This window comes from Diadema setosum, chromosome 4 (genome assembly GCF_964275005.1).
Source record: "Diadema setosum chromosome 4, eeDiaSeto1, whole genome shotgun sequence".
In the NCBI taxonomy this organism is placed as follows: domain Eukaryota; kingdom Metazoa; phylum Echinodermata; class Echinoidea; order Diadematoida; family Diadematidae; genus Diadema; species Diadema setosum.
In genome coordinates, this window is record NC_092688.1 from 4,825,930 (window position 1) to 4,898,018 (window position 72,089).

Consider the following 72,089-nt stretch of genomic DNA (forward strand, 5'->3'; position numbering starts at 1 on the left):
CTGTCCAATTATTTCACCCAAAGTGTGCACCAAATGGAAGGTTGCTGAATTTCAATTCTAAAAAAGCAAAGTCTCTCACGTGTGGGAGGGGGATACCTCTTCCCACACCTTCCCCCGTTCGGTCTATTTTCCATGGACTTAATACACCTATGAAGATTGACAGATTTACAAATGTTTCCTCGAAAGTGTGGGAGAGGCATATTACCACCCTGCCATTGCCTCGTCCCTTCTATAGACTTAGTACACTACATGGGGAATGACAATTTCCGGATTTTCCACAAAAAGTGTGCTTCAGATCGCTTTATTTCAATTCTAAAAACTCAAAAGCTCCGTCGAGCGGGAGAGGGTATCCCCCTCCCACATCCTCCCCCTAAGCTCTACCTCACTATACTTTGTACATACACAGAGATGATGCACACTCGGAAAAAGAGCCATTGACATTTCACCGAAAAAAAAAATATTTGTTTAAGTTATTATTTTTGGAAGGGGGCTGCAAAAAATTCAAGTACAGTTGTATTGCACCACACGCAAAAACCTGCATCAAACTGCACCATTTACAACATCAAAATGCAAAAAGTTCTCACCGTGGGAGGGGGACAACCCCATCCAACACCCTTAACCCTCACTCGCTCCGCTTGCTCGGGCTCGGTCGCGTTCATGACATCATCAGTGTAAGAATTAATACAAGAAGTTTATCTAAATGATATCATTCATAGGCACATGGTTCAATAACAATTTACATCAAAATGTACTGCTACCTTAAATAAGTGGGACTGTTTCAAGTCGACAAAACACGCAAAAACCTGCATCAAATTGCACCATTTACAACATCAAAATGCAAAAAGTTCTCACCGTGGGAGGGGGACAACCCCCTCCAACACCCTATAACCCTCGCTCGCTCCGCTTGCTCGGGCTCGGTCGCGTTCATGACATCAGTGTAAAAATTAATACAAGAAGTTTATTTAAATGATACCATTCTATAGCCAAATTGTTCATGAACAATTTACATCAAACCCCCTCCCACACACCCCTCCCACACCCTCCCCCTCGCTCACTCGCTATTGTTTCGTCGCGTTCATAATATTTAGTGTAAATATAAAAACAGGAAGTTTATTTTGATGATAATATTTTATATGTAAATTGTTCAACAATAATCTACATCAAAATATACTGCTACCTTAAACAAGTGGGACTGTTTCGACAAGTTGATAAAACAAGCAAAAACATGCATCGCATTGCACCATTTACAACATCAAAATACAAAAAATTATCACGGGGGAGGGGGGACAACCCCCTCCCACCCCCCCCCCCCCTCTTGCTCGCTCCGTTTGATCGGGCTCGGTCACTTCGCTCCCTCGCATACTAACACCCCCCCCCCCCAAAAAAAAAAAAAAAAAAAAAAAAAAAAAAAAAAAAAAAAAAAGGATAAAATCCTAGCTACGGCGGTGCCCTTTCCCCGCCTGGTTTCCCTAAAAAACCCTCAAAGGTCTGGGGATTGAGAGCTTCCTGAATTCCAAATGTCTGTCCACAAAATCTCGTTACATTATCAAAACGCACCCCCTTGAAAAAAGCTGGTGACGCCCCTGTTTTCGCACTTGAAGCAAGGTTATACATGCACTTCACTTCGATCACTTCTGTTTCTTTTTTACTACAATGTACATTGTACATATTTACTATAAAGTCCTCAATTATTGTACAGTCTTTTCATTTCACAATGTTCTGTTTACCTTATTTTCTGTTATCAAAGGAAGTGAAACATATTATGTTTTGTCGAAAAATGAAATCAACTTTGAATTGGAATTGGAATTGGAATTATGAACCATGTGTATATTTCTGAAAGTGATCAAAGTTGATTATTAGTTGTACCATACAGAAACAATGAAATGAAAAAATGAAATGAAAATGAAAAGTTAAATGAAATCGCTGGCCATTCAATGATGACCATTCAATGATGAAAACAAAATTTTAAAAATACCGACCTTTATCATCATTATTGTCTTGGCCAATTTATGTACAGACTCAGTAATAATATTTGTTGCCGTCTGTTTTCACCCGCATGATTGCGAGAAACCGCTCCTTCCATAAATATGCGACTCGTCACTCTGATGAATTCCATCTACCTTTAACTAGGACTATTTTTATACAATCTATATCTACATTTGCTGGACCTAGATATTGGAATAACCTCTGTAACATTTTAAAGGCGTCCCCAAGTTTAAGTTCTTTTAAGAATAATCTGTAAAAAAAAAGAAAAAGAAAATGACCAGTGTCAAGAATTTATCTCAATCTCATCATGAAACTTGATATTTTGTATATTAACTTTATGAAATCGTAAAATTGTGTTGATCCCGTAATGGTTGCAAAGAATATTGGAAAATCCAACTTTATATTCTGTTAAAATCGCGGCTAAGCAGCTCCATCCATCCACTACCTCTCGTCTGGTTATAGTCTTTATTGTATTTTATGAAGACGTAACTTCGGGCAAACTTGAAGAGAATGATGTCTCGTAAAATGATCAGCTGCTCTGCCTTCATTCTTCAGACGGAAGTAGTCGCACCGTCCAAGGAATCAAGAGGAGAAATTTAGATAATAAGGCGTGATCCGAGAGCTGTAGGATTACATTCTATTCATATATTTATACTTTGACTCCCTATATGTAACAGTAAAGCTTTGTGAAAGTCTCTCGTTCATGGTTCAGGCAGGGATTCAATAACATTCTTCAGAGGCCTACAGCTTTAGTTAGCATCGATGATCGCTTTGTATAGTGTTGTGTAATGATACAGAAAGTTATCACTACCCCCTCCCATTCCACTATGACTGGATATATTCATAACTTTTGAACGGATTGTCCAATTTTCCTCAAACTTTCAATGATGTGTTCTGCTAATATTGCTACATTCTCTCAATCCTTATGTTAATAAAGGTGAACTTGTCCTTTAACCCTATAAAGCCCATACCATATTTTCGTTTGCCACTCCTACATCCTTCACCCGATTTCAACCAAATTTGGTGACTTTTCCTAAAATCTTATTGCGAACATTTTGATGTATAATTTAGCTATGTCCAATATTGTTGGTTGCCATGGCAACCATAAACTGACAACCATGTTCGTCAGATTTTGCATGATTTTCCGTTCCAAGTTCAGTTAACAATATAATAATGGATGAAATGGGGGTTTTCTTGGCTGTAATTTGCTGAAGGACCAAATTGTGAAGTAATTATGGTTGTGAATTACCCTGTAATGGTCTTCTTATTATTTCCTTTATTTTTTATATGACATAGGCATCAAACAATAGATATAATAGAAATAATCGAAAATACAGCATTTTCCAAAGACTACCCTTTTATTTTGTGTTATTTTCACACAAGCTTTGCCGGTAATATCATTTGTATATCATATTATCAATCTGCAAAATCAAAATTTCAATATTTTGGAAATATGAAATGTGATGCCAATATTATGTACCCATTCCAAGCAATACATGATAGGTTTCATATATTTCTTCATATTGTAATGAATAGCGCCCCCACATGTTGACCTTGAGAAATTTCAACCATAACAAATAGTGAAAGTTGACTTGCTTTTCCTTTGTGGTAAATATGAAAATGATTGATATAAAATAAAAACATATATACTGGGGATAAAGAAATACAAAGAAAAAACATGATTTTAGCGTATTTCCTATGTATTTCTTTATATTTTGGTAAATAGCGCCCTCAGTGGATGACCTTGGGAAATTTCAAATGTTGGGTCATGTAGAGTATGAGTTGCTCTACCCACGTGCCAAATATGACGGTCATACATCATATAATAAAGAAGTTATATAGGGGGGCACAATGTGCCCCCCCCCCCCCTTGGGCCTGGAAGGGGTCAAAATAGCTTGGGCTTATATAGGGTTAAATCAAACCCACACGTCCTGCCCTTCCCCCATTGATTACTTAGAATCGTTGTTGAATCTAAAACTAAGAATCTACCTCCTTTATAAAACTAGGCCCGCCTTCATTTCTTTAACAACCAAAGTTTTGCACAATTAAAACCTCTCTTTAACACGAAGACTCCACCCCATTCACCCATTCATAGTATAACCAATGGGTATCATTGAATGTACAGGAGGAGAATTGTATCATGCAGAGAAGAGGACTTGGAATCTGAACCTCGAGGAGAGGGGATCGCTCCCGAACACCTCTCGAACAAATTAAGTGCTCTTCGAAATTAAACTCAACTGTGTCACAAGTCATTGATTAAGTGTATACCTCTCAAAATATAAACCGATCCCAACACAACAATAGTGCAATGAGGACTGCCTTCCTAGTTCCTATACGGTGTGTACTAGCAATATCGCACACAGAAGTACCGTCGTTGAGGGCGTGTAGTATAAGGAGAAAGCTATTTAAAGTATGAAGACAGATCCCCCCCCCCCCTTTTTTTTTCTTGCATAAATACTAGACTTACTGAACTTTTGAATTGTGCTGGGATTATTGGTGAAGAACAAGCTGGATTCAGAGGAAGCTATAGCACATACACTGGATCATATTTTCACATTCCTTGGTCTTATTGATTTGTATTATTTGCATCGTGGTAAGAGAATTTATTGTGCGTTTAAAGACTATCCGAAAGCTTTTGATTTAATTGATAGGTCATCCCTGTGGTATACACTCGTTTCTAATGGTATTAATGGTAACATCATAAGGGTTGTTTATAATATGTATTTAAATGCAAAATCTTGTATAAAGTTGGGATATACTTTGTCCAATTCTTAAGCTTGTAATAAATACGAGTTAGGCAGGGAGAAATTTTGTCTCCTTTACTGTTTGTATAATGTATTTGAATGATTTTGCATATCATGTTACTAGGCATTGATAAGGGTCTTGATATGTGTGCTTTTGAGATTAAGAAAAATGTCTGTAATGATGACATTAAACTGTTTCTACGTCTCTATGTGTTACTGAGTACTTTATGCTGACGATATTATACGATGGCTATGGCTGATTTTGCTGACGAACTGCAGACTGCTTTATCAACTGTACACCAGTACTGTGAGCTTTGGAAATTTGTCTGTTAACAGAAGTAAAACAAAGATTGTTGTATTTTCTCGTGGAAAAGTGCGCAGTTACCCCAAGTTTACTTTTGGCGATATTCACCTTAATGTTTTTGATTGTCATGTACCTCGGAACTACTTTCAATTGTAATGGTTCCATTAATAATGCTGTCAATAAACAGGTTAATCAAGCGAGATGAGCTATGTTTGCTTTACTTTATAGCAAAGCAAACAAATTGTGCTTACCTGTGGATATTCAGTGTGAGCTTTTTGATCAGCTTGTTGTTCCGATTTGTATTGTATGGTAGTGAAGTGTGGGGATTTCAGAAGCTAGATTGTATTGATGATATTTCATAGGAAATTTCTTAAAAGTTTGCTTAAATCAAATCGTGGCATTGCCAAATATGCATGGTGTACGGCGAAATTGGTATAGATCTGCCCTCAAAAGTAGGGTGGCTCATGCGTGCGTATGGTTAATTTTTGGGCAATGGTTAGCCAAGGTAAAATATCTAAACTCTCTTACACCGTCTACAATATGTTACGAAAACTTCATGAAAATTGTAATTTTCATTCAAGATGGATCTTAAATACTAAAAGTATCTTAGACAATTATGGAATGCATTGGGTTAAGTCATCAGTGGACCGTAGAGTAATGATATAGATTATCAAAACTGGAATGAGGAAGTTAACAGAAATCGTTTATGTTTCAATTACAGAATTTTTAAACAGGAAGCTGGTATAGAAAAATATCTGTTAAATTTGGAGGTAGGAGATGGGATATCTTTATGTAAATTTTGATGTGGTAACCATAATCTGCCAGTCGCTAAATGTCGTTATTCATCTGATCTATCTCTTGAAATATGTTCGTTGTGTAGCCTTGAAGTACAGGATGATGAATTTCATTGTTTTGTTGTGTCCGTTTTTCATTGATGAGCGCAGACCTAAATCAGTTTTTTAATGTTAAATCTATTAAGCAACTAAAGAATCTTTCAAAATTTTGTAAAATCATCATCTCACTTGAAGTTCAAGTAATTTTATTTCCCGTTTCAATGCATACATGTTTCTTTTTGTAAACTATAGTATACATTCACCGTAGTTATATAGACCTTTTTAGAATATGTCATGTTATTATACAAATGATGCACAGGATAGAGTGTGCTGCGCCTCGTGCATGTCGCACCATTGTCAATACTCTCGAGCGCGCCGCACCTTCACTAACGCCACGAAATAATCCTGTGCATCATTTGTTTTATAAAATGGGTCGAAAACTAACAGCATTTTTCACGTACCTTTGTGGGTCAATACCAGTCAGCTACATGTAGCACTCGCTCAAGAGTCAAGATGTCCGAAGATGTTCGTCCCAAACATTTACGCACGTCGCACTCGGAAATCCCGCACATATAAGTACTGTACGTATAAGAGTATACGTACGCCACACATGTTATGCACACACAAGAAAGGCCGGCCGGCAGCCCGAACTAGAAGTTGTTTACAGGATTGACAGCGCGTATAGTACGTAGCGCGCGACGCACTTGTAACAACTGATTGAGTGCGCACTGCTAGTGTAAACATTGTGACGTCAGGCCGTGCATGTTAGTGAGAAATTAATACACTCACACGTGACTCATTTCAGCGCTTCCAATTGGCCCTACATTCTTGAACCCATTTTATAAACGCAGTTACGCTATGCGCGATCATTAGGTCCCTGCGCGAGACCTAGTACCCTTACTATACCTAGCTCGTGTGTAGGAATCAACAACAGCGCAGCGGTGTCGTTCGCTACGCGCTGCACGCACTGCTGCTGCACTGCTACAGGCCGGCCTAACGTTAGATTTATCGTTTAGGAAACCTGCACACTTTTCCAAAAGGGAACCGCCGTTACTCTAGTAAAATGCTCGAGAGGGATATAAAACAAATATCGACTGCTTTCTTTCGGGCCATGGTAAAAGTATTTGACCTCGGTGATTTCTCAACAGTGCCATGTCCCTCGACTTCGTCTCGGGACATAGCACTGACCTGTTGAGAAATCACCTCGGTGCAAATAGTTTTACCATCTCCCTCATTGAATTGAATTTATTCATTTCATTTCCATTTACATTTACATTTTACATTTACATTGCATTTACATTGCATTTACATTGCATTTGCATTTTTCATTTACATTGCATTGCATTGATGATTACATGTTGACACATAATATTACAGTAATATAACAACATGAATTAACAGAATATAGCGTTACTATACAAAACGGAAATGGGGTGACCCAACTAAAAGCATAGCTTGTAAAATTTGTAGGTCACCATTCAACGAGTAATATTCAGAATTATGTACAGAGTGATTGAGAATATAACATATATACAGACTCCTGAAACATACTTACATAACTTATACATATACACATCTTAAAGATAGTAAACATGAAAGAGAAAGAGAGGGAGAGAACGAGAGAAATAGAGGAAATAAAGTGAGAACCAAAGGGGGAGAGAGGAGGAAGAAAAAAGAAAAAAAAAGAGAAGATAAACAATGGAATTAGAATGAATAGGAATACCACATGAATGATATACCATATAAAAATGATATAAGATTACCTTATCGGGTAAAAGTGTCCAGATATTTGGTATAGGATTATAAAAAAAAAAAACTGGTTACATCGTAACATATTTACTCAAAAGGCTTAGTTTTAATTTGTATTTGAATGTTTTGAGGCTTATGGTTTGTTGAAGAGAATAGTCTAAAGAATTCCAATATTTTGGTCCAGCGAAAGCAAGTGTATTGTGTTTAAAATTGGTTCTAATGGATGGCAGGTGGTAAGAAGAAGACTGCCGAGTGTATTAATTGTGCACTTGTTGATTTATAACAAAAAGTGACGAAATGACTTGTGGAAATTCAGAATCCTTCGAGCTGTACATAATGGATCCTAGATTCATAAAATATATATCCTGTACTTTTAGTAATTTATTTTCATAGAAGAGTTCATTAGTGTGAGACCCTCAGCAGCAGTCGATATTTGTATATTAATCAATTCTTGCCTTTACTTGTCTGCTGTTCAAGCAGCTGAGCTATTATACGTATTTTTCTATAAAACCTATAGTTTGGACTGCACATTCTTGACAACAGCAGCAGGGCTGTATCTTTGCCCCAATGTAGATGAGACATGCAGATGACGTGTGTCTTACTAGTCCCAGGTAAGGTCACTGGGACCAAAAGAGAGCCAGGTAGAATCGCCAAGCGCACTACACCTCGCTCACCGCGCGCTCTCGCAGACGTGCGCTTATTGGTTGAAAACGTAAACGTAAACGTACGTGCATGATATGAGCGCGATATGCGCTGCATGCGCATATAATGTACGGGGTGTCATATGGCATACTAGTACAGGTACTAGTAGTTGATCCGTCGAATTCTAGTTTATGACACATAAACGCATCACAGAAGTGTTTCCCTGCTGTTGTACGACAAGTATCTGCAGTTATGGCATCCTTAGTGACGGAAGTGCTGATGAACACAGGTAACGTATCCGTAAACGCACTGTCTATTGTTTTTACGGCATCCCTGTTTTAACCTTAATAACCGTCGCGTCGATAATAAACATAGGCCTACAACTCGTAGGAATATACCGGTCCCACCTATTGCATTTCATGTTGTGACTCTGACTTGACTTTGGTGTGTGTGTGTAGAAACTACATTACCGGTAGGGCCTACAGCATCGAGCATGTAACTGGTAAAATTTACTGGTAGGGTTCTAGTAGTAAACTTAACGTAGAAACAGATCTAGGCGCAAGTTTGACCGACAAGTATGTCTAATTCCGCGAAAAACTTCTCATTTATAATAATGACATTTGCTGGGTCAGTTTTTCGCTTCTTTACTACTAGTTTTCAGGCATAGATTAGACACCATTTTTGTCATGATACATAGACACAAACATACATTGTGATTGTACGCTATTGCGACGGTTTCTATCGTTTTGATTGAACGCAACTTCGACCCAGTTCCCCCCACATAAAAATGGTTATTATTATTTTTTCCAGCTTGGTTTTCAAACCAATCTGGAAAAAAAAATATATAGGCCTATACAGGATTAATCAGTCAACATTTTGACTCACCTCTTCCACTGTTTCCTCCTGTTTTCTGGTTGTTTCCTCCACTTCTTTGACTTTGCAGCGTTCCCCAATTCATCACCGATCACCGCCTTCGTTTGAAAAATGACCGCACGAACGTCTATGGCAAGCCAAATGCTCCATACAATCACTATTTAAGGCCAAGTAAAAAAAGAAACCAGTTTCTCGTCCTCGCGCGCATCGATTTTGGCCGCCGCATCGATTTTTTTACTATTTACTATTTTCAAAATGGCGCTGAAAATACCAAGAAATTCATAATTCTCGTCCCAGCCCGCTCCCCGCCCGCTTCGATTTTCAGTTGCCGCATCGACTTTTTTGATATTTACTATTTTTTCGGCCGCCGAAAAAAAAAAATCGACAATTCACCTACCAATCGTGATGTGTCATTTCTAATTACGCCTTGCGTCCTCTACTTAGCTGGAGTACTGCTGTAGCTTCTGTAGTGCATGTAATAACGCATGCATTTCACACTGCGAGCTCGGCAAGAAGGAATGACCCACAAAGCAGTCGAACTGTAGTAGTTGGATGATGTCTAGCCCGACCAGACACTGTTACGCTATGCGAAAACAGCGTCTGACGAGCGCGGCATGCAGCCTCAAAGTGAGGAACCTCAACACAACTACAAAACTTAGGAAAATATATACTTTTCTCCTTTAAACAGAATACTTTACTCACGTTAAATGCATGTTTCTATTACAGAAGAATAGTTCGCCACACTGGGTCCATGGAGACCACTTGCGATAAGTCCGTGGAACAAATAAAATGACACTTTCTGGCGCAATTCCATGGTACGTCGACGTACCATGTACAGCGACTGTGCTGTGTTCAAGTGTATAGTTAGGCCTGGCGTGAAAGATTGTGTACCGTGTGGACATGCTGGATATGATGATCAATTTCGGTAAATTTCATTGCGTACATTTGAATACTGATAGCATCAGATGTAGAGTAAATATTGAAGAGTATACTCGATGAGTTTGAGGTGACAAAAATGATGTTAAGTATCAAAATTCAAAGCTATCGTGATACGATTACGTCGCTCTCCTAGTGGTTGGTGGTCGCGCGCGTACAGCCCTGTCGCGACGTACCATGTACAGCGACTGGGCTGTGTATAGTTAGATGATGTCGGGCGCCGGCCTGGGCTTTGTTGATATCTACAGTGCACTCGGTACGTCGTGAACGCGATAGCGGCAACATTTTTTGCGAACAGTCGCTGATATTCCACGCATATTTCGCGCATTGTTCGTATTTTCCCCCGTTTCTCATATTTTAAGCGGATGAATTGTACTGTACAAATGCTTGTGAGGATTGTATCGAGTTTGTATGTATACATTTTCATGTCATTGTGACTATGTGCATGTGTGTGCAGTGTCGGAAGGTACGGTGCCAGTGCAGTGGCCGTGCCGGCGCGGCCGCGTATGTGTGTCTGTAGCTGTCAGGGTCCCCATCCCTCTGTTCTGTCAGCTTTCTGCACGCACGCATGAACACATTCGAATGTGTAGAGGCCCAAACACTCTGCACTAACGTTGCATCTGACGGCGATGTATTGTTCTATTTTGAAGAGAAAATGAATGCGCTTTTCCAGCAAATGTAGAATTATTAAATGGGTGTATCTACAAAATAAATAACTTTTCCATGGATTCTGGTTGGTCTCGTATTTCTGCGGGATATTTTTCTTTACGATGTAAATTCATCACGGACACGGCCGTGAGTCGTATCACCTGTAGTGTGATACAATCATTCATCATCCAAATGATTAGTGATTATCAAATGTCTTTTTAGAACATGAAGAAACATCTTTAAATGTTTAATGCTATAATGCCATATCAGTATCATTTTGACATCCATCTGCAATTGTACCAGCCAGTTTCCAGTTGAATGTGCTACAATTGTGCTGTGAAGAGATGCAGATACATACTAGCCCGACCAGACGTTGTTAATACGCTACGCGAATAACTATGTACAGCGGCGACTGGGCTGTGTATAGTTAGATACATACCAACTGTGTGGACACAAAAAGTCACAAACACAATGATAAATAAAGCAGTGTTTTGAATATCATGGAATTTATTTCAGTCGTACTCGTACATTTGTTGATAGAATGATACCTGTTTCAATTAATAGCACACATCAAAATTGCAAGTACACTGGTATCAGAAATGCCATTACAACACTAAATACCAGTATCAAGATGGTCATTTTCCCTTGACATCTGTAGTGGAAAGAAAAAGCAAATGTATTTCTGCATGCATGAAGTTTCATTTCAAGTATGGTATTTGTTTGAAAATGCACAGAGTGCAGGCAAGACATACACTTGGGACCTGGTCTCTCATAACACAGCTACCAGAGTGATATTTCATTTCATAAATTGGATATAGAAAATAGTAAAGCCCTCTCTCGTTACCTTTCTCAGAATTACCGGACGAGAAACACGTATTACTTTCATTTTGACAATCCTCGAAAAAATAGTAAGATATCAAATAGTAAGGACCTCCCTCATCGCCTTGCTCAAAAAACCCGGACGAGAAACTACTTTCTTTTTTTACTTGGCCTAAAAATTAAGTATTATCGAGTATATCGGTACACTTGGGTTTATTGACTACAGTACTAACGTTAGTAAGTTATTCGAGCGCTAAATTTAACTTCGTAATATTGTGAATGAGCAATTAATCCTGTATTATATTTTTTTCCAGATTGGTTTGAAAACCAAAGCTGGAAAAAATAATAGCCATTTTTATGCGGGGGGAACTGGGTCAAAGTTGCGTTCAATCAAAACGATTGAAACCGTCGCAATAGTGTATGTATCAATGGTGTCTGTCTAAAGAAGCAAAAAACTGACCCAGCAAATATGTCATTATTATAAATGAGAAGTTTTTCGCGGAATTAGACATACTTGTCGGTTAAGGCGCAAGTGTACTTTCACACCTGTTTGTCAAATGATCTCCAAATAGATCTCTATACACAAATTCACCCTTAAACTTGTTATTCAGTAACCTAAACATGGTCATACTCAACAGATCTGGGTCTCCAAAAGTCAAATAGAACTCTCAGAAGTCAAGTTTTAATGCTTTTAGTATATAAATATGCAAATGTCAGAAAATCATTGCAAAATCTTGATTGCTTGAAATACTGCTAGAGCTGTACACAAGAAGCACCGTATGAAATTGACTGAAAGATCAGTCTGTATCTGGTCGTCGGGGATATGTTCTGCGGAGACTGTCTGGCTTCACGGATCCCCTCCTAAGTCCTATACCATGTATACAGACCGAAGGCAAAGGCTATGAATAGTATGATGCTGGCTCCTGATCCTGTAGGGATGCTCTGCCAGTGGTCGCGCACAGACCAAACGTTAAGATAAACCAAATTTCAGACAGCTTTTTTACATTCAAACAAGTTTGACATGACATGACACATTATGCAGCAATATTTGGGGTAACTTTCTCACATTGTGCAATCGAAATACAGTAACGTAGGTTAAATCGCAGAAATTTGTATCCATATCGCAACATCGCTGTTCGCTAGCTGTTGTAAGTTGCTATTTTGAATCTGTTAGCCAATCACATGCGAGGTACATGTTTTAATAAAAATCCACATAGAAATCTACCTTGCATGTGATTGGCTAACGGAATCATATGTTGAAGAGCTTGTTACGACCCTACTGACGGGCTGTGCATATTTTTTTCTCAAAAACTCTACCAAAATGTTGGATATATCATCAATTTGATAAGTGCAATGCATTCTTGAAATGTTGATTTTGCTATACAGGTTTAAATTTGCCGATCTAGAGCTGTGAATTAGACGCAATCGAGAAGGATGAGGTACCTCACCAAATTCTCTATATAGAGACAGACGAGACAGTGGTTAGAGCTTCCCCACAGCGATGCATAGTACAAGCTTCCGTCTGTCTCCGGAGGAGAGCGATAACATCAGAAACATAAAAGACTCCTCCGGACAGATGGATTTTTCTGTCAAAATACGTACGTTCAGCGCATGCACCTAGGGTCGATCATTAAATTGGTCTGAATGTAGCCACACACCGGCTTTTTCTATGGTGTCGTTGAAAAGCAAAAATTTGTTTTTTCTCTTTTTCTCGGCCAAGTCTTGCGTTAGCGGTTGGTTGCAGCTTCAAAATGGTTGAGCATGTGTGCGAGTGTGTGCTGCCACTTATATCTTTCTCTTTCTTTTCTATGTATTCTTCTTTCATTTTCAGGTAGAATCTATACCTAAATTTCCCTTTCCCTTTCCTTCTTTGTGGTTTTCCTCTTGTTTAACTTTCTCAATTTTCTGTTTAACTGTACTTTCTTGCTAATTGTTCTTTGTTTCCTTCATGGGTTGTTTTTTCCTCCAACTACAAGGATCTTTCCTTTCTATCCTCACCAATATCTTTTTATGTGTCTTTCTAACAAATCCTTTTCTTTATTTCCTTTTCAACCGTTATAATTCGTTCTTTCCTTCCTATTCATCTCTGCGTTCATCCAGTTTTAATTCATCTCTCATTCTTACCTCGTGCTTTTCTGTTTTCAATCTATATTTTCTCTTTGCTTTCCTCTTTTCTTTTCAAACATATCGATTTCTCCCTTGCTTGTCTTTATAATGCAAGTTTCTCTTCTTTCTTTCCTTCAATTATCTTTTATAGTGTACTCACTATTTTGTCAACCTTTTGTTTCATTTTTTCTTTTTTTTTTCTTTCATTTCCTTTCCCCCTGTATCCTAGCCATATAGGCTTTACTTAGTATTATATTCTTTCACCCATCCCTTGTCTTATTACCACATTTTTCACAATCTTCTTCCATGCACACTCATAAACACACACACACACACACACACACACACACACACACAACATGAACAACCCCAATCCTCAATCGCTCCAGCGACTCGGTACAAGCTGGGAGAAAGGTGAAAAGTATTATCTTTTCAAAGTAATCAAAACTTGCTCAGATCGCTGTGAGATAGCTACATTCAGATCATTCAAATTCATGAAATTCTTCCATCGAGATGTTTTTCACTGCAACTGATCGACAAATTGCCCTGATACATCGACATAAATAAGCTCTGAAGTGACAGTGTTTTAGTATTAGCCATGATAAAAAAAATCATGGGCATACGTACTCGAGCAGGATTCGAACCTAAGACCTCCTGATCTCCGGAAAGGCGTCATCTCCACAAGACCACTGAGCTTCCGCCCAACAGCAAGTGTTGGTTCTAATCCTTATAGTATGCAGCAGGTACTGCGTAATTATTCAAATTCATGGAATGACTCAGCACTCAAGCTACTCGAGTAGGTACATACGCCCATTATATGGGGACATGATGCTGCATGTTGACAGAAGATTTCAACTCTAATCTTTCCATTGAGGTAATTTTTCAGGTCAGCATAATACTTGCAATAAACATGAATTTCGTACCTGGTTCCGTTCCTGTATGAGCTGACGCCACGGGAACCTGGTATACCAGGTTCCCGTACGTACGCATAAGGACCTGGTAAAATAGGAATAAAAATTTGCCTCTCCTAATCATAGGACCAATGATTTTCTTTTGTATCGGCAGTAGATAGCTCAAATTCTGCATGCCCAGAAAATCACCAGAAATAATAGCTTATTTCTAATCACTCACATAAATTTGAGCCCAAAGGTTTTTAGAAGCATTGACATTGATGTCAACTTTCGTGTCGTTCCTCGAAACAATTTGCTCTTCGCAAGCAGTAGCTGTTTTTTAATATACATGTATGCTGCCTGCACATTCTGAAACTGAGGTTGGCCATTTGATTTTATTGCAACATATCTTTCAAGTAACTGGGAGCTAAAAATCAATATACAGAATGCTTCATCATAGCAAGTTAGAAAAAAAAGTTTAATATAAAAAGTGCAGTTTCTGAAGCATACAGTCGTACACGAACACACACAGACACGGATGGACACACACACACATGCGTGTGCACATTTCTCAACCGACTTCTTTCTACTTGCCGTAATCATCAATTTTTAGCTTCCGATTAGTTAAAGATATGTACATCGCATGATATTAGATGGCTAACTTCAGTTTCAGATTGTAAAGGCAGCATATGTCATGATCGCTTGCAAAATTGGTGAAGAGTGTTTTTAGCAGTGACATGAAAGTCAATGTCAATATCAATGCTTCGAAAACTGATTTGGTTTTACTTTTTGGGTGATATTGGAAATGAGCTATGAAGTAACTCCTGTGATATTGGTGCAATTTGGTGAAGTGGAATTCAAGATATCTACATGGATATGAAGGTATATTAGCGGCATCTCTGATGATATACTACCATAATTGCTAATCCAACGCGTCATGTTCCTTTCTCTTGTGTGTAGTGAAAAGTTATTATTTTCATTTAGTAATAATCTTACTTACAATGGCAGCACACAATGACCACATAATTCAGTGAAGGCTGAACTGGCCTGATGCATTGTCTACAGAAGATTTTTTTTTTTTTGTCCCCGCCGAACGAGTTCGAGCAGGGGACTATGAAACGGGCTCCGTACGTGTGTGTGTCCGTGTGTCCGTCCGTGTGTCCGTCCGTGCGTCCGTGTGTCCGTGCGTCCGTGTGTGATCAAAATGTTCAAAATGCTACTCCTTCGCCATTTCTAACCCGATTTTGATTCTGTTTGCTTTATATGATAGCACTACATAGGAGCTTTGAAACTTCTATACAGAATTTCAGTTGTGACCTTTGACCTTGACCTTTGACCTATATTGTACATTTTGCTTCAAAATGCTACTCCTTCGCCATTTGTAACCCGATTTCGATTCCGTTTGCTTTATATGATGGCACTAGGTGAGGGCTTCAAAACTTCTACACAGAATTTTGACCTTTGACTTCTTTGACCTTTGACCTTGATTTTTGACCTATATTGTACTTTTTTGCTACAAAATGCTACTCCTTCGCCATTTGTAACCCGATTTCAATTCCGTTTGCTTCATGTGATGGCACTAGGTGAGGGCTTCAAAACTTCTACACGGAATTTTGACCTTTGACTTCTTTGACCTTTGACCTTGATTTTTTACCTATATTGTACTTTTTTGCTACCAAATGCTACTCCTTCGCCATTTGTAACCCGATTTCGATTCCGTTTGCTTTAAGTGATGGCACTAGGTGAGGGCTTCAAAACTTCTACACAGAATTTTGACCTTTGACTTCTTTGACCTTTGACCTTGATTTTTGACCTGTATTGTACATTTTGCTACCAAATGCTACTCCTTCGCCATTTCTAACCCGATTTCGATTCTGTTTGCTTTATGTGATGGCACTAGGTGAGGGCTTCAAAACTTCTACACAGAATTTTGACCTTTGACTTCTTTGACCTTTGACCTTGATTTTTTTACCTATATTGTACATTGGCTACAAAATGCTACTCCTTCGTCATTTCTAACCCGATTTCGATTCCGTTTGCTTTATGTGATGGCACTAGGTGAGGGCTTCAAAACTTCTACATAGAATTTTGACCCTTGACTTCTTTCACCTTTGACCTTGATCTTTTTACCTATATTGTACATTTTGCTACTAAATGCTACTTCCGGCGGGGACATATTTTACGCACCGCGTAATTTCTACTTTTCCTTGTTTGTCCCATGTGACAGGCTTATTGGAGAAGGAAGACCTAGCCACACGTATCGATAAAGTCTCCACGCAGATCAATGAGTTGAAAACTGAGATCAATCTGGCTCAACGTCAGCGCTATGTGGACCTCACTCCCTCTATGGACAACATTGGAAAGCTCCACGCCCGTGTCAAGAGCCTGGATGCTGAAATGCAAGATCTCAGCAACAAGTTACAGGTGATCTTAAAGCAACAACAACAAAATCAAACAAATAGAGCGAGACATCACTTTGGTCCCAATCTTTAAGTTGCACAAGATTGCTAGTATACCAAAATTGTAGGGTACTTCATGAGCCTTTCGCCATGAAGCTTTATTAACATATATATAGGTATGTAATGATGAATTTTGTCTGCAGGATAGCAATGTATGTACACATAGTATGTGGACTATTTTTCTTTTATAACGAAGCTTTATAAGATGGTACGTTGAAAGTCATTCAGATCAATATTTTGTAAGGATTCTGTGCAGAGGTTCCAATACAAAGCATGAATTTACACATTATTCCAGGTTTTTTTTATTGCTTCTCTCCCCCCCCCCTCCCTTTTGAGTTTACTTATCCCAGTGATAATGTTCAAGACAAAATTTAAGAAAAAACCAGGAATAAAGCTTCTCTTAGTGAAGGGGTATCCCCTGAAGCAAGCATAACAGGTTGGGGCAGGTATTACATCCTGTACGTATAAAGCATATAATGGGCAGACATTAAGATGATTATAGCACATGTGTGTTGGGTAGTGGTTTTTAACATTGTACATCAGGACCCATGAGAAAGCTATCCTGGACCAATGACTAGGGGTATTTCATTTTGTTATAGAAGTAAGATATTATATAGACTCTGCACAATGTAAATACACATCTAGCGCTGGACCAGTATCTGGGTGAAAAAGTACTATGTAAACTGTTATTTTTTGCGAGGGTTCAATTTTCGCGAACTTTGCAAATCACTGTTGGACCGCAAATTTAACAACACATGAAAATGTCACTGTGTCATTGAGTAATAGTGCACTTCTGATATCATGGTGTCAATTCAAGAAAATAACATCTCGCGAAAATGTCCATGATCTCATTCGCATAAATATCTGTACGCAAAAAAATAACAGCTTATAAAGTATGTTTTTGTAAGTTCAAAACATTTGTCATCCTTTCATACATTATAGTATTTGACTGCATTTAATGACATTTGACTTTGCTGAAATATCATTAACCAACTTGGACCCATGAGCTATAAAAACATAAATACAGTGTATATAAACAAAGAATGTATACATACCATGATAGCTTTGTTGGACATTAAATATGCAATGTTACAGTGAAATTAATTTCAATGACAAATGGCATTGTGGTTCTAATAATAGTATGTTAACTCCTGTGACTTGCATCCTTCCCTCCTTGATCTTAGGGAGATATAAGTGTGAAGCTGAGGACATCAACGAGTGATGTCCAGGAGCTGACCAAAGAGATGGACAAGTCAAATGCTACCATAGCCGTCCTTGTCAGTCTCTGCGAGGTGAGTCCAATGGATTTCTGTGTGTTTGATAAAACTCCTGTAAGTCCACCATCCGACGTCCTGCAAGTGAACTCAGGTCATGCTTTGTTTGCTTATCTTTGCGCCTTGACATATCTGCCCCCCCCCCCCCCCCCCACGGAAGAAAGCAGTAACTGCATAGCTGCTGAGCTGAGATAAATGCGATTTTGTGTTTTTTGCAGATTCTTTAAAAACACAGGAACATTCAAAAATAATTTTGTGGTATGATTATGCACCATACCTAGTTGTCTATAAACAATACCTAGGAAAAAATTATGTTTCCGTTATTTTTTAAATGTTATTTAGGAAAATGCAGTTACTGCGGTGGCTCACCCTTTATTCTGGGTCGTTTCCCCACGGAAAAAAGCAGTAACTGCAGACGGCCAGGAGTCTGCTGTTTTCCCCATGGAAAAAAGCAGTAACTGCACATGCCACATGACCATACACGTAGGAGGAGAATTATTGTTACCACCACCAGGTTATAAAGTTCTTCTACTTTCTGGTTAGTCTAGATCTATAAGATCTAGGACCTAACGCTAGACCTAGACTAGGTCTTGCAGATTGAATGGCATTCTGTGTAAAAATAAGGTAATTGAAGTTGAACTTTGAAGTGCCCGGCCTGGCCCCTAACACATGACCCTGAAGTCCGGACTAGACAATAACCGTTAAAGTCAAGTCTCTTCGTCTTAGATCCTAGACGAACTCTGACGTTACACTTAAGCTAGACTACAGATCTATGCCCAATGTTAGTGCTAGACCTAGATCTATTACGTTAGATTAGGCCTAGGTACCCTACTGACATTTTGTCTAACACTAAACAGTTAACAATAGATTAGACTCTAGATCTACTCTGTAACGTTAGATCTGGTAGACCTAACTTTAGGGCCTACATCTAATGTTAGACTAACGTTAGTGTATTAATACTAGTGCTCATCTCCCTTCAATATATTTTCAGCTCACCTAGATTTTCTGGTTCTGGCCAAAGCCATGGCTACCATGACTTTTCCTCTGCAATTCATGATAGATTTACAGGCATGCCTGGACCGCAGAAACTGTGTGACAGCATGGTTAGCACTGGCATGATCACTCAGACTGTGACCTGCAATATGCAATACTGTGCAAGTGATGACTGTGATGTGATGCAATGTTTAGCTAGTTACTATATGCATGCTGCAGAATTTATGCGCATGCAGCTAGCTGCACGCGTATTCTGCACTCTGAGCGCGCCGAGTCTGCCAGGTTTGCTAGTCTCCAGAAAGAAGCTTTTTCTACAACTTGTCATATGATTCCATGCGGGCAGAGTCAAGTTACTGGTGAAACAATCTTTTTTATATCTACTCCCCTAAATTATGGAAGAAACTGCTGTTTACATTGTTTAAAAAAAAATAGTAGAAAAAATAAATGGTATTAGGGAAAAAATATACAGGAAGGACTATACAGAGTCTGAATGATTAGACTAAATTGTTAGTTACTGCTTTCTTCCGTGGGCTTTGTTAGTTACTGCTTTCTTCCGTGGGGAAACTTGCAAAGTTGAATCGACTGGATGCAGTTACTGCTTTTTGCAAAAGTGAAAAATTGCATTTTTGGTCACTTTAATTTTTGTTTTTGCAAAACTGACCTATTAACATTGGAGAGCATTGGGTAAACTATTCATTTTTGCAAAAAAAGTAAACATTCATAAAAATGTCAGTTACTGCTTTTTTCCGTGGGGGGGCAGAATTATGAAATACTAGTTGAAGAAATGACGCAAATCAGCTTGTTAGAGTGGCATTGTACCTTGTCAAACATGATACATTAAATCACAATGAAACATTTTTCTCTTCCTCTACAATGCATATGATTATTGAGAAAGTAAAACATGATTACAGCTTTGTCATTGTAGGTAACACAACATATTGTATTTTTTTCCATCCATGAAATTCTCTCTCAAGTTTGAAAAGCCAGAATTTGAAAATTATGCCATGAAGTTTGGAAGAAAAAAAGATTTGAGGCTGTAAAATTTGACTTGTGTACTTATGTTTTATACATTAGCTGTCATCCAGAATCGTATATGATCTGTCAGATAAATCAGATCTAGCAACTCAAAGACTTTGTAACTTAGACACATTCATTTCTGATGTACTAAATCCTAGGGAACTTGTCAGTATTTCTCTGTAATGTATCTTGTTGAAATTACATGTATACGCTTTTCCCCCCTGCAGGGCCCCTGAGAATAACAGTGTATAAACCAGTGATGGGGCTACCCAGGGTAAAGAATACTGAATGAATAAATGAAATATACTACATTATGAAGTAGTAATGTCCATCCTGAATTACTTTGTTGTTAATTTGTCAGAAGATTCTGCACTGTATTAATGAGTGTTTATGAATCATGTTTGTCTTATACTTATGGAACTTTCCATCTCTAGGTTCACAAGAATCTAAAGGAGTTTCACTCTGTGCTAAAAACTGAGGAATTCATTCAAGCTGCCAGTCTTCTTGATTCTCTGGTGAGTATAACATATGTATAACCAGATTTTGCATTGTTTTGGATAATCATATCATACAGTTTCTTCTTATTATTATTATTTTTTTTTTTTTTTTGATGAGCAGTGCTTGAAAAATGTTGCTCAAGTCATATTTTATAGTTCTGATCGCATTGCCCATAACACTTAAAGCAAAGCCCATATGCATAATGCATGTTGGAAGTCCAAAAGAAGTGAGTACACTGTAGTAAGCAGTTGGACAGTATAATTGGTATTTTGCTCATGCGCTGTTTTTCTCTATATTGTATCTAGTTGTTAGTTGTTGTGGTTGTAAAGGACAAAGGGAAGGATACTTTAGGTATATGCCTTTTAAGTGTTTGGTATTATCAATATCATTGGTTCAAATTGAAACAATATGATGCATCCACGGACAATATTCATGGGTTATGACACTTAATATGTACCTCTGAGCTTCATATCAGGATTTTTAAAGTCTCCATAGTGCATGCAAACTATCTGGAAAATATGGAGCAATACTATCGTACATCTTGTCTGTTGCATGATAAGGGTATTGTTGATTACGACCGTTCTAAAACATGCTCGTCATAGGATCAGGGCAGTCCAATTGGGCTGGTTTGTGAATTGATTGTTTAAGAAACTAGTTCATTTGTTCTGTGCTGTTGGTTCATAATGTGTGTAGAAGAAATGCAATCTACATATTATGTACATGTAGTCTCTTCTGGAAGGAAAAGTCATAGACCACAGCATTGTAGCACAAGAGTGTGTTGTTTGGATTGATTTTTAGCTCAGTGATGTGGGATTTTGTTGTTATTTTTTTTTTCAGAGTAGATAGGATGTAGAGCTTTATGTCTGATTTTTCCTGTCATATTTGACAGGAATGTGAAAGTGAGTTACAGCTAGAATGATCTTGTAAGGCCCATGAATATATATGTGCTCAACTCCAATGCTTTCATTTTGTATTTGCAGACAGCGGATTTCAAAGTAATCTTCCATTGCTATTAGGATTCTTTTCGTCTTTCTTTTACAACCAGGAAAGACATCTTAACTTTTTGTTCCGGTCTGGATTGAGTGATATGAAGATTGTGCAAGCCTTGACGGTAAGACTTTGAATGAAAGATCTGTGCCGAAATATTCTTTGACAGTGGTGCAGTAACTCGGTCCAAGCTGATCAATCTTCCATTTACAATGTACCAGAAACTAAAATGTCTTCTACCTCATAGTATATTGTGCCTTCTTTTTTGTCTTACGTCTTCCTTGCATCCCTTATTTAGATATCTTTTCCATTGCCTTAATGCATTGTGCTGTCCTCCCTAGAGTTTGGGTGTTGCCGCAGGTACCCATGTTTTGTGATGGGAGATGAGAGAGACTATGGTCCCCATCAGTTTTCTCTCTCTTTAGCCTCATTTTAGCATGACTGGTCCCCCATGTCTCTTAATTAACCCTATTCTAACTGGGCTATTTGAGACCAAGTTTTTACTGAGGGGGGGTCAATTTGACCCCCCCCCCTTCAGATCTCGGCCGCCAATCGTGCGATCGCCGCGAAATTTTGCCTGAAGATAGAGCTGGATATCAACTACAAGATTACAGTGTCATACAATACAAAAATATTGCCTTTCTATTTTTAATAAATTAATTATGCAAATTTGTGCATGAAATCATATTTTCACCTATAACTCCATTAAAAAGACTGGAGGATTGCTAAATTTTTTGTGTCAGAATTCCTCAAGACACATCAAACAATCTTTGTGTAAAAAAATAGCTCAATTGAAATTAATTTCTTTTGTTTTTTATTGTTTTGTTAATTTCTTATGTATTGTATTGTTTTTTCAACCTTTTGTTTTCCATTGTTTTTTTGCCAAAACTTGTTGCAGGCACTTTTTCAGGCTTATCTACACTAGAATTGATTAATTTCAGTGGTTAAAAGTTGAAATAATCTAATTTATATCAATTTAACCAAAAAACACAATTTGCATTGGATTTGCACACGATATCATGAATTTGAGCTGTTTTTTAGTTGACATGCATATGCAAAACATTACGTAACTTCAAAACGGTTTACCCGGACGTCGCAAATTTGGTCTCAAAATATGCGGGAGACTTCAATGAAAAAAGTCGTGAAACGACGCGGCAAAAGCTTTGCGCGTTGCGAAATCGTGGCGCGAAACGTCGAGGGGGGGGGGGGTCAATTTGACCCCCCCCCCCCCCAGTTAGAATAGGGTTAATTGTTGGCATTTGGCTCCCTGCCTGTACTAGTGATTGTTTTACTCAAAGTTTATTGTTCTTTCATACCAATCTTTGACTGTAGAGGGCTCTGGCTTGCTGGCATTGCATTAAGCTGTATGCAGCAGCTTCTTTATATCACAAAATATCACAAAGCTTATGATGGTAGTACTTGACTAGTAATGAACAGGTATGATAAAGGTAAATATGGTCTTATTTCTATTATGCAAGTCTTGATGGTAAAATTGTGATTGAAGGACCAATACTGAAGTCTTGTTTGGATTGATGTTTTCATAGTTCTTTGGATTTACACACTCTCCTGACTTTCATAGTGAAGGACTAAAACGTGATTGTTTTGTCTCTTCAATGTAAATGCTGTTCTTCCAGAGGGCCTGCTGTTATTATCACCCTAGCAATGCCAGATGCATTGTTCATACATCTACGTAGGTCAAGAGGGAGTAAGAAATCAGGTAATAATAATGATTTTTGTTTGTTTGTTTGTTTGTTTGTTTGCTTGTTTGGGCATTTTTACAGAGTGAAGAAAGGATTCTTAGAGAGACATTGTATTATCACCTTGGAGAGTCATGGTCGAAGACGATCCAGTTTAAACCATCTCAAAAGGGACAGAAGAAAGTTGCCAAGGTGGAAGGCCATTCACAGCTTGATGTCAGTAAGTATCTCCACCACTTTTTTGTAAATACAGTTAAACTCGCCTAAGTCGACATCGCATATGTCGAATAATCGCGTAAGTCATTGATTTTAAAAAGTCCCGTTTTTTCCCCATTGACTTACGTGTATTAATTCACTCACAAGTCGAATTTTGTAAGTCGAATACTCGCCTAAGTCGATGAAATTCCAAGAACGCTTTCACGGAAAAACCATTGAATTCACTGTGCCTAAGTCGAATAAGATTTTATTGTGTAATAAATCACTGTCATTATTCATTATTTAATACTCATTATTATTTTGTTTGTCAGATGAGTTTGAGGTGACAAAAAAAAAATGATCTAAAGTATCAGAATTCAAAGCGATCGCATGCGATCGTTGAACTCTCTTTGTGTTTGGAGGTCCGCTGGTACAGCCCTGTCAGCTGTCGCGCTACGTACGTACAGCGACTGGGCTGTGTATTGCACCACTCGCAGTAAGGCGTTCGTACAGTACACATGCGTTCATTTACATGTACAGTATTGAGCTTGCAGTGTAGTTTGGCATTTGCAGTGCCGTGCAGTGGAGTGGTATGGATGAAGCTGCTGAGTTTTCAAAGCGGAAAGTAGGGGGAAAGTTACGGGCACGGGTAAATCAGAATTGCACCTCTACACGCATTTCAAGCCACGGTATGGTAAACTGGAATCAATTACTGCTCAAATATTGTTCATATTCACTTCCCCAAGGTTTAACAAGGGTGTAAAGTAATCGGACCTGTGCCAATACGAATGCACTGTCCATGCAAAGTTAGCCGCGGCCCTGCCGGGCGACCCGTGCTGTGGCACACCGCTCCAGCTCTCGGCTCCAGAGTAGACAACATACATGTACGTTATACATATGTTCGTGTGGTGTAATTGTAAGTCGATTTTTTTTTCGACTTACGCACAAGTCGAAAATCGCCTAAGTCGATGTGTTTTGCTCAGTCCCGAGAAGATTGACTTATGCGAGTTTAACTGTATTTCTCTTTCCCATTTATCTATTCATTCATCTTTCCAGCTTCTTATCCATCTGTATCTCTATTCATCTGTCAGTCAATATTATCTATCCTATTCTCTTATCTCCCTGATGCAATTACTGCAAATTGTTACAGTTTTGTCTGTGAAATGGTACCCTAGCAATTCAAATGATGTTGCATCTATGTAGATCTGCCTACTAGTGTTTGTTTGGCATGGTAGTCATATAAGCCCAAATTGAAGATATGCAGTCATAACCACACCCTCTCTATCACCCTCTGTGTTTTGTCCAGATCTCAACGACAAGTTTGCCAGCACGCTGCAAGCTATGCAGACCACACGTTGCCTCGCACGCAAACTTGAAGGATTCAGTAAGTCTGTGGCTTCCCAAAGCTTTGTTTGCAGAGAAAAACTGTCTTCACAGTCATCAAGGTTATGCATGTTGACAACTGTTAAAATGGAAAATGATACATAAACCATTCTTGTGCAGTAACAAAATGAAAAAGGAAAAGCCATACTCAGTTTTATCAAGTCTTGCATACTTTGCAAAATAAAACTAACCTAAAGTAATGCAGTTGCATTTGACAATTGCCTTTTTTAATTATTATGCAATTAATTTCAATCATTTGAAAGTCCTATACACTTTCTAAATTTCTAAATTGAAACACATGTACACTGTATGTAATTTATGCCATAACATACCGGTTGACAAATGGACAGTATTCTGCAGAATGATATTGATTACATAGACGTTGGGCAAAATAAGCAGGTTATATAAGAAAGCCCCTCCTGGAGAGTGTCTGTGAAAAACAAACAACTAATCGAACAGCAAGATCTAGCTGATCTGGTCCAAAAAGAAACAATGAGAATCAAGAAACAAACACTACGACAGAGGTATTCCAAAGCAAGAAATTGATATTCCAGTGAACGGATTGTTATTTTGTTTTGTTTTTTTTTTCTTTTTTTGAATACTGCTTTAATGGAAGCTAGGGTCTCGAAAGATTTCAGTTGACTGGTTGAAAAATACTACACTCTTCCAATGCTTCAGAGTAAATAACACCACTGTGATGAGTTCATCACTTTTAACTGCAGTCTAGGGACACCAGACTGTTTTGCATAGATGAATATTGTGCCATTTTTTTATGTTGTTGTCCCTTTATCAATTTCAAATGTAATCTCTGTATTTTCTGTGTGCAGGTAAGCAGTTCCTTGAGTATGTGATGCTCCCCATTGTAAAGAGACCAGATACTGAAGTCATCATCGACACCAGCAAACAGGTAAACAGTTTACACTTACATGTACACATACCTGACTGTGAAAATAAAACATATTTCATGCATCAAAACAAAAGGAATCTTTAGTCTTCATCCTCATACAAAAACTCAGAATCCCATTGTGGTAACATACACGTATGCCCCTGTATATATATATATTTTTTTTTAAATGCCCGTGGTCAAAAGATGCAAAGATAGTTTGGCAGCTGATGTCTAGAAAGGAAGACGGTGCTAGCATACTAAATGATTTATTTTCCCCTGAAAGGACTACCTCACAGATAATGGGACATTCTGGAAATGGACACATGCACACTCGTTAGGTGAAAACTTGTTTGCAAACTGTGGGAAATTCAAATTATCACACATGTGCTCATTTTGTGTGGTGGACTTAAGGTTGTGAGTGTGACTTACAGTTGTGAGTGGGAGATGAATATCTGTAGTTCTCAAGTGTTTGTGCTCACTTGATTTGTTTGTGTAACATATGTCCTCAATCAATTCCCGCAGAAACCTTACTTTCGTCATTGCTGGGTTGCATGATTTTATGTCCTTCCGGCCATTCTGAAATGAAACCGAGACTTGCAATTATTTGCGAGTGGAGTCCTCCAAGTTATGGTGGCATGTCTGAGTAGTTCTATGTTGATATATCTACTCAGTGAACACAATAGACACATTGTTCACATGACATTTGTTGAAAGTGATAAATGTTGCTTAACATTTCAACTCTGTGTAAGTGCGAAGAGTGAAAAAAGCTGCTCAGCCTCAGCAACAAGATCAGACTGTATTTTCCGTACTCCTTTTAACCATTATCATCAACTTTATATACATGTGTGTTTGTGCTTTGTGAAAAAGTGACACAAACATGTACATGATTATGACTGAAGTAGTAGACTTCAGATTTTCTCTATCTCATTTATTTTTGCTCCTTTTTTTTTCCCCTCAGAAAACAGAAGTCAGGATAGTGACCATGAAAGGCAAATCCTCCCACCCTGCGCCAGAATCCGTCTACGAGGGCGTGCTCAAGGTTTTGAAGGCCCTCTCCACACCTTTCTTTAGTCACATGGTCAGGCAGGGGGACAGAGAGGAAGAGATGCAAAGTGTCAGCCTCATGAGCATGCTGGGTAAAAGAAAAATGTGTTCCTTTCTCCTTTTTTTTGTGGGGGGGGGGGGGGAAGTGAGGAAGGACTTCCAAAAACATTTTTCCATTTTGATACCTCATGAATATTATCTTTCTCTCAAATGCCTGCTTTATCCCTCCCCCCTCACCCCCCCCCCCAAAAAAAAAAAGAAATAATAAAAAAAGAAAAGAAAGTAAGGTAGAACGATTATGTTTATGCAATTTTCACTTTCCTGTGAGTATTTGTTGGGAGTCATTATTCACTGTGCCCTTTCCAAAGTATTACAGGAAAGGGAGATGCTTGTTTCTTTCTTTCTTTCTTTCTGTCTTCATTGGTACCATGTCTCCTTTGTAGTTTTGATATTCTACGCAGTTTCTCTTCTTGCTCAATTGAACATCATGGAGATCTAAAACAGAGAAAGATGGAGGGAAGTTTTATAGTGGAACCATTTTGGCTCACTGTAAAAGTGGAAATTTTCGCATGACTGATTTTTCATGCTTGGCCAGCTAAGATGAATTTTGTGGGTTTTTAATCCACCAAATCAGGACATTAATTACTTAGAACATTTGGCATGCAAAAACATTCATGCACTGTAATTTTCACTCTCGCTTCTGGTTGCGTTATATGTGCAAAATTTTCCACACCACAAAAGTTTCCCCTTGTAAAGTAGTATAGTATGATAAGACCATGAACTCTGAATTGTAAGGCTTCTGCTTTCCATATGCCGGCAGCAATGATGATGCCCCTGGGAAGGGCTCTTTATTTCCTAGTCGTTTGTCCTATGGTAGCTTGCTCATAAGTATGTAGGAGCTTCCTTGATGGCCATGTAAAGTTGGTCCAGACACACAAATATGCATGTTTCAAGTGTCAAGACAGCAAGTTAGCTACAGCTAGAATAGCTCAGATTCACAATTCACCTACTATTCACCTGTTGTTTTGGGCAATCTAGCCATCAGTGTATAGCAAGATGTAAATAACACTTTTTCTTCCTCTACCCTCCCAAAGGTTCTCTCATCTGGCCAACGATGTCAGAAGCTATCATCAAAGATTGCTTAACTCCGTCCATCCCAGCCACAAATAAACAGGTATTCATCCTGAATCACATTCTATTCTCCCACTATAATTTTCAAATTTCTTCTGCATTTACAAGGAGACATACACTCCACGTCAAAATCACAATGGTTATTATTTATCGCAAATATTTTTTATTATGCAGGGCTAGGGAATGTGTGGTTAACACAAGGGGGTGGATTTAGTGCTGCATGGATTTCACACAGCTCAAAAGTTAGACTTTTTGATATGTTTATTCAGGAGTGGAGAGCAGCAACATGGTCAAATAGAATCTGTACAAATTATAGAATGTTTAAGGATAATTTGATGTTAGAGAAGTATTTACAGGTCTTGTGTAAGAAAGATTATATTACATTTTCAAAAGTAAATTCAGATGTCGATCTAATGGATTACCCGTTAATAAGGGCAGGTTTGATGCAAGCCTGACAGATGAATTGCATTGTACTATATGGTCATCGGAAGATATAGGGGATGAATTTCATTATATTCTTGTTTGTCCCTTTTTCAACAAAGAGCGACTATTGTATTTACCAAGTAGCTTGACGGCCAGTAGACCAAGGGCATTACATATGGCCAAATTATTCAATTAACTAATGCTTGCCATTTGAAAAAAACTAGCCAAATTTGTCAGAATTATTATGTTTCAGTTCTCTTCAATACCAAAGAAGGAAGACAGTAATTTTGTAGAAAGTAAAGTAGATGTGAATGTTTGTACACATTGTGGGAGAGTAGTTAAACATCCTTTACACCTTGTTTTGTAAACATATTTATTTATATCTGTTATTTTCACAGGTACATGTACATCATCACTTATATTTTTGTATTCATATATTGTAAATATGTTTGTACTCTCATACCCCTAGAGGGGGTCGATGGAGTCAATAAAATCTTACAAATCTTACAAATCTTACAAATCCACTCATATCATACAACCATAATGTCTCGTCTTTTGTACTCGCCATTTGCTGTCTGCTGAGAAAGACCTAAGAATTGAATCTCTACAAAGAAAATTTCTTTGTCTTTCAGGGATAACATACAGTCACAGTCTGTTTTCAGTATATTACCATCTTCTCAAGTCTTTCCTGCCCAGCACATTATTGAATGCATTCCTCTTGTTTTCTGCCATTACAGCTGGATGAATACAAAGACATCTTTGAAGCAACTCAAAAGTTTGAGCAGTCTTTGCAAGAACTAGGTAAGTTGAAGTGTTTTGACAAAATAATACAGAGAGTTGAGTGGGGGGAGGGTTGGAAGGACATGTGAAGAAGGAAAAACAAAAATACTGAGTTTCATAGGATTGGAAGTATTATCAGAAAATTATGTCAAATATATCATATGTTGCATGAACTTCTCTCTCTCTCTCTCTCTCTCTCTCTCTCTCACAAAAAAAAAAAAATTCAGGCAATGAGTAGTGATGACATCTGAGGTTATATAACAGATTGTGTTTTCTTGTAATGCCTTTGCTTCATTTCTCTATTTTTATTAAGTTTAGTCACTGGGTGAGAATTTTCAGATTGAAGTAGACATCAATGGTCAATCAGTACTAGGGTGCATTACATTTACACGTACCAGCCTTACCTAAATGGTCCCGTATCCACTTTGTTTTTAATACATGCATGTAAAATAGGTAGTGTCCAATCTTGTTTGATGATTTAGATAACCGGACTGTTTGTTTGTTTGTTTGTTTGTTTGTTTTTTTCATGAGACAAACTATTACAGATGAAGGCTTCCTTAGAGCATAGTAATTACCTCCGCCAAGGGAGGAGGTTATGTTTTCGTTACCGTTGGTTGTTGGTTTGTTTGTTCGTTAGTTAGTTTGTCCGTGTGCAAAATAACTCAAAAAGTAGTTAATGGATTGGGATGAAACTTGCAGGAAAGGTGGAGAATGACACAAGTAACAAACGATTAACTTTTGGTAGTGATCCGAGAATTTTGGAGGAATTTATGAAGGATTTTTTATATTTTGGCAGGTAGGGTCAATGAACTTGGGAGTTCAGGCTGCGCGTATTTGAGGTTTGCGTGCGCGCACTAAAGTGCGTGCTCTACTTTCTGCTAGGGCGAGGCACGCCGTGCAGCTGAAGGTTTATGATGTAACAAAGGCTTCTACGTGTATATTGGGGAATCGGGCGACTTTCAGCACACAATGGGTGATTTCAAGTTCGGTGCTAGTGGTTGTGCTAGTGGTATCTCAGCACTAGCACCGGCGATAAAACCGAACTTGAAATCACGTCGGTGTTGGGAGTTGACCTCAAAATTATGACGTATTTCAGGTAGTTGGTGCTGGGCTTGGTGTTTCAATATCGTCTGCTGAACTGAGCTCCGCCGTTTGTGTTAGCGATTTACGTGCTTTTTCGCCATTGACTAACACTAGCCCCTAGGGATTATCATATTCTTCATTTCAAGTTCAGTGCTGGTGTTAGCGTTGCCGTGGGAGACTCATATTTACTTCCATAATAGATGCACGTTTTACGTGCAAAGTCTAGTATGCTAATGCAGTGATCGCCCACGTAAAGAACACGAACACTCCAGACATATCTATATAAATCTGAGCCTGGGAGCAAAATTTAGACAGTTGTATTTTGGGGAATGGATGAAATTTGTGGCATTTTAATCCGTCTTCCTCACTTCGTGTCTAAAACTAAGCAGTTTTGGCTACATCTTTTGATATTTGACTGTAATCACGCGCCATCACTTTTTTCGTCGCGCAATTCCCGCTTAGCTCGCGGTGCTGGTAATCGATAATTTTGATCAGTATCGCCTCGTTAATCTGACCGTCGGTGTTGGAGCTCGATTTAATGCTGTTATTTGGGAGCTAGCACTAGCACTAGCACCGAACTTGAAATCACCCATTGCTATAAGTACGTATGGGTGGAAATCACTGATATCTCTATGGAAGAACAAGATCAGTGGTGGAAATGAGCTGCATGCTTGGCGGAGGTCTGCACTCTCAGAGTGCTTTTCTAGTTCTTTTTTTTTTGAGGGGGGGGGTTTGGTTTTGTTTTTTTCATGAGACAGACTGTTACAGATGTAGGCTTCCTGAGAGCATAGTAATTTGATCACTTCTCAGTTTTGGAATCCCATTTTGAGGAGATATTTTTAATATGGTTGTTTTATATCAGTGATATCAAGGCCTTTACGCGTATATGGCAAATGGGTGTTTCTGAGCTCTGCAGTGGGAGAAACGAAATCCAGAAAATGGCTTTTATGTTTGGGCATGCACATTTGCTCTAGGAGTTACGTGAGTTGGTGTGTCATAGAGTTTGTCGTAGGATTTTCTTTATACTTCAAAAATTACCTTTTTTTTTACCATTTCTTAGGTTTTCAAACCATTCCTCATCAAGATGAGAGTCTCTTTTATCTTGCTACAACTTTCTGCTAGCAGAACCCAACAGGTATTGCAGTATTCTCTTTATAGCAAAAGGGTGTATCTGCAGATAACCATACAAATCCCTTCACTTGCCAGCTCTGTATATGGAAAAAAGGGTGTAGCTAGAGATACACCTATGTGCCATCAATTTTGCCCCCAAAGATGACTCAGAATGTCCCCTGTTGTCTGAGAAACAAAATCTCACTCATCTGAGAGTTGGCTGGATGAACTATTTGGCCTGTGAAGACCTCCCCCTCCCCCTTCTCCCATAGAAAAATGTATAACAACCACATTTATACAACCTTTTGCCATAGTGCAGCTGATCATTTGCAGCTACTACAGCCAAACTACTCACTGTTGAGTGATTGCTGCAGTGCTGTTGAAGTGGTATGACTGTACTTTACTCTGGATTGTAGTACCAGTAATTGTCGAGTGCTTCATGGAGTCATCCCCACTCAAAGCTTGTAAAGGTCAAATTTGTGTGCAAACAAAAAGTTGTGGTTTTGATTGATGTCCAGTAATTACCTGACATGCTGAAGTCATAAAACCCAACTCTAGGAGGATTGCTGATGAGCTTGATGGTATCGGAGGTTCTTTCAGTAAAGGGATCATCTCGTAAACTCTGTATTTGCTTGTAGTTTAATTGTGTGTGTGTTTGTTTTCACTTTCAGGATTCATACCAGATCGAGGAAATCCACTGACAGACTTTGGCAAGAATGTCAACATCCACTTCGCTAATAAACGGGTATTGACCCATAGTTGCTCTTTCCTCTTTTTTTTTTTTTTTTTTAATTGAGAAAGGAAAAAAAAAGTTCTTGCATCCTATATCACATTATATTGTGACTGTTTGAATTGTCTCGCCACTTTTGGAGTTAGTGCATCACTTATGTAATGTAATATCAAAATCATATGCAATGCATGCACATGAACATTTCTCGTTGAAAATAAATGCATACATATGAGCTCATATTTTGAAAATGATTTGGATGTTTTCCACTTTTCCAGCCGTTGAATCTGTTGTTAATGGTTTTTTTGCTAGAATAATTGTATTTGTATAATTTTATTGATTTATGTAAGCCAGATCACAAAAAAACACAGGCTTAGGGGAAGTTTATTTCCCTGGGCCTTGATACTATGACAGTGCTTTGCATAGCATAATCACTCCAGTTGTGGTCATTTTTATTTTTCTGAGTATTTCCTAGATTATTATTTCATTTTATATTTCTTATTCCTGTCTGGTATACCTCAATTTATGTTTATCAGTTGATCAGTTTGTAAAAACAAATACATCTTAAGAAGACATTAATGTTGAAAGATCATGAAAAGTCGCTGGTCTCGTGTAACAACAGTCATGTGATGTATATTAACCCCCAATTCACTCACACTGTTCTCTGTCTTTTCTTCCTCTGCTAGTGCCAAGAGCTGCTGGTTGAAGCCAGGAGACTGCTGCAGCAGGAGCTGCACAACATGGTGGAAGTTGGGCAGATGAAGCCAGCGGCAGAGGAGGCGGTATGATTTTCGCTTTCTTCTACTTCTTCTCTCCTGGGTCCCAAAGAAGTCATGATTCCATCCACAAGCTGGGTGTTGCAACTGATCGGCAGTTTTGTTTTTGAATAATTGCCATGATAAAAATTATGGGTGTACACACTTGAATGGCTGTTACTCAAACCCTCAAATTGCTATTTCTAAAGAACATGGTATAATCGGCATCGTGCTTATGTCAATAAAGGGCAATTTCTCAGTTGCGATATCAAAAAAATAAATAAATAAATTATCATTAACTTTATAAGCCTACATGTTCTTTGCTGATGAAATAATGATATTTATCAGGGTTTTTTTAAGGTGACAGTTTGTTCAAATGCCAAAATGTTTTTGTTTGTGCATTGTGTGTGATGGTATTGGCTTAAGTGCTAATCCTAGTGGTAATGAGAGTAGAGATATTTCCAGTTAGAAAAATTGCATAGAAATTATGATAATTTCTTGTCTATTTTATAATTTTGCCTTGTGAAAATTATTATTTATTTTGTACTTCTGCATGTATGAACTTTCGTGGTGCATTGTTAACAAAATATAGTCATGTTATGCATCCATATGCAGGGCTCCCCCGATGAGAAAAACCCCCTTGGCCCTGGTATAGCTGCCTTCCCACGATGTTCCATCAGTCAGAGTGTCCAGAGACTGGTCAACCTGTGCTATGAGACACTGCATGAGGCCTCATCCAGCAAGGAACTCTGGTGGGTGACCAATGGACTGTTGTCCACTGTATGGGTGCACAAGCCTTCCAACTATTCCTATTCAATACATATTCTCACTTTTTTCTTTTCCAAAGAAAGGATCTTTATTCAACCTTGTATTTTTATTTTTGTGAGCACTGCTAGTAGTGATTTATGGGGTATGGGTTGAAATTCATATGCATGCAATGTCTCAGCAACTCCCATCCATACCTATTTTTTTTTTCAGTGTTGGGAGATATTGTGTCAGTTACAAAGAGAGATGTGAAGTTGAAGAACTCCTTGAACACCCTGATCTTGTCTTTTGTTTGTTCTCTAGTCACCCCCTGCAGAGATGTTTCTTCAGCAACCAGATAATCAATTCCTGTATGCATGTGTAGTTTTCACGCTGACTGCATCATCTGATTATGATTGGGTCTCTGTTTTTGTGTCTCATTCCAGTTTCCAGTTATTCTACACTGTCAGGAACATGTTAGAGCTCTTCTGTGAGGCAGTCCCTCACTATCACAAAGGCAGCTTGGTGAGTAGTCAATGTAGGCAGACAAAAAGTCACACCACGTGCACACTCACACAAACAGACAAACATACGTACATACACTCACACACGTACAAACATACAAAAACACACATAGACACGCACTCTGCAGAAAACCAACCAAGTAAACAAATATATAATAGTCATATCGTCGCTGGGGTGACAAGACCTTGTATCTGAAATTTTGGTGAAAATGACTTTTTTGTATTTATGGTCAAATAATAGGTTAAGTGATGTCCTGTCGAAATGCTAGCTGTCTTACTCCAAAAATGAAGCCACAGTGGCATGTCAAAGGATAGGCTTTCTCATTCACTCTAGTGCTTTGGCCACCATGTTTTTTGGCTCTCCTGAACATTTGACATTTTGTAGATATGAGGTCTTGTCGCCCCAGCGACGATATGTTTGGGTTCATATGAACCTCAGGCATGTCCAGAATTTAGATTGTTGAACTCTCAAGGTTCTGTCATTTTCATACTTCCAACATTTGTGGTAAAAATTATGTGGCATACTGCATACAACATATCCTGCAAAATACCACAACACTTGTATGTACAACAAACAAAAAGGAGTAAACAGAAGAGAGAGGGGAATGGTCTTGCAAAAATGTGAGTATTTTTCTTAGATTGACCCATTTGATTGTCATTCAGATGTAGAGCAGAGTAATTATCTATTACGAATCAGCATTGTGTCGATACAAGTTTGCATTGTTGAAGTATGATTATGATATCATCGTCAGCTTTCAACTCAATATCTTAAAGTAAATTGCAAAGATACTTCCCATCCTTACACCTTAGTTTGTTCACCAATTGGCAAGCATACCAGAGTGACAGTTTCTGTCCCGATTGGAGCAGATGTCTAAAAATTGACTGTCAATGAATAGAGATTACCTAATCCCCTAATCTCTATTTTGTCACCATGGCCTCCTTTTTAAACCTATTCTAACTGGGGGGGGGGGGTCAAATTGACCTCCCCTCGACGTTTCGCGCCACGATTTCGCAACGCACAAAGATTTTGTCGCGTCGTTTCACAACTTTTTTCATTGAAGTCTCCCGCATATTTTGAGACCAAATTTGCAACGTCCGGGTACACCGTTTTGAAGTTACGTAATGTTTTGCATATGCATGTCAACCAAAAAACAGCTCAAATTCATGATATCGTGTGCAAATCCAATGCACATTGTGTTTTTTGGTTAAATTGATATAAATTAGATTATTTCAACTTTTGACCGTTGAAATCAATCAATTCTAATGTAGATAAGCCTGAAAAAGTGCCTGCAACAAATTTTGGCAAAAAAACAATAGAAAACAAAAGGTCGAAAAAACAATAAAATACATAAGAAATTAACAAAACAATAAAAAACAAAAGAAATTGATTTCGATTGTGCTAATTTTTTACAAGAAAATTGTTTGATGTGTCTTGAGGAATTCTGACACAAAAATTTAGCAATCCTCCAGTCTTTTTAATGGAGTTATAGGTGAAAATATGATTTCATGCACAAATTTGCATAATTAATTTATAAAAAATAGAAAGGCAATATTTTTCTATTGTATGACCATGTTATCTTGTAGTTGACATCCAGCTCTATCTTCAGGCAAAATTTCGCGGCAATTGCACGATCGGCGGCCGAGATCTGAAGGGGGGGGGGGGGGGTCAAATTGACCCCCCCCCCCCCCTCAGTAAAAATTTGGTCTCAAATAGCCCAGTTAGAATAGGGTTAAGACTGAGACACATTGCTACACCTGTATGGGCTTGCTAATCTACTATTAGGTAAAGTTTTGATGGGTTACTGAATGCTGTTAAAGGGATGGTGTAGTATTGGTAAAGATCAGAATTGGGCTTTTGTCTTTTTGCGATATACCAAGAAACCACCAATGAAATATCACAGAACATGCCATTTTAAGAGGCATTCAAAGCTTATTTGATTAATGTTGGTTGTGGAATAGCTGAGACATCCAAAGAAACAGAGTAAAACAAAGCAAAGGTGGGTCCCACCTTTTATTAGGAATACTCTGATTTGGATACCAAAACTATATAATCCCTTTAAAACAACTCGGCAAGTCAAACTATGTGCCTGGGCACCCTTAAAACCAAAACCTAAAACCATGGAGCGCCAAGTGTCGCAAGGAATATTTCGTGACGTAATTGGTCATTTCGTTGACAAAATGACGGTTTCGTTAACGAAACTATCATTTCGTGGACGAAATGTTCATTTAGTTACAAAATGTTGTCATTTCGTTACAAAATGATCATTTCATCAACGAAATTACTGATTTCGTAACGAAATATTCCAAGCAACACTTGGCGCTCCATGGTTTTTGTCCATGGTTTAAAGGTAGGGAATCCCATTTGCATGCCTTAAATGAAGAGTTGTATAAACACAGTGGTATGTTGAAGAGAGTATCATTTTAGAAACTCCCATAAAGTATTGAAAGTGGAAGGTAACATTTAGTACATTTTTATTGACCGTTAGATTTTGAATTCAATTCTTTTCGGGGCTCACCGTAAATTCCAGTACATTACTAGGCTACCTTTGCAGACCCATGCACTGCATGTGTGTCCATCATGTATATTTTGTGAATAAAGTTCATCAAAACTTACAAACATTTCTATATACATTCTTGCCACACTCTATATGTTATTACATCAGCTCTTATACTTTTAGATTTGTGTTTATAGATAAAAAATACAGAAGACTGCAACAAAAAGGCTTAAGTGTGGCTGACACACAGAACTACTGAGTAGTTGAGTTTTGTGCATTATTCAAATTGTAGATAACTGACTGTTGACTTCCAAATTTCTAAGCAGTGGCCTAAACAAGTCCCCTGAGGTTCATATTTAATGTATTGCTGCATTTTGGGAGTTCTGTAAAAGGTATCCCCTACCTTTAAACCATGGTTTCATTTGTACCACCTTCGTGAATTCGGGCCTGAGGGTTAATCTCCATCCATCCATCTTGCTCATTCCACCCTTCCACAGTCTCAGCTGCCCCAGGTGGCAGGCCTCCATCACAATAACTGTATGTACATCAGCCACCATCTCCTCACTCTGGGACACCGCTACCGACACACCTTCCCGTCTCCTCTGTCAGACGGTGCATCAACCTTTGTGGATCTGGTACCAGTCTTCAGGCAGGAGGCAGTCTCACACTTCCTTGCTCAGATGGTATGTCCTCTGATGATTCTACAGTCGAACCTGTCTATAGCGGCCACCCAAGGGAGATGAAAAAAAGTGGTCGTTAATGACAGGTCATCCAACTTTGTGTGTATTGCCTCCATGTACATGTATCATCCTTGTATACATCTATAAGTACTTACGTATTGTCCATGTATGTGTGTATGTATGCACACGTGTGTTTCATGCATTGAACAATACCGGTGTTCATGAATTTGTTGCACAGGAGCATGTGTACAGTTGTGAAGAAAGCTTAACACTAGTGCATTATTATGACTGAATGAGTGATGAATGCAGCGTTGGCGATCACTGAATGTTGCCCATGAATGACTGGCACAGCTATGAAAAGCTATGAAAAGCAAAGAAAAACACGCTGAATTATCGGTTCGGCTAAGGCTCCAACGAGTCTGTGGCCACTATAGACAGGTTAAAATCTACCGCAGGAAACAAAGTTTGTGGCCACTGGCCACGTTAGACAGGTGGCTGCTATACACCGGGTCTTGAACAGGGCTTTTCTCTTGGGGGGGGGGGGGGGGGATTTTACAGTGGCCGCTAGGGCAGGTTTGACTGTATTTCCTTCTCTCTTTTTTTTCTTCTCTCTCTCTCTCTCTCTCTTTTATCTACTGTGTCTTTCTTGATATACATTTGTACAATACCTTCGTGTATCTGACATTTTTTCATGTAGGTGCCACCAGCTAAACTGTAAATCAATCAATTTGTGTGCCTTACCCTGTATTTTTCTTTCTACTTCTCTTTCATTTTCCTTTTCACTATCCATTTATGTATCCATCTACCTAGTTATCTGAGCTATCTATCCGTCTATCTTATACAGATACTGAAATCAAAATGGATCTGTCCATAAACCACAGAAATTCTGGTTGTATGAATTAAAAAAGCACATTGCCATGATCAAGCTTTGCTGCCTTGTCTTTCTTGCAGAGGTCACAGCGAGATCTCTTACTGGAGTCCTTGTCGGGAGCTGGTGGTTTTGCGAGAGTAGCGGAAAGCGAAAATGTGACCTCTTCAAACCAGGCCATCAAGCAGGTATGGGGATGATGCGAGACACAGGATTTGTGCTGAGCAAAGAGAAGGGAAGTTTGAAGTTTAGGGCATGCAGAACTGTTGATGTGGCTGGCATTAACACTTCTAAAAGAGAAAACTAGATATATGAGTTTAATAGCAATTGTGCATGTAGGAACAGGTATAAATTTATATTATGATGTGTCTTGCATTGAGAGTGAGAATTACTAGATTCTGAAATCATACTGATTTTGTGGTGAGGTGAATAAGGTATAACAACATTTGATCAAACTTGCTTCATACAAAGTTCATGGGAAGCAGTGCCAGTGTTAGGAGCTTTAAGCTCCTTGTGATTTACCATCTCATAGATAGAGCCAGAAATGCTCATTCTGTTTCAATGAAAGGGAATTGTTAATGATCTTGGATGTGCTGTCTCACAGATAAAGGATCAAGGGGAAAGGTGAATGAAGCATGTGATTGACATTGAGCAGATATGAAAAGGGGTTTTGTTGAGAAAAGTGAAATCTGTTTCCTCAAAATGAGTGACCTGTAGTGAGACAACAAAAAGTGTAAAATGTTCATGCAGTGATTCTGATTGAAGGAAGTTGCAGTGATGTTATTGAATACTGTAAAAGTGGACATTTTCGTACAACTAATTTTTTGTGCTCGGCTGGGTAAGAAGAGTTTCGCATGTTTTTAATTCCGTGGAATCAAGACGTCAACTACTTGAACATAAGGCAAGCAAAAATATTTGCATGCTTTTGTTTTCACGCCAGTTTCTGGTTGTGCAAAATGCACGAAAATTTCAACACGCGAATATTTCCACTTTTACAGTAGCACATTTTGAGAAATTCATCCACATCTCATAGAAGGAAAATGTGTAGTGAGTTCTGATATTGAGAAGAAGCTATCGATGCATTTATGCCTTAAATTTCTGAGTTAATAAAGGTGCAATGACTTCATCAATCAATGCATTTCGCTGCAGATGTGAAAGAGGAAAGCAAAACAAAAGAAATACACCACAAACAGGTAATCACCTGTCATAATGTGAATACAGACACCAAGGATGTTGTCATTTGGCATGTTTCACAATCCATGCCAGGTTCTGCATCGTCTGAATCATCTCAAGGCAGTGTGGGGTGAGGTGCTCCCAGCGAGTGTCTACACCAAAACCATGGCAACACTCATCAACACTGTCCTGATGCATATAGTAGAGCAGATTTGTGTTTTAGAGGTAAGCCAAAGCACAATGTCAAAACTTTTGTAGTTTGCAAGTTTGGAAGCATTTAACATGTAAGGCGCAATTGATTTAATTGATATTTTCAAATTAGACTGTTTTGTGTAGTTAAGAGATACACCAGAAGGATAGAAAATAGTTAAAAATAGGATAACTTTCTGACGTATGCTTTTTTGATCATGTTGGGAAAAAGGACACCCCTCTGTGTTTCCGTAAGACTTGGCTAAGCATCCTCCAAAGTACTATGAGAGGAACCTGGAGATTGATGAGTGAATCAATGAATTGTACCTTGAAGTATATCTAAGATGTGTCATGGTAGTGGATTAAACAGAATAAACTATTAGCTTTAGTAGAGCTGGTCCTTGGCCTATGGTTCCAAGCTACCACGGAAACAATCTTTATCCTCCACATGCTGTTTTAGTGTACCAAGTATCTGAATTGTTTTCAAGAGTCAAAAGTTTTACTATCAAACTTTACCCACATTCATCCTCTTTACCACTTTCCATCTCTTCTCTCTCATCCTCTTCATTCTTCATCCCTCCTCCTTTATCTCTCCTTTTCTCCACCCCCTCGTCTCCCTCCCTTCATCACTCTTCCCTTCTCCATCCTGTTCCTCACCCCTCATCGTTCCTCCTCCTTCTCCCTCTTTCCTCTACCATCTACCATCATCCCTCCCCTTTCTCCTCATCCTTTTTTCCTCCTCCCTTCTCCGTTCCTCCCCTCCTCCTCCCTCATACTCCTCCTCTCCCACCCCATCGCTCTTCCCTTCTCCTTCCTGCCGTCTCTCATCTGTCCTTCTCTCATTCCCTCATTCCTTCTTCCTCCCATCCTCAGGACATATCGGCAGATGATGCCTTCCAATTGCACCTAATCCTTGTCAAACTCAAGGATGGAACACCAGACCTCCTCACACCAACTGGATCTCAGGTAGTAGTCAACACTCTGTGATTTGTTTCTCTTGGTCAGTAGTCATTTCGGGGTCATTGTGGGGAGTGGTGACATTGGCAGAAGTCGGCAGCAAACACGTTTGAGATAAATGTGTTGGAAATATTATCAAAATTTTTGGCTCACCTTTCAGCAAGACTGAAGAATAGGAAATGTGACGTGATGAGGTGTAAGCCATTAACCCTAAAAGGGCCGGGGGGTTGAATCAACTAAATTTTTTTGACCGCGCCATTCGCTGACTTTTTACTTTCAAGTCTCGCGCACGTCCTTTTATACATGCCTGTCAGACCAAAAATGGCTCAAAAACTTGATTTTGTGTATAAAGTCTATGCAAATGGAGTTTTCTCATCTTGTTCATAAAGATATGATTATTTTCACTTTCATAGGCTGAAATCAATTAATTTCAGCATGATTATGCTAGAAATAGGTTCTGTCATAAAATTTGCAACAAAAAAAAGTAAAGCAAAAGGTCAAAAAACAAAGAAATACATAAGAAATTCATAAAACAATAAAATACATAAGATATTGATTTTGATACCAGATTTTTTTTTTCAAGCACATTGTTAGGAATGCTACAAAGAATGTTATTAACCTTACCAAAAAATAGGATTCTAGGAGCTTTACTTTCTGATTTAGAGCAAAATGTATGATATTATGCATATATTAGCATAATTAATTAATATAATGAAAATTTCCATTTCTTTTTGTATAGTTTGGTAGATTACGCCGCAGGTAATGCATGTGCCAATTTTCATGGCGATTGCGCAATCGACGGCTGAGATCGGGGGGGGGGGGGGTTGAATCAACCCTCCCCCGGCCACAGAACACCTCAAAAAGCCCGGCCTGGTTAGGGTTAAAGAATGATATTTTCACTTGTTGAAATCAGACATCTCAATTGAAAATACATGCCAGTTTGCTCCAGTGGGCCACTGTGTCTTTCACTGTCATGTTCTATCTACTACTATTGCTGCATGAACTTGTCCTTAAGAATAGAACACTTTGTTGTTGCCATAGGAACCAGTGACAGTGGAAGTGGTTGTGAAGGAGTGGACTGCCTTCACAGAGCTTCTCTTCATCCTGGAGGCTAGCATGCAGGCTATAGTGGACAGATGGGCAGACGGCAAGGTATGAGATAAATCACCTGACATTATTGCAACAACTTTAACACTACCATCTGTCCCCAAAAACAAAATTATAATGGGACCTTCTGCAATGATCACTTTAAAAGTAGTGAATCAGTCCAAATAGAATTACAGGGTATGAAACTATATCTCATAGCCCACATCTTACAGAAAACTCCATTCAGTTTGCTTTACTGGTCAAAGAGAAATGAGGAATGTTGTAGAGCATGCCAGGAATCTCTTCCCTCCAAGTTCTGTTTACTGTGTTTACACATTAATATGCAATTCCAAGAGCATCCAAGTGCTAAACTTGGAAGAATCAGACTGATGACATGCTTTACAACAATCCACATTACTCTAAACCGCTTATCCAAATTTAATGGGGTTTTCTGCAGAATTGAACCAAGATGTTAGATTTAAGACCCTAAGGTAGCATTTGGACAGTTTAATGATTTTGGGTGTAATAAATGCAGAAATTCAATTGTAATTTTTCGGGACATACTATAGATACGTATGCGACATTGATTATGGGAAGAAACTGTATTATATCCATTAATTGTCAATTGTTTTTAAACTGAGGCTTCGTCACATATTGGTCATTATTGCTATTGAAAGAATTTCCAGTACTTTTCTTATGTTTGTCTAGACTCAAGGCTCGTGTTGATACCGGGTACAAGTAAATGCAGATGCAGCAGTTGAAACAGTTTAACCCATTGAGAACGAGCTGATTCTGCTATTACACGTTTCCCATCGACACCTGCCCGAGTATACTTAGGGACTAGTCTTCAATGGGTTAATGAGTGTATTTTCTTGTGTGCATTTGACGGCATAGTCTTTGAGAGAGAATTATTAAAATGGAAAAAAATCGAAAGTGCATAGTTTGAGAGAGCATGAGGAGAGATGGGTTTTTGAATGAGAAGTTTGCTAACATGCAGAAACATCTGCACGGCTCTGCACAATCAAGTGAGATAGTACTTGTTTAAGATTGATCTTTGTAATGTTATTTTAAGTTATTTTCATCGGGTTCTCTGTTCATCTGTTGTTTCAGGGTCCTCTAGCACTCGTCTTCCCTGCCACTACCGTCAAGAGCCTCATCAGGGCCCTTTTCCAGAACACAGACAGGAGAGCCAATGCACTCAGCAAGATCAAGCAAACATAACACAGGCAGACAGGGATGGGACTAAGGAAGGCCTCCCAGGATGACTTTTTTTTTTATCTTTCTCTCTCATTTTCTTTTCATCTGACCTTTTGGCAAGCCTCCATCACATCTCAGCAGATGAAATAATTTTTGGATTTTTGTAAGTGTGTAAGGACAAACACCACCCCAAAGATTCTCACCACAATGCCATGATGTAAAAGATATCCAACCATTTTTGTTGTAATCTCCACTGTGTCACACTGGTTCAATAGTAGCATGGAGTTAACTCGTTAAAGTCAACAAGAGATTTTGTGTAAAAGAGTACAGCTCAAAGAAGCAGGTCTTTGATAACCATGCAGTCGTGTAATATCTTACTTAGAATATCTCTTATCATATTAAAAGTTAGTTACAGCAAATGATGTGTTAAGGTTTTTTGTTGTTGTTTTTTTATTCTTTCATTAACTCTTTATGTGCCATGTTCGCACGTCCCACTCTGTCGACGGCGTGCCAACTTCGCATAATCTGCTCAAATGCACCAATCCGCTTAAACCGATCGATAAATCGCCTAATCCCGCGGTACAATCAAAGCATTTCTCGGGCTTTTGTTCCTTTTACATACAGCTTGCATTCTATGTGGTGATTGACTATCAAACGGTGTTCCCAACTAAATTTGCGTGTAAATTCTTAGTTTCTCTCACGGTTTCATGCGCAAAAGTCATGCCTTTACAGTAATGTAGCAACTTGTCATTAAGAAAATAAATAGAAATAGATTTGTCATACAATTTATATCAAAGCAATGCTTGGCATTCCTCTTCAACTTTGCTCACTATTATGACCAGCTTAACAGAAATTTGTAGAAGTTATATAGATTGGAAAAACAGAAGTCTTTCTCAAAGCATGATTACCTTCGTGTCGCAGAATAACGTGGCCATAGGGGGTTTCCACCATGGCACATAAAGAGTTAAAGGGATCGTACAGTTTTGGTTGAGACCTAATTTCAGGTTTCTAACATTTTTAGGTGAAATAATGAGAAACCTCTTATGAAATAGGAAAGAGCATGTAATTCTATGAGGAATTCAATGTGCATTTGATGAAAATTGGTTTTGAAATGGCTGAGATATCCAAAAAAGAGCGATTCTAATAAAGTGTGGGACCCACACTTTATTACGACCGCTTTGTTTTACTTTGTTTTTGGATGTTTCAGTCATTCCAAACCCGATTTTCATCGAGAAACTTTGAATTCCTCTTTAAATGGTATGCTCTGTTCCAAGTATACTTGGGTAGCTGTCAATGAGCAATGTGTGTTACAGCTAAATTAGCCCGACCTCAATGGGTAAAGAGACATCCTAACAGTTGTAGGATGAAAGGAAAATGAATTTTGGGAAGATTAGTGAGAAATGATTTGTTACGTATATTGTAGAAGTCGGCCTTTACACATGCCAAACCATAAAAAAAAAAGAGTTGACTTCAATAAATACCAGTGTACTGGTTTATGCTCTCTAAATTTCAGGGTGCCATCAGTTTTACCTCAAAGTTTTTTTTAAGAGCTTGAGCAGACATTTATGGAATATACATAGCAACTTATTTTCAGTACCTTGAACAGCTTGCCTATTTTGTCTTTTTATTATTTATTTTTTTTTTTTTGAGCAAATGTAGCATGGTCAATTGTCATTTACGAAGTATTAAATCTTACAAATTCATACAGGGCACAGCCGATTTCTATTCTCTGGTAAAGCTGGATCTATCATATGATGACAAGTTGTCGAGTTTGGGTCCTTCATGGGCTGATGAAAATGGCTGCTGTCTGTGTGATATTCTGCATGTGAATATCATTTCAGTGAGACAAACTTCCGTGTAGTGACAGTACTATATCAGAGTTTTCATGGAGTTGTCAGATTGTACATGTAGGTAATTTAGGGAATAGTGAGGGAAAGAAAGAAAACGACAAAGTTTGACAGAGATATAAAGTTCTTGAGATTTTGCAAACAGTCATGAGCCCCTGTTTTTATGAGAAACTCATGGCGAAAATAGAGTGGCCATTGTTGCATTATCATTCATTATTTAGCTTGAAATGTCTTCCAACTTACTTTGAAATTATGCTCATGTGTATAACATATTAAAGTTTTGCAAGCAATTTATCTGTATATATTGTACATCCAAGTGTACCAAATACGTTAGTTTCTTTTGTTACATACTCAAAAAGCTGCATCACTTCTGTGAATCCCTCGCATTTATGCCCAAGTTGCATTTTCCTTCGGGATTATGTCAAGTTCATACACACTGCTACATGTATAGCTTCTGACCGTTCAAGCATTGAGAAATACTATGTATGGGTTTCTGAAGTCAACACTGTACTAATGCTTTCTATAGCTCAGTCAGTAGAGTGCCTGGCTAGCAATCTGGAGATCTCAGGTTCGAATAATCCCAATGGAATCCCATTTTCTTTGCTCACTCTTCCACAAATACAATATTAGTATGATTAGCTGACCTTCATGTGACATACAATAAACCCATACCAGGTATTCCTGAGGACAGATGGGAGATACCACTTATCTTTGCACTTGTACTGTAGTTTTTGGATGAATGTTGTCATGTAAGTCATGTAACATGTAAAAGCTTACCACCGTATCTTAATACAGTGTCATGTACTGAAGTATAAGGTGGAAGACATCAGCAGCTGATGAGGTGTGACACACAGTTTATTTGTGATTATTTTGAATTTCGTGGCGACTATCAAGTTTTGTTCAAATACAAACCACTGATAAATCTCCTCTAAACCAAAAGCTAAAATCATGTGAAGAAGTACTGAAGCATTTGGATTTGATGCTGTTAGAGTCAAAACTACTCTGCATGTACTCCACCAGGCTAAGAGAGCATACTTGTGCATATATGGGGTCTAGGGCAATTACACCCTGGGCAATTACCCCAGACCCTTTCCCTGACCCTACATAACCCTAACCCTAATCCTAATCTTAACCCTAACCCAAACTCTAACCCTAATCTTTACTTTAACCACTATTTAGCTGGGGGGGGGGGGGGGGGGGGCAATTGCCCTGATATGCATATAAGATACTACAGATCCAATTTGATTTTCTGCTTGCCTGGGGCAAGTGAATGATTAAAGCTAGTTATGTGCCATACATCTTTTGATACTAATCCTGCCTTTGAGGGTACCTTTACTGGGCTTGTTTTGTTGTTATGTTATGTTTTGTTTTGTTTTTGTTTGTTTGTTTGTGGGTTGGTTTTTTTTTTTTTGGGGGGGGGGGGAAGAGTTAGGTGTGGCAACTATACTGAAGCTCCACAACACGTCATTTGGTCACCATGCATTCAATGGGCAGTAAGAATACAGATATGAATCCCGCTATAATGAACGTGATTATAATGAAACTCTCTTTCCAGAGAAGTAAAAATTCAGGTCCCAAAATTAGCAGCTTCTATAACTATACAGACGATATTGTTTGGCTGCAAAGAAATGTTGATAACACAAAAGATAACTATTTGGTATGCTCAGGCAACTATAATGGTGTAGAGGCTAGCCGTGCCTGTTTGAAGTATATAATGCATGTTCGCATTGTGTGATTTCGTGCAATTTTATAAATACGAATATCATGTAGTGATAATCTTTGAAATGAGCTGCTTTCAACATCCAGGTTCCCTTGACACAACCATCAGCTCTGCCGGAGGGAGGTTGACTAATGGTACAAAGTTGCTTGAACTTGCAAATTCAGTACAGGCAACATCACAAAAGAGAAGTGAATGGTATTTTAGTCATCATTAATTTGCTCCATGTTCGTAGTGATTGATTTTGTATACATGACATAGGACTTTCTTGCCAATACAGGTTTTCTTCTTTCTTTCTTTTTTTCTCTTCACGAGTTGATGTATGAGAAGTCCAAATCCAACATGAAATCATGAGATCGGATGTACATATTGTGTATGTCAAATGTTTTGTCGGAAACCCACCATGCCAGATGCAGTGCTCTGTTCTGCTGTTCATGTTTTATGTCAGATATGTATTGTTCCTCTTTTCATTTTGTGGCGTGTTCATGTCTGAAGTACTGTCAGGATTGTTTTATGTATATGAAATGTTGCACTAACTCTTAAAATTATTTGTGCATTGCCATCTTCCATTATCATTTCTGAAACCAGAGTATTGATTCTGTAATCTGGTCAATATCTCAGATTCTGATTAATTGTCACGCAAGCATCATAAAAAGAGGAGCTCTTCCTTTGAGATGGCAAGTGATTATTAGCTCCAGTGCTAACCTATTGGGTACAATTTGCCAAGTGATCCTGTTGTGCTCTGATCTTATTTCCTTTGTTCAAATCCCAACCTGTAGTTCTACCTAGAAGTGAGCTGTTGTGACTGTCACAATTATCAACAGTGGCCTCCACTTCCTCAAGAGTGATGGAAAATGAGCTTTTAACCAGTTGTTTATCCTTTGTTTTTGCTTTTGAAAAGAAAGGCAAACTTATTTTGACAAAACATTTTTTTGCTTGATATGGATGTTCGCAAGTGTTTGAAAAAGCACAAATGAGATGTAAATAATACTGCAAGTTTGCAAATCTACCCGAAAGCTTTGTCATATAAAGATACCATGTGTTTGTCTTTCCTTTGATGTGTGGTTATAATCGTGCGTAGTACTTGATACAAATGATTATACATGTATACAATGAGTGAGTGTGTGTGTGTGTGTGCATTATATATACATGTAGCACAGAGTGTGGGTGCGAGAGAGTGGTTATATGTCTTTGAGCGTATGTATGGTTGTACATATCAATGTGTGTGTGTATGTGGGTAAGCATGTTTGTGTATGTAGGCCTATGTGTGTTAACTTGTTTATATTTATGGCAGCAACTTTGTACATGTATTATGAGAAGTCAAGCAACTACAGTATTGATATTCAACTCACTCGTAGCATAAGGATGGGCATCACTTGTCATCGTCAACATCGGCACATTGTCATTACACAATGAACAAAGTAATCAGTAACCAATGCTATCACAGTTATAATAACAATCCAGTCGTCAATTCTACGTCACCAGTATTACACTCTTACATCATCAGTTCTACTACATTTCACTGTACACTGAAGAGCAACACAGATTTCTTGAATTATATGTTTATCTTGATGAAATTACACATTACGTTTATTTGATGTGTGTTTATTCATGGCAGTATGCATAAATATGTAATTCACTGAGGAGGCTGGTAAAACAGAATGTTAAAATGAAAATATGATTATTACGCTGAATTTTATTTCCATCGTTATTATTTAACAAACGAAAAAGATGAACTTTTTTATTTCAAGTAAATGACAATTATCTAATTATCTTGTCCTTTATCGACATAAGTATTTCTCTCCTATTTTCATGTATAGCTTGTCAGAAACCTGGTTGACAGAAATCAAAGCTATTCACGTGCCTAGCTATAAGTTCATGAAAAATAACGGGGAAAAATAATGGAAGTATATGGCGGAGTTGGTTGTCTCAAAGGACAAGATTTACGAACCAAACATAAAGATCTAAACGTTTTTAAGCACCTGAATGGAAACGATTTTAATCGAAGTGTACTTTAAAGCAGATGATATTGTTTTTGTCACCGCTAATAGGTACCCTGGGAGAAATGTTTATGACTTTTTTTCATGTGTATCGGAAAAATACTACCTGCAATAATAAGTCGTGAAAATACCATAGTGCTTTATGAAAGGGAATTTTATCATGATGCATGTATCTTTCAGCCACTTCTCGTATACAACCCAGTAGTTTCATTTGAACTTTGAACATCTTCTCTTGTACATTACTGGTTTTCAAACCCATGCAAGTAAAATAAAAAATGAAACAAAAACTACTGCTCTTATTGATAACATTTTTACTAATAATGTTGATAATAAAACAAAGTAATGGTATGAACTGCGACTGATGTTTGTAATTATGTAATTATGTGATGTATTACACAATGAATGCATTCCACTAAAATCAGTGTTACAAACATGATGATAGTATTGATATATCTTATAGTTTGGAGCAGTCTATAGAATAGGATATTAATGAAATGTTGTTGATGGAAGATTTGATATGTTTCTGAACAATTTATGACTACTACCTACAATGAGTGTTTCTCTTATACCAAGCGCCAAGAGATGATACATCAAAAAGACGTTATAAAACCCATGGTTTACAAAAGAGTTTAGAGAAATTTGTAGAAAGAAAAACATATCGTACGATACATACATACATAAAGAACGTCAGTGATTGTGGGAACCTGCTTTAAATCAATTCGTACAAAAATATACTTTCCACTTCTATACGTTAACGAAAACAACTGTTGGACCTACAGAACCATAAAAACCGTTTCTGTAAAGTAGGTAAGGATAGAAAAGGACATGACGCGTATATAAAACATTCTGAGTAAGACTAGGGCCAAAGTGCAATATTTACATCTTAAAGCATGATAAAAAAGGTAGGGTCTATACAACCCTCGAGAAATTTTGAATTGCATTTATCTATTTTTCCATCAGAATACTTGGTACATAAAGTGTTTAATACAATGAACACCCAGTAAAATATGATTATTCACCTGCTGGAAAGTATCCCGATTCCTCTTACATGAAACCCGCTAAGCTAATCGGCTTATACATATATATATATATATATATATATATATACTCCTAGATGGGTCATTTGGAAGACATTTCCATTTGTTTTATATGCAAATTTATTATTACATGTTCAATGGCAGTTTACGCAATGGAGACACGAAAATTGTCTCCTTAATGACCAGTTGTCTCCCTAATGAAGACACTTCCCCCCAATATGTCTCCCTAAGGTGCCAACTAGGGATATATATATATATATATATATATATATATAATCATTTTTTTTCAAACCTTCAAAATCATGACACGAGTCTAGTGATAAAAGTTGTTGTTTGGAGTCGAATCGATCAATGCAATATCTTGCTAAACCACCGTGCAGTATTTCTAATCTATCTCTCGAGAACGGGGGTTTTCACTTCATTAAAAGTTGCCAAAATTAAGCCAATTCAAAAGGAAGGTGATTTCAATTTTCTACCTTACCAATCTCAATAAGTCTATGTGCTAGATCACTTTCAAGCAATTATGAGTCTCATACCGGATTTCTCCGAAATAAATCAAAAGTTTTAGACATAGGACCTACATGTGTAAATATTTTTAGTTGGAAAAAAATTCTAATGTTGCTCATCTCTCTTTTTGAAATCCAGTCTTAAAACCCACCTCTTCCATCTTCCTTGATTAAGAGAAATATTCATTACCCCTTTTGTTTGTATCTATTATGTTGATTGTTACATCTGTTAGTCTTTTGTTTGTATTTTGTATCTGAACTGTACAGCGCATAGAGAAGCATGACTGTACACTATGCGCTTTATGCAGTATCATTATTATCATTACTTTAAAATGAAATTCGGGATAAGCAAAAGTCATTAAATCTTATAAACAAGTGTAGGGCCTACATACCATCGGATCATTTCTAAATTTCAATCGTTTACATTAAAGAGAGGAATATAATTGGAGTGATTTATAGGTGTGAATGCGCTGAGTAAGTCGTGTAGAATCCATTCGCTTCCGGTTGTGTACAAACTCTCTTCACCCAGCACCACTTGAAGCTGAGGTAGGGATTGAGAGAAAAAGAAAAGAAACATATCGTAATATAGGTGATGCATACTTTGACAATGTATTTTCCTTGTCGTTTCATAATTTTCTGAAAAATATTTGTCATAAATACTGAATTTAAAAAGGATGGAAAGTTATCTGGCTCCCGCTTGCAGTTGATCACGGTATGACCACTTTGAGCTTGATATTGATGAACGAAATAAAGAGCAGTGTAGAGCAAAATACAAATTAGAGAATCTCTTCAAGAAAGAAAATGCGTGCTATGAAACTTGATATTTTGATTGGATTGCCAATGGCAGATTAAGATAAGGATTTTCAAGGCTGAAACGATTCGGCCTCCTGGTTTGATGGAGCGAGGTGGATCAGCTGGAGTAAGAGAGGAAGTACAAAATAGTACGATTGAAATGATTGAAAATTAAACCACGCTCTCTCATTTTCCCCATTTACCGTGTTTACTAACTTGGAGAACACATGCATTTTTTTTTTTTTCATATCTCGTGCCATTTCATCGGCTGACATAAAAAAAATAAGCTTCACTTCCCGGTTTCATCGGCTGACAAGCAAAAAAAAAAAAAAAGCTCCTTTCATTACTCCTTCTTTTCGTTTCTCTTATTTTTTCATTCATACATTCATATACTTATTTCATTATTATCATTACATTTTGCTGCTAGCAAACGAGGAGGGGTTCAGCGACTCATTGTTTTTTTTTTTCTTTTCATTTTATCTCATTTTATTTTATGTCATTTACAATTTTTTTCACTGCTGGCAAACGGGGGGGGGGGGGTCCGCGGAACCCTATGACCCCTCTCTCTCTCCCCCCCCCCCCCCCCCCTCTTCTTGTTACGGGCCTTACTAGTTTGGCATGAAAATCACGGCTCGAAGTTCGGTCTGTCATACTTTGTGTGATCGCAAAAACAAACAAACAAACAAAAACGTTACACGGCAGCCATATAAGCTTACTGACCTGATTACTTTTCGTACAGCCCGCTCCTCTCGAGGAGTTCCTTCAGATACTCCAGGGCTGTGAAACGTACATTATAACATAATTATAGTCATGTTATTTTCCATGCCAAATATAGTAGACGTGTATCCAAATACTGACACAGACCCTGCACATGCATCGCAGGCAATGACCATGATGTTGCTCCCTGTTAGCTCTCTTATTCGGGTCTAGGGCAATTACCCCCTGGGCAATTACCCCGAACCCTTCCCCTGGCTCTAATCCTAATCCTAATCCTGAACCTAATCCTAACCCTAACCCAAACTCCTAACCCTTTCCCTAATCTTTACCTTACCACTAACCAGTATTTACCCGGGGGTATAATTGCCCTCAGGGGGTAATTGCCCGGATACGCTCTTATTCACCTTCTTCAATTCAATTTTACTTTTAAAACCAACAAAGAGTGTAACAGAATACAGAGCATGCACAAAACAGTGATATTGAAAATTAAAACACCCATGCATGTTTTAAAGGTTGAGAGAGAAATAAGTATGGAAAATAATGGTATAACAGTGAAAGCAAGGCTTGCAACACATAGGATAACTCAAAAACATAATAACTGTACTTCCTCCTATAAACAATTATTTTCAAAGTACAAATAATGCAAAGTCAGGTTAACCTAACATTGTTCAATCTGCAGGCATTATTTCTTGAGCCGTGTATACCCAACAGAACGATGTTGAAAAAGAAAATCACAACAGGGGGTGTTTCATAAAGCTGTTCGTAAAGTTACGAACAACTTACGAGCGACTGGTGATCAGTTGCGATGTGCTATACTTCCTAGAATTTCAATAATTCACCACAAGAACTGATCACCAGTCGCTCGTAAGTCGTTCGTAACTTTACGAACAACTTTATGAAACAGGGCCCAGTAAATACATATATTATATATGATGTATGATACCTACACACACATGCATGCATTTGCCACCCCCCCCCCACACACACACACATACACAAAAAAAAAAAAAAACACGCAGATGAATATATTCACAAAGAACGTTTTTCTGCAGTCCCATCCACTCCCCCTTCCGAGTGGAAGAGCACACATCCTACATCATCACGTTTATGATTTGTAAACGTTGTATTAAACATACGATGTGCAAGTTTTATAGAAGAGATATTTGAAATAATCACCAAGACACACCAAATATACAATAAGAGAACAATTACCAGGCTCTCACTCAAACAGCTCAAAGAGATATAAGGCCTACGCTATACCAATTTCATTTTTGTTTCAGTTTGCATTATAAGTTACCAGAAAATACGAACCAATGTGTACAGACTTACCACGCTCTCTTTCATCCGCAACCTCTTGGTCACGCTTAGACATGGCATCGTTCTCACCTGCACAGACGGAATCAATAACAGAACGTAATCATTGAAATTTATCACATTTTCAACAAGGAATTAAACGCATCCCATTTCACGCTCATCAAGATTTTTTTTTTATTGATCTGACAAGTGCCGTGGCAGCTCTAAAAGCTAAAGTGATAAAGAGAAAAAGAAAAGGGAATGGCTTCAACTGTTACAGCTGCCGACAAAATGATGCATTGCATATTCTTTGGGGTTAATGGTCTGAAGAGTGTTTACTGCTATAATATATAAATAAATAAATATAAATAATAATAAAAATAATTGTGTGTAACCTATTTTACGCTCAATACGATTTTTTCACTGATCTGATCACTAATGCGGCACCTCTTGAAGCTTAAGTAAAGAGAGGGAGAGAGATGAAATAAGAATAGATTTAACACTGTTTAAACTGCCAGCAAAATATGCACACATCATGGACTTGAGAATATTTATAGGTTTTTGAGGGAAATATTGCACCTTTCTCATTCATACGGTTATTGCATTATTAAATCTTAACGAATTCATTGCTCATTCAAATTCGATATTAAGGAGTCAACGAATCCAGATAATGATCATAGGAATTTATGTTTGAATATTCAAATTCAACATTCAAACATGTCATTCAAATGTGTTATCTTTCCAAAAGAAATCTTTACACGATATAATCCCACTTTTATAATTTAGACATTAACTTTTTATTCCATCTTCTTTTAGTGGAATTTGTTTTCCGTGCAAGAAATTTTTCAAATGCATGGTTCATCCAAAGTCAGACTGAAAGCACCCGTTAAAGCTTAGAAATGTCCATTGAACATTAATGATTTTTCCTCATTCGAATTTGATATTATCCGTGCAAAAGAAAATTAAGTCTCTTCTCTAAGTCTCTTTTAATTCAGATAAGAAGCAATTTTAAGTAAATGGGAATTCAAAAATGGGCATTACAAAATAGGCATTCTTGGTCATTCAAACTTATAAAGCCAAAATAGTTTTGAATAAGCACAAAAGGTGCATTTATTTTTAGAGTGCCTCTTAGCATAGTCCCGGCTAAGTATATGATATAGGTCTACTACATTAGTTTAAATCTAATTTGAAAATGAGAAAAAAAAATGAAAAAGTTCAAATCAATTTGTGTTTGTTTCATTCAAACATATGAAAACATTCAGACAAGGTAGATACAGTGTATATAGATTTAAATTGACAATACAAATGTAATAGAATGTGATGGAGACAGCAAGAAAACAAAGTTTTATGAGCGGCTGCCACCATAACCAAAGCATTTATAATAAAAGTCATATCTAGTCGAACAAATACACGTAAATAGAAATTAGAACCAATGTAACCAAAATCACATATTGAGAGAAATACAATAGACACATAAAAAATATATTTTTTGTATTGGTCATGAGGAAGGACGTACAAAATTAATGTGCGCTGACTTACCAAGCTGTCTTTCAAACTCAACCCCGTGGTCACGCTTAGACAAACTAGCGTACCAATTGCACCAACCTGTGGAGGGAAAGAGATAGAGATAGATAGATTAAAAAATAGATAGGTGGAGGGAGAGAGAACTAATAAACAAATGTGCCTCATGGTGAACTGTTCATTCATTTAGGATAATTGACCGAAGGGTATTTATCATGTTTATCACGCAAACATAACGAATGGAAACATTAACAGGCTCTCATTCAAACATAGCTCCTTATTACGCTGAGGCGTTTGCAGTTCTGAAGTCGAAAAAGAAAGAAAAAAGACAGAAAATAATGAAGAACAAACAACAAAAATGAAAAAAAGGCATTCACTGAGTGGCAGAGAATTATACCAACGACGAATTTGAACCTGGCCGTTATTCTACTCCAGTATACGCCGTACTCCCTCTGGTCATTGCAAATAAACGTTTCCCACCTCTACATAATTATTCCCTGTGGCTTTGAATCCCCCACAGAGAAAATACCTCTCTCTTTTTGCTATAGTTATCGTTAATCTTGTTTGGCATAACCAGCCATAATTTTAGAATAACGAACATTCGGAAAAAGTAACCTCATTTTATTTTCTGGAATCTTCTGGAATAATGAAATCTTCGGAATAAAGAAAATGTAACCACTGATTTCATAATACAGAAAAACATAAAGGCCCTACACGCACAAGCACCGACACCTATATTCCATGAGCCAGGCCAGATATTGGTACCACCTGAAGTGGCAAAACCTTTTTGGTGTCATTTTGTTTGTCTGGCATAGATATGCTTATCAAGCTGTGATAGCATTTCCAAATGAGTAGCTTAGTCATAATAAATCAATTTTTAACCAACTTGGTCTCGTTGTTGTATCCCTGTACTTCTGAATCGAAACTAACCGTTATACAAAGAAGAGCACTGTCTTCTCTGTATGTTCACAGGTGTTCCGTTGTAAACGTGGAGCGCTTAGTCTTTATTCAAGGCAGCGAAGGGAATATCCAAAGGTTATGATGTCCACAGCGCTTACTCTTTATTCAAGACGGCGAAGGGAATATCCAAAGCTTATAATACGGTGTATATCCCTTTATCAAAAAAAAAAAAAAAAAAAGAAATTCCTCGTGAATTTTACCGTATGTTTAAATTATTTATAATATTTCGGTGAAAGCGCTACGGTGAAAACGCTAATACTATGCTAATGTCGCTTTATTTCCATCCAACAATGAAAGATAATGCAAAAACAGTGTACCGGTACACAATACATTATAATAAACAAGAGAAGCACTCTGAGAGCGCAGACCTCCGCCAAGCATGCAAATCATTTTCACCACTGATCTTGTTCTTCCATAGAGCGTTCCACCCATACGTACTTTGCAGCATTGTGTGCTGAAAGTTGCTTGATTTCCCAATATAGAAGCCTTTGTTACGTCATAAACCCTCAGATGCGCGGCGCGCCTTACCCCAACAGAAACTACAACAACACGCACTTTAGTGCGCGCAGGCAAACCTCAAATACGCGCAGCCTGAACTCCCAAGTTCATTGACCCTACCTGCCAAAATATCAAAAATCCTTCATAAATTCCCCAAAAAAAAAAAATCTCGGACCACTACCAAAAGTTTGTTACTTGTGTCATTCTCAACCTTTCCTGCAAGTTTCATCCCAATCCGTTAACTACTTTTTGAGTTATTTTGCACACGGACAAACTAACTAACAAACTAACTAACTAACTAACGAACGAACGAACAAACAAACCAACGGTAACGAAAACATAACCTCCTCCCTTGGCGGAGGTAATAATATTGTAAATGAATAGAGTGATTTTTGTTTAAAACTGATGTATTTGTTGAGAGAATAGTATGAAAAACAGCATAGATAATCCCTTTTATTAGGAACTTTAGATATGATAACGAAACATTGTTCTAGATAAAGACTAAGCGCACCGTATGACAGCTGTGAACATCATAACCCTTTGGATATTCCCTTCGCTGCCTTGAATAAAGACTAAGCGCACTGCCAGAACACCTGTGGACATACAGAAGACAGTGCTCTTCTTTGCATAGCGGTTAGTTTCGATTCAGAAGTACAGGGATATAAAAACGAGACCAAACTGGTTAAAAATTAATTTATTATGACACCCAGCTACTCATTTGGAAATGCTATCATAGCTTGATAAGCATATCTATGTCCGACAAACAAAATGACACCAAAAAGGTTTTGCCCCCTCAGGTGGTACCAATAACCCATTTTCGGGTCTTGGCCCATGGACTACTACGCTCATATACCCATACACATGGATCACGGCGTTACGATGGATGCCGGATATGCCAAACCGTCTTGCACCATTTCATATTTGCTTGCAATATACATGTATCGAAAGAGTCTACCAAGAAACTTACCTGACTGACGCGATTTGCCGGGACCATGAGTTATTTTGGAGTTTTAAGATTAAAAACTAATAATAATAACTAGAAAAGCACTCTGAGAGCGCAGACCTCCGCCAAGCATGCAGCTCATTTCCACCACTGATCTTGTTCTTCCATAGAGATATCAGTGATTTCCACCCATACGTACTTTGTGTGCTGAAAGTCGCCCGATTTCCCAATTTGGAAGCCTTTGTTACGTCATAAACCCTCAGCTGCACCGCGCGCCTCGCCCTAGCAGAAACTAGAGCACGCACTTTAGTGCGCGCATGCAAACCTCAGGTGCATACGCTCAGCCTGAACTCCCAAGTTCATTGACCCTACCTGCCAAAATATCAAAAATCCTTCATAAATTCCAAAAAAAATTCTCGAATCACTACCAAAAGTTAATTGTTTGTTATTTGTGTCATTCTAAACCTTTCCTGCAAGTTTCATCCACATCCGTTCACTATTTTTTGAGTTATTTTGCACACGGACAAACGAACGAACGAACGAACGAACTCACTAACTAGAAAAGCACTCCGAGAACGCAGACCTCCGCCAAGCAGTTACTTTCCATCGATGATCTTGCTCTTCCATATGGAGATCAGTGATTTCCACCCACTGAAAAATTGCCCGAGATCCCCAATATAGAAGCCTTTGTACGTCATAAACCCTCAGATGCGCGGCGCGCCTCGCCCTAGCAGAAACTAGGGCACGCACTTTAGTGCGCGCATGCAAACCTCAAATACGCCCAGCCTGAACTCCCAAGTTCATTGACCCTACCTGCCAAAATATCAAAAATCCGTCATAAATTCCCAAAAAGTCTCGGATTATTACCGAAAGTTAATCGTTTGGTACTTGTGTCATTCTCAACCTTTCCTGCAAGTTTCACTTCAATCCGTTCAATACTTTACTAGTATTTTGCGCACAGACAAACGAACGAACAAACCAACGGTAACGAAAACATAACCTCCTCCCCTGGCGGAGGTAAGAAACCAACGGTAACGAAAACATACAGTAACCTCCCCCCCCCCCCCTTGATGGAGGTAATAGGGAGCTTTCGATTGAGGACGCAGTGAAATCTGGGACGCACAAAGCAACCCACGCGGAATGTCCGCGTCCATCACTCCGTTGACCCTTCGGAAATCTTCGAAAATCTGCAACGGAGCAGCTGAGCCGAGTGGGCTGTCCCAGGTGCAAATGGGCGTGGGGCGTATTTTGCTTCATCATGATTGGGGAATGTATGGCTGACGTCAATAATTTATGCATGCAGTCAGTGAAACCCCGCCTCAAGTGGACTTTCTCACGCGTAGTTTCGAGTGGTGTGAGCGCGCTGCTATTGTCAAATGTGCGTATCACGTCATCAACATCATTGTTCCCTTCACCTGCGTCGGTGATTCAAGAAGGTTAAAAAGGAGCTTTCGATTGTGGACGGAGTGAGATCTGCGACGTAAATTGTGCGCGTCGTGTGCAAAAAGGCTTGTAGTCCTGCGTCCATCTCGAATCTACTACGTTAAGTAGGTCAATATAAGGTCGTTCTAGAATCACCGACGTAGCTGAAGGGAACAATACACTAGGTATACGCTGGTAGGCCTACCACTCTTTTCTTGCCGAAACAATCACCACCTAACACTAGTAACAGTACACCATTGGTATTTTCAGACTCTGTCTTCACAGTCTCGTATTTCTATGTATACTGTTGTAGTAACGGTATTACTTACCGGCACTACTGGTGAGTTGCAACTGTAACTTGTCTTGTAGCTCAGTCAGTATGTCTTTCAATCAGGTTCCAGGTCACAACTGAGGGATGCGCGCACTGGCAATCCCTTTTATACCTCCCCTGTAGACAGGGGGGGGGGGGGTTAGGGTGAAACCGCTAGGGGGCGCTACTACTACATTCCCCCCCGTTTTAAAAAACAAGGGGCATAATAGGAAAAAAAATCAACCCCGGCCAAAATAAAGACCTAACTATAACCCCCAAATCCCGCACAACCGGGGATCTCGCAGAGCCCCACCCATGGGAATGCACAATCTGACCAGCCCTCGGGGGTCTGCCAAGGGCAGTTCAGCGGGCCACCGCCTAGGTCACTCATGTACTGAATGGAGGTGCAAGGGACCGTTGATGTTGGGAGGGAGTAAAGACCCTATAGCCCCAACTAGCATTAAAAACAACACCTTAAACTAGGGGAAACACCCCTCTCATGGGATGACCTGAGTCCCAAAATATAAGACTGTTCCTATTACAAGGAACACCAATATACAAATAAAAACCGCCAAAGAAAACATTCTTAAAAACAAATACATGCATAGAATGCAACTGAAGCTTAGTTGGCGAACCATAACAAATATGTTGTTTGGCCACCAAAACCAAAAATGCCTTTAATTTTGTTTTCAAACAGATACTTAACCAAATCCTTTTTATCCTACAAAATCCTATACAAACTATACTTTATACTTGCGTGGGGGTCTGATCCTCCCATTAGGTTATAGGATTAATATCTAGTGGTGACAGCCACCACTCTCTTTACAGGTATTGGGCTGTATCAGCTCCACGGGCATGGGTGTACTTCTTACACCCAAGAAAGGTGATGGGATCTTCCTCATCGCCTTTTACTATACTCCTCCCTAGTGTCCTAACCACCAGGGAAGCTACTCGCCCAGCATACTGGGGAGCTATGCAGGGTAAACCCCTACCTGGAAGGTGTGATAAATCCACCTTCCACAATCACAGGAGAAAGCATAGAGGTGGTTTGTTACACCTCTGTTAACTCCTTACAGGGGGTGGCCCTGATATCTATGCTTATCTATCCCTTTCACCTTACTGCATAAGTAGCGTGGGATACCGCCACGCATACACCCTGGGTAAACTTAATCCCAAAATCTTTCTCTGGCTGGTGTATCACACCAGTAATCCTCTTCAAGGTGTTTGGAGGGATGATTGCGCGTTTCAACAAGCACACGCAAGAAGTTCGTCCATATGGTGACTGTTCACCATGCATCATTGGGATGCGAACATTCCCAATTTCTAGCCGTGAATGTTGTAGGTGCAGTATAATTCTATACTTACGGAGGAGATCTAACCCCAACAGCATTTCACCTTCGATAGGGGCCACATAAACCTCCGTCAAGAACTCACAACCCCCTAGCTTGATCCGGATGGGGTCTACAATCATACCTGGCATCCTCAAATCACAGCCATCTGCGGAAATGAACACATCCCTGATCTTTTGTGGACAAGGTTGTAACTTTTCATACACCTTGTGGGATATGATTGATATTTCCGCCGCAGTGTCCACCACTGCCTTTAGAGAATGGTTACCTACCTTTATAGGTACTGCAAACAAGGGAGTTGATTTCACCTTGCATACAGCCACCTCATCTTGGGGTGTTTGAGGGTCCAACTCCCTCAAGGGACTCACCCCACAGGATTTATCTCCATCTCTTGACTGACCTGTATTTCCTTTCTGACTAGAGGGTGCATCGCCTACTTGGTTTACTCCCTCTTTGTCTGGTGACAATATAGGAAATACTGGAATAAATTCAGGCTGGCTACTGCAATCCTCATCTCCAGCACTGTACTGGATATCAGTGGAAGGTTGGCCCTCAGTTGTGCAGGTCGGAGCAGGGCCTAATCCTCCGACCCCGAGGAGTTTGACTCCTCGGCTTTCCTGAGTGGCGCCTTCTTGTTGTTAGATCTAGACAATTTTGGGCATTTCCTTTCAACATGCCCTGCCTTTCCACAATGGACGCAAAGAGGTTGCTGTCCTGGAGAGTTTGGAGCTCCCCCAGAATTACGGGGGTTCTGCCTCTCCTTCTGTTGATTCAACTGTTTTCCTAAGGAGGACAAATTGTCTAGCTTCCTTCCCATGGATCCCAGTATGTTTTCCATGGATGCTAGGCGATTCAACCTGTTACTCAATCGTTCAACAGAGCCTTCTAAATTTGATAATCGGCACTCCAATGTGGGCAAAGGTTGGCCATTTCGTGTACCTCCTTGACCTGAATGTAAGGGGGCATTTTCCACCCTACAGTCCTGGGCCTCTCCCTCATCTTCTGGGTTGAGGGCCATGGTCTTGACATGGCGTGGCCTGCCATACACTGCTATACGGGAGTGTTGATACCACCGTAAGGCTTCCACTGCGTCGTCTACATTCAGGGGGTGTCGGTCAAGGGCATACCACCCTGCCTCTTTGTCAGTACACCCCTGGCATAGACGGAGTACCAGCTGTTGCTGCACCGCTCTCTCTGGGACTTCTGGAAATGCGCGGCTAGCAAGTTCGTTCAAACGATCCGCCCATTCGCACAGAGATTCCTCCGCGCTTTGACTGGCAGTGCTGAACTCTAATTGCGCGGCCTCCGCTGGCTCCTGACGATCGAACCGTTTTGCAAAGCGATAGATGACTTCGCAATATTTGAGCTCCGGCTCGCGACTAATCAGGAGCTCAAAGAAATTGCTAGCCTTGCCAAGAAGGCACCAGCATAATTGATCCAAACGCTGGGCCGGGCTCCAGTTTCTCGCATTTGCGAAAGCCTCAAATTTGCGGCAAAACGCCCTCCAATTACCTGTTCCATCGAAGGTAACAGTCTTTGGGAGGGATTCGCAACCCCAGTGGTGTGGTGGGTCCATCCCAGGCCTATCACTGGAGAAGTCATGGGAGTCACTTCTCCTGGCAGAGCTAGGAGGGTACCCCTCCTGCCTACCCCACTGGGTTTCATTGTAATCCCATCGCGGTGCCCTTCCACCCATACGTGTGTATGAACGTTCTTGGGGTAGGGAGTGAATATTCTCTCCATCTCGGGAGTACTCCCTATCATTCCAACTACTCCCTCTGGGAGCTCCACGTCGCTGAAATCTTTTCTGTCCGATTGCTACACCCTCAAATTCTTGGGAGTCGGAGGCAGAGGTGTCATAATCGAAAGCACCTCCATATGACTTCCCACATAGGGTGTCTTGTCGGGACCTATCTTGCTGCACCGAGCAGTGATGCGACTGCCCTGCATGGGAAGGTGGGGTCTTCCCTGTTTGACCCTCCCTGGGGGGAGGATATACATCATGGGGGTACGGGGAAGTCCCCCTAGATTGGACTCCTCCCCTCGATGTCTCAATGGGATCAGCAGTCGCAGTGTCTGAAGGTAGAGACTCTTCAGGCTCTAACTGTGGACAGAACACAAATTTCGGGATGAGATCCTCGATCCCTGGAATGTCAGAGGACTCCAACAAGTCCTGAGTGACATTTCCCTGCTCATTCCGGAGCTTCAAAATGTCATTGACTTGGGTTAACGACAATCCAAGACGTACAAACTCACTACGGGATAAATAATTAATGGGCATCGCCATGACTAGCAATCATACAAACAACCTATTCACTCAACGAATATGTTTAAAACAGGTCCAATAACTAAACTAAATCAACATGTACTAATGAAGAAAAGACCTTAAACATATACTCACTGGTACTAACCAATGATATACCAATTACCACAATCTGTAATTATCATAATCAGCAACACATCATTTGACACACAAACTATTACTCACTTTAGTTTTTACTACTCAAAACACTCCCAAAATACTATTCAAAACAAACACCAGATACAATTGTAAACGTATATGGCTACTAATTACAAACCTAAAATGGGAAATTACAATTCGTTTCTATTGCCTGATATCACTTGATAAATAATCACAGCTGTTCAGATCTCACTCCTCCCTTATCACAAAATTAGGGAAGTCACAGTAACAACTCAACTTGGGTAAGACTCGGGAGTCTAGGACCCACAAATATAAAACCAGAATAGACTATGGCAATGCTAGAGAAATAAATCTGTGCTTGCAGGAAAACAGATATTTATGAAAACACAATCTCTTTACGCTAGAAGTTACCGTACAAACACAAAGGCCGAAGCAAAACCACCAGCACAAGTGAAAAGGACAACACGCAATCAATGTATCATGCGACACACCCGACGCACAGCAGCAATACAGCACACGTCATAAGCAGTATAAACTAGGCCCAAGTCAAATGTGGTTACGAATACAGAACTATTTTCGTATCTGCAAAACAATCCAAAATGACAGTAACAGCATGAAGATTTATACACTACAGATAATCAAAACAAATAGTAATAATCTATAATCCAAACAAACAAATCAAAAGTTAACGGAGTAATGTATCAGATACAGTGTACTCACCGGAATGATGTCCTTCAGCACCGCAAAATGATGCAGATTGAATGAGCCAAGTTGTAGCACCAGTCAGGCAAAGGACAGTCACACAAACAATTAAAAATTATTGTATAAACTGTTGCAATTCCGCACAGCAAAAGGAGAAATGCAATCCAATCCTCCTAAATAAAGGAGAAAATAATGACAGGCCCTCCTCACCAAGAGGAGTGAATGGTGCCCACCAACTTCCTCCCTCCTTCCCAATCGAAAAGGAGGACGTAGCACTCCCTCACGTAGAGGGGGATATCTCCCACAAAAAGTGGGGAAATGCACAGACTTCCGCTGCCACTAACTAATCGCGGGGCAAAATACTCCCGCGAAAATAGAAAAACACGAACGTTCCACGAGTAAAGCAGCTTACAGAGAGGAGAGCACTGGAAAGGGCAAAATAGAGGTAGCAAGGAAAGTCAGAATGACAGTAGAAAATGAAAATGTCGACGCAACGAACAAAGAGAGAATGAGCGCGACAATAGAAAACGCGATCGAGAAAGAAAGGAGATCGCGCTTCGAATCTCGCAGGTTGCGAGAAGTAGGTGAGACTAGAGAGCGCAACAGGGGAAACACGAAGAAGAACACAAATAGCCGCTCTATACGAATACACACTGAAAGGGGAACGCGATGCCAGAGAGGTCCAGCACAACAGGCGCGCAGCTCACCGCAGGGAAATACCCTCCCTCCTTACACACGATGGACGTGGAGAACTGTGCACGCCAGAGCCTGATCACAATGGAAGCTTTGACAGAACGGCTAGCGAGTGCAGTGACTACACACCGCACACACGAGCTATCCGGCAACGCTATCGCGCGAAATATCAGGCAAGTTAAAACTCGCCTGAACTGGGACACACAGGTATACACAGGGATACAACACGCAACGAATACAGTGATATCACGCCACGAATGGGGCAAGGGAGGTCCACCCACCCAAGCCACCGAGACACACGTGTGGAACGAAACACGTGAAACAAATATGACAAATGTAGATCTAGCACGCAGACGACCACCACACAAATAACGTAACGCGTATACAGGGCTAGACCGAGATCTAGACCTGGACCACGTTTAAAAAGAAAAACGCACCACGCAAACAATGACAATCGCACTCACAAGCTGAAATCACGCCGAAGAATAATTTCAGCAAACACCATCGACAATCAAACTAACAAAACGAAACACGCTTGCAACTAGAACAATCAGAAAAGATGATATTTCAATGAATTTTGGGCTCCCTTAAGTCAGGTGGGCCTGGTCTAGTGCAAGGTGCGAACAATTCACTCACTGTCACTCAAACAATCGGCTCACACTCCTCCTCAAACAAAATTACCAATGAAAACGATCACACCAAGACAATTAGACAAAACAAGCACAAAACAAATTACACTACAGGAACAATCGACAAACGTGGACACCGCCAAGCTCCCTCGCGCTGCCAAGAGCTCTCGCCTCGGCTCCGTCGCATATGCTCCACCCTTCGCGTATCGGTGCGGTATAGGAGTGCAACGCCTGTTGGCGAAAATAATAGCGGCAGCGGAGTCAGCTTTAATTGCGGCTCTATGTCCACGAAAACAATGGCACAGGAAGTAGGACAATTGTCCGTGACGCCACTGTTGTAGTAACGGTATTACTTACCGGCACTACTGGTGAGTTGCAACTGTAACTTGTCTTGTAGCTCAGTCAGTATGTCTTTCAATCAGGTTCCAGGTCACAACTGAGGGATGCGCGCACTGGCAATCCCTTTTATACCTCCCCTGTAGACAGGGGGGGGGGGGTTAGGGTGAAACCGCTAGGGGGCGCTACTACTACAATACTATTACTTAGAAGCAGAAGTTAGTTAGTGATTTTGCATTTTACAGACGGTTCATGAGTTATTGCATTGCAATAGATTTATGATTGGACCACGTCGTACCAGATCTAGAATCAAGCCGTCTAATTTTAGAAGTCTAATGTTAACGTTTATATAGAACCTAGGCCCTAACTGTTTCTAACGTTAACTTAGACCTCCTAACGTTAGATCTAACTCACCGTAACATAGGGGGTATAATGTTAGGGCCTATCTGTTGTGTTACGGTGCTGTTCTTAACGCCAAGATGTTGACATCCATAGATTTAACAGTTAGGCACCTAACGATAACGTTAGTCCTAAATAGTAAATGAGTTAGTCTAACCAACGTTAACTTTAGATGTCTAACGACTTATTAACGGTACACATGGACGTAGAACCAACGTTACTTCCTTGGCTACATTGTAACGTTACATAGAATCTAGATCCCCTACCCTAAATCGTGTCTTTCATAATCATCTAGATTCGCTAACACGTTAGACCCCTAACGTTACCTAGATCCGGCCTAACGGTTAGATCCCCCTAGGCTTATTTAACACTGTCACTAAGTAACATAACAGGTTCTAACGTTAGGCCTAACAACGTTAGATAGAATAGAAAGGTTATAAGACCTCTACGTAGCCGTGACCGTCTTAGAAAGAAACGTAACGTTAAGTAGCCTGAAACGTTACCGGGTACTCGTAGTTTTACGTCTAACGTTAGTCTATAGACTATTCTAGATCTAGCCTAGGCCTTATAGACCATGTCTAGGCCTACTTGTTATAGAGATTCTTGCGAAGTCTTGTCAGATAACCTCCTAACGTTTTCTCTCTTTTTTTTTTTTTACGTTTGAGTCTAACAAATAGTGCTAACATTATTCCTAACAACACCAAAGTCTAAACTCTAACGTTGGTCGTTAGATTTGTCAATTTAGATAGATGTCGATTTAGACTATTAGTGTTGTAAGCCGGGTTAATGATGACACTGACAGTCTCCAGTTGACGTTGCATAAATTTTACTGAACAAATCAAACAGTCTCAGTCTGCCGATACATGTATAAACTCCGTTACTCCGTATTATACTCATGCGTACATTCAATGCGCCAGTAAGACTAGACTCTATACAGAATAACAAATATAGTCGAACTTTTGATTATTCGACACCAAAGAGCTCGCAGAGACTATGTCCACGTCCATTTGTCTCACAAGTCAAAGTCAAAGTCAAGAATCATCTGCGTAGCGCGTCATCTTATCTCATGAAAATAAAAGTTGCGTTGGGCCCATGCCAACCACACGCACACTGCGCCATTGGCATGGACACAACGCGCATCAACGCATTGACGCAACAATAACAGACCGCATATTTTCATTTACCACAAACTTCCCCGCGATTATATAACACAACCATGGGTTATATAATCCCAATTACATCATATCATTTTCATAACATTGTACATAATAATACATAACAAAAAATTCCCCGCTCTTCATGTCAAATCATTATACACTTTACAGCAATCCCATATAGAGCGGATTAACAGTCACTGCGGAAGATTACGAAAATATATATTTCAGGAAAATATGTGTTCCCCGCTTTTGAAGTCAAATATACAAACGTCGAAATACTGCAAGATTGAACTTTATACATGAAATCTGCCAAAAGCTGAAACTCTTTGAACCTTCCAAATTTACAGTAAATCATACAAACTCATATTTGATACATTCTGGACAAAGAGAATAACACATCAATGTTACAATTTTCTTCAGTTCCGTTTCAATGTAAAACTCAGCCGTCCCACATTGTCAGTTATGCACAGAGTATCCGAGAAAATAACGTATAAAAGCACGCCAAACATGCTGTAACAGAACATGTTCTATGTCGTACATAAAACCATACATTAATGTCTGTAGTAATTAAGATTTATATCGAGGCACAACATAGACAAGTCTCTTAATACATATAAATGTAAATTGTACATACAACAACACGACAACTTCCCCGCGATTATATCATACGACCCGTATGATAATAATCTATTTTCTAAAAGTATAATTTCTCAATTACTCAATATAACACATATCAGGAAATGCAACAATTAAAACAAAGTGAAGTTACGGAATGTTAGAATTCACAAAAAAAAAATAAGCTTCCCCGCTTTAGCAGGCACATTATGGTAACTTCCCCGCTTTATGTGTCATATCGTCACAGTCGACAATTTGCTCATTGACAAAACTTCACACAAATTAAGGGATCATTCAAAGCATGAATTTTTGACCAACTTTTCAAAAGTTTCTGACTCACTGAACAACCACTAATATTGTCAGAATGTCATGTTGTTCAGCTGCCAACAAAACAATTAAAACAATAGCTATTATAGTTCCTTCGTTTTTCCACGTAATAGTGAGTTCAAATACTTTCATATCACTATTCCAATATCTCATTAAAAACTTCTTATCAATCACATATCAATTAAAACAACCATATTATATTGATAATCATTTCTCGCATTGATATTGCATCTCAAATGCGCATAGTTCCTAATTCCATTGCTACTTGAGATGGTACACAAGTTTCAGCTGCAGTCATGAACGTGTGTAAGCGAATCAAGTCACAACAAATTCCATGGACGGACAACAAATTTCTAACCTGCAGCGACCAAGCTTTCATGAAAATTCGGTCTCCAATTGGACTCCCAGGGCCCCCATACCGTTCCCTGAACATGACATCCATTCTTCCACACGTTACAGATAGGTATGCATGCCTCCCTTGTTATTACATCATTGACAACAATGTTACCATGAGTAATATTCCCCTCTTTTGAAATTGACCACTCCTTTGGCGCTACGTGAGTGCTTGGTGGCTGCACTTTTGCATGCTTTTGGACATCCTGACCTTCATGTGATAATTCGGGACCCCTCTTGGTACCCTCTCCCACAGGTTTTGCAATTAGAAGCACCCCAGCATCTAAATCCTTTGCATCAACCTGTTCATCACATGACTCATGTCCATGTCCCCCAGCATCAATTTTTGCACCACCCTCATCTACATCAACGCAACCCAGAATCTGCGATCCCCCATCCAAAAGAGTAGATATGGCATCCTCCTTCTCCTGTCCAACTGTATCTGAGGAAAGATCTAGCTGCTGAGCAACCGGGTCAGTGAACACTCCTTGTGTTCTGGACAGCATCAGCACTCCCAGTTTTCAGCCCATCTCCCTCTAGCATACAGTCTTCACGGAGAGCTAACAGTGCTTCTCTCCTAAGCACTTCAAATCGGCATCCCCGATTTTTCATGTGCAAACGCCTCAACAAAATTCGTTCCCTCTCATCCCGTGTTCCACTGACAAACTGGCTTGACAGAGCTTCGTCTCTATAAGCTGCCTCAGAGCCGCAGCTTCCTTCTCATCGTCTGCAGCATCTACCAATTTTGCATAAAGACGCATGAGAGCCCTACTGAAGCCTGCCAAGTCTTCATCATCACGTTGAACACGTTTATAGAACAAACACTTCAAATAGTGAGAATTCTCTCGACTAAAACACAGACGGAGAGCTTTTACAACCTCTGTAAAACTCCTCCGCTTCTCGTCCGACAGACAATAGCGAATCTCTTCTCTTGCTGGCCCTATGAGGTTGTTCACTAAAACTCTAGCCTTTTCCTCATCACTTAAATTGAAAGGCTCAACTGTGAGATTGAACATTTCCATCCAATTAGAAAAAGGTGTTTCAGTGCCATCTTCACAATACCCACTAAACTTTTCAGTTAGTGCATGGCCTAGAGCGAGATTTACACACAACCCTTTAATTGCCTGTCCAAATGATGTCGAAGAGAAATTATCAATTCGCACATCCTTATTTGAAACAAACTGTTCACACATGACTAATTACGCAGTTAAACTGACCAATTAAGACACGTCATTTTCAAACATGAAACGTAATGGCATCATACTAACATAGGTCAAACTCTGCATTAAGTCCAATCGGTTTAAATGAAAGTTCAGCATCATCCATTATTTCAGTTACCAAATACTTGCTCAGTGCGTGAGATGCCATATCGCAGCTCTGTAACCGTCGATTTCGCATCCCGATTGATGTTCAGCCACCCCCGACGCACGCCAGCGCACTCCGACGTCCACAGCAAAACTCCCAACGGACCATCAGCTCCAGTCTCCAGCCCACCATCGACGAGCCTGATCATCATGAAGCTGCCTCACAGAGTAGTGCTGCTCTACCAGGGCTGATCAACGTAGATCGATCTACACCATCAAGATCAAGATCAAGATTACCCAGCACTCCTCCATACTCCTGCCCGCTACCAAAGTGTAGTCAAAACAGCAGGTCTCCTCGGAGCGAAACGTGGACCATTATTCCGTCATACTCGAGGCTGTTATTCGTCGATCAGGGTTCTTCAACTGGATGAAGTGGATCACTCCGTCAGGCTGTCATCATCCCACTCCTGACACCATTTGTTGTAAGCCGGGTTAATGATGACACTGACAGTCTCCAGTTGACGTTGCATAGATTTTACTGAACAAATCAAACAGTCTCAGTCTGCCGATACATGTATAAACTCCGTTACTCCGTATTATACTCATGCGTACATTCAATGCGCCAGTAAGACTAGACTCTATACAGAATAACAAATATAGTCGAACTTTTGATTATTCGACACCAAAGAGCTCGCAGAGACTATGTCCACGTCCATTTGTCTCACAAGTCAAAGTCAAAGTCAAGAATCATCTGCGTAGCGCGTCATCTTATCTCATGAAAATAAAAGTTGCGTTGGGCCCATGCCAACCACACGCACACTGCGCCATTGGCATGGACACAACGCGCATCAACGCATTGACGCAACAATAACAGACCGCATATTTCCATTTACCACATTAGTATTCTATCACTAATACTATTAGTTAGTTACAGTCTAGATTCTAGTTTAAATTTACTGAAATGGCGTCGTTGTTTTCAGAATCCATATCCAAGATCTTTATGCAACGCAGTCCCTCTCACACGGCAGCGCAGCCCCGATGCAGCGGATCATCACTGCCCACTACTACTCCTCCATCCATACACACGTGTGTACACTGTACGTGCGCTAGCCTAGCGGCATTCATGCATTGCAAGCGATACAGAAATGGTTTAAAAAATTGCTGACAATCAAGAGGAACAAGAAGAAGAATTCTAACGTAGTAATTCCTTTCTATTTTGCACACCTTACTTGTTGAATCGCGGAAAATTATGGCAAGACACGGTAAGATCTCACCATCTTTACCTTAATGACAGCAACTCCATGTGAAGATGATGAATTGAATTGCTTCGACCAGAAAAAAACCCACTTTAGACCCAAGCGTGGGTTTAAACTCGGGTCTAAGTTTTTAGCAGAATACGGGCCATTGTTACCCGGCGGTAAAGCATTGCGATGGGGTACATGATTGCACGGACGGATCCGATGAGTGGTATTGCCGTAAGTTGAAAAAAATATTTATATATAATGTATTTTTTTATTTGCTCTTAAAATCTTAAAATCTTAAAATTGCTGTTTAGCTTGCTGTGTTCAGTGTGCTAAATAGGCGGGCGGGCAGCGTTTTTTTTTTTTTTTAAGACGGCACAGATTGGGGCATGGCTCGTGTTAAACCTATGGGAAAAACGTTGGGTTAGGGTTTTTGGTTAGGGTTAGGGTTAGGGTTGGGGTGGGGGTTATAGGGTTAGGGTTTGATGGTTAGGGTTATGATTACAGAGACTCCAACCCCAAGCACCTTCTGATCTGGAGATTCTCCCGCCTGAAACCCCTAGCAAACGGGAGGCTCCAAGTTTATGTGTGCGAAGTTCCTAGGGTTATAGATGCTCTCTGGTACTATCTAAGGCTTATTTTTGCAACATACGATAGCAATAAGTAAGAAATCCTTTCCATCCAACGGGAGACATTGAGCCAGGGCGGGAGAAATTAAATCTCAAACGGGAGAACGGGAGATTTTGCAAAAATTGGTTTTCGGCGGGAGAGTTGGAGTCTCTGTGATTAGGATTAGGGTTAGGTTTAGGGATAGGGTCCCCAATAGATTTTTAGGGTCCCCAATCTGCGCCGTCTAAAAAAACACGCCGGGCGGGCAGGGGGTGCATTCATAAAAGGGGACTTGCCAAATAAGGTCCGTCTATCTCTGATTGGCTAACTCCCTTAGTTACCAAGTGGCTTACGTCCGTGATTCTAGAACGACGTTATTTTGGCCTACTACCGAAGTAGATTCGAGATGGACGAAGGACTTCAAGCTTGTAACTATGTCAACGGCTGAAATTTGCACACGACACGCACAATTTACGTCGCAGATCTCATTGCGTCCTCAATCGAAAGCTCCCTACTAAAGGTCGCCGGTATACCGACTTTTATTCCAGAACGATCCAGGCTAACTCGGTCTCAGAGACAACTCGGCCCTATTTCAGACAATAATGCACTCAGTTCGTGATCGCCATTTTATATTTCATACATATAGGCGCACGTTCATTTTGTACGCTTTCACTTTGTATGTTAACAGCGTTATTCCCAAAAAGATTTTATAATCTCTTTGGTTATTCCACTAGGCATAGGCCCTACCTGCACATTTTGGAACGAAATTCAACAATCCTACAGGCGTACCACAACTATGTTTTACTTTTAAGGACGCAGACGATAATTTTGCGTGTCGGATACAAATTTCTGCCGTTGGCATAGTTACGAGCTTGAAGTCTTACGTCATCTCGATTCTTTAACGGTATAGTAGGCCAAAATAAGTTCGAGAATAGTACGCACATTTGACAATTGCCGTGCTCACACACTACGCGAAATACCCGTAATTTGCTCCCCGATTAACTTCTGTATGATATCAAATTATTGTATGAAGTTTGAGCTCGCGGTCACAGACAAAAGTGCTCAAGGTCTGTCTGTTGTCAGTCATACATTTCTCATTACGAAGTCGAAGAATTACTACATACTTGTATGTCAGACGCACATCTGCACCTGGGACAGCCCACCAAACTGAACTACTGCGTCGCACATTTACGAATGGGCGACGGACCGAAGAACGCGGTCGTTCCAGGTTGGTTGCATATCCCGCGTCTCCCATCCTGCGTCTCCCATCGAAACTCCCTGATGTGTCTTTTATTCACTTCGACCTCTTGTACTAACACTCCAAACATTAGAAAGTCACAGAGAAAAAATAGTTTTTACTATCCTTTTAATCCCCCCCCCCCCCACACACACACACACATGACAGTAGAAGAACATCCACCCTCCATCGTCTCATTCCCGAGTTGCAAACAGTGTAATACCAGTT

General features: G+C 39.4%; 2 protein-coding genes across 2 annotated transcripts in view; one reads left to right on the forward strand and one right to left on the reverse strand.

The window, feature by feature from the left end:
• Nucleotides 1-134, reverse strand: part of LOC140227420 (uncharacterized) — a 9,137-nt gene extending 9,003 nt beyond the window's left edge. Inside the window, exon 1 of the mRNA XM_072307824.1 lies at nt 109-134. Coding sequence (XP_072163925.1) covers nt 109-134 — 26 coding nt within the window. The remainder of the gene's footprint in view (nt 1-108) is intronic.
• An 8,306-nt stretch (nt 135-8,440) lies between these two features.
• LOC140227522 (centromere/kinetochore protein zw10 homolog) lies at nt 8,441-42,975 on the forward strand. The gene is made up of 21 exons (XM_072307924.1): nt 8,441-8,547; nt 16,758-16,954; nt 18,174-18,281; nt 20,708-20,788; nt 21,817-21,882; nt 23,540-23,675; nt 24,957-25,034; nt 25,861-25,940; nt 26,878-27,055; nt 28,058-28,137; nt 29,255-29,318; nt 32,162-32,235; nt 32,904-32,999; nt 33,588-33,724; nt 34,163-34,241; nt 37,233-37,418; nt 38,367-38,471; nt 39,550-39,681; nt 40,519-40,611; nt 41,644-41,754; nt 42,799-42,975. Exons 1-21 carry the CDS (start codon nt 8,511-8,513, stop codon nt 42,907-42,909), a joined length of 2,229 nt encoding a protein of 742 aa, XP_072164025.1. The 5' UTR covers nt 8,441-8,510; the 3' UTR covers nt 42,910-42,975.
• Nucleotides 42,976-72,089: the final 29,114 nt, after the last annotated feature.

What these genes read in the sequence shown, in the direction of transcription:
- LOC140227522 (XM_072307924.1), top strand. Translation starts at nt 8,511, where the DNA reads ATGGCATCCTTAGTGACGGAAGTGCTGATGAACACAG. An exon ending in TCCCAGCCACAAATAAACAG is followed by an intron (nt 28,138 to 29,254) that starts GTATTCATCCTG and finishes CTGCCATTACAG; the next exon opens with CTGGATGAATACAAAGACAT. An exon ending in ACAGATGGGCAGACGGCAAG is followed by an intron (nt 41,755 to 42,798) that starts GTATGAGATAAA and finishes CTGTTGTTTCAG; the next exon opens with GGTCCTCTAGCACTCGTCTT.